This window comes from Esox lucius, chromosome 21 (genome assembly GCF_011004845.1).
Source record: "Esox lucius isolate fEsoLuc1 chromosome 21, fEsoLuc1.pri, whole genome shotgun sequence".
In the NCBI taxonomy this organism is placed as follows: domain Eukaryota; kingdom Metazoa; phylum Chordata; class Actinopteri; order Esociformes; family Esocidae; genus Esox; species Esox lucius.
Window position 1 is genome coordinate 8,133,425 of NC_047589.1, and position 71,186 is coordinate 8,204,610.

General features: G+C 41.8%; 6 protein-coding genes and 1 pseudogene across 8 annotated transcripts in view; 3 read left to right on the plus strand and 4 right to left on the minus strand.

Annotated features, from left to right (window-relative positions):
• Positions 1–5,141: 5,141 nt before the first annotated feature.
• On the plus strand, positions 5,142–6,027 carry LOC105008244 (annotated as a pseudogene).
• Positions 6,028–12,260: 6,233 nt separating this feature from the next.
• Positions 12,261–16,041, plus strand: myl12.1 (myosin, light chain 12, genome duplicate 1). Its single transcript, NM_001303901.1, is given in 4 exon segments — positions 12,261–12,317; positions 14,046–14,247; positions 14,742–14,903; positions 15,479–16,041. Coding segments are annotated over 3 exon segments (519 nt in total). The 5' UTR covers positions 12,261–12,317; positions 14,046–14,063; the 3' UTR covers positions 15,652–16,041.
• Positions 16,042–17,172: 1,131 nt separating this feature from the next.
• Positions 17,173–26,685, plus strand: fastkd3 (FAST kinase domains 3). Of its 3 annotated transcripts, none has more exons than XM_010867503.4 (7): positions 17,173–17,271; positions 20,972–22,467; positions 22,921–23,006; positions 23,097–23,271; positions 23,415–23,484; positions 23,581–23,695; positions 26,513–26,685. In XM_010867503.4, exons 2-7 carry the CDS (start codon positions 21,006–21,008, stop codon positions 26,609–26,611), a joined length of 2,007 nt encoding a protein of 668 aa, XP_010865805.1. In that variant the 5' UTR covers positions 17,173–17,271; positions 20,972–21,005; the 3' UTR covers positions 26,612–26,685. The 3 variants fall into 3 exon arrangements, with proteins under 3 accessions (XP_010865805.1, XP_010865804.1, XP_019897541.1); XM_010867502.4 differs by lacking the exon at positions 17,173–17,271 and adding an exon at positions 20,576–20,674; XM_020041982.3 differs by lacking the exon at positions 17,173–17,271 and having other exon boundaries at positions 20,597–22,467.
• A 546-nt stretch (positions 26,686–27,231) lies between these two features.
• chmp5b (charged multivesicular body protein 5b) lies at positions 27,232–31,409 on the minus strand. Its single transcript, NM_001303907.1, is given in 8 exon segments — positions 27,232–27,589; positions 27,717–27,832; positions 28,819–28,927; positions 29,800–29,871; positions 29,958–30,051; positions 30,231–30,277; positions 30,590–30,694; positions 31,270–31,409. Coding segments are annotated over 8 exon segments (663 nt in total). The 5' UTR covers positions 31,339–31,409; the 3' UTR covers positions 27,232–27,538.
• Positions 31,410–32,727: 1,318 nt separating this feature from the next.
• On the minus strand, positions 32,728–37,185 carry LOC105008245 (tripartite motif-containing protein 16-like). The gene is made up of 6 exons (XM_013139522.4): positions 36,541–37,185; positions 36,178–36,273; positions 35,501–35,734; positions 35,201–35,360; positions 35,003–35,062; positions 32,728–34,833 (listed from the first exon to the last, which is right to left on the minus strand). The coding sequence occupies exons 1-6, from the start codon at positions 37,129–37,131 to the stop codon at positions 34,301–34,303; spliced, it is 1,674 nt and encodes a 557-aa protein (XP_012994976.2). The 5' UTR covers positions 37,132–37,185; the 3' UTR covers positions 32,728–34,300.
• Positions 37,186–44,431: 7,246 nt separating this feature from the next.
• On the minus strand, positions 44,432–48,362 carry LOC105008243 (tripartite motif-containing protein 16-like). The gene is made up of 6 exons (XM_013139521.3): positions 47,546–48,362; positions 46,681–46,776; positions 46,232–46,465; positions 45,838–46,003; positions 45,639–45,698; positions 44,432–45,444 (listed from the first exon to the last, which is right to left on the minus strand). Exons 1-6 carry the CDS (start codon positions 48,134–48,136, stop codon positions 44,912–44,914), a joined length of 1,680 nt encoding a protein of 559 aa, XP_012994975.2. The 5' UTR covers positions 48,137–48,362; the 3' UTR covers positions 44,432–44,911.
• A 5,813-nt stretch (positions 48,363–54,175) lies between these two features.
• LOC105008246 (delta-type opioid receptor) overlaps positions 54,176–71,186 on the minus strand; it is a 19,057-nt gene continuing 2,046 nt past the window's right edge. The window contains exons 3-4 of the mRNA XM_013139513.3: positions 56,378–56,730; positions 54,176–55,238 (exon numbers count right to left, since the gene is read on the minus strand). Of these exons, the coding sequence (XP_012994967.2) occupies positions 54,709–55,238; positions 56,378–56,730 (883 nt within the window). The 3' untranslated portion in view covers positions 54,176–54,708. The remainder of the gene's footprint in view (positions 55,239–56,377; positions 56,731–71,186) is intronic.

A 71,186-nucleotide genomic window follows, 5' to 3' on the forward strand; every position in this document is an offset into this window, starting at 1 on the left:
CGATGAGTTAATTATTTGGTTGATAATTTGTAAAACAAAAGGATTTCATTATTTATTTGTCTCCATTTGTATACTTGTTCTATGCTTTCATTTCAGAGAATAAACTGTGTGAATTTCAAGAACTGGAGTTTTAATAACTGTAATATTGGAGGTGTTCTTAAACATTTGACTGGTAGTGTACATGCACTTACTTCCTGAAATACTTTTTAGAAGCTATGAAATCTACACCTCACATATTGTATGTAATAAAACATATTTATAATTGAAAAGTAGTCCGTCAGGGGGGTCCAGAGAGGAGACACGGATATCGGCATATATATATATATATATATATATATATATATATATATATATATATATAGTTTTGGCTCTCTGAACCCTCAAAAATGTATAGATTTCAGTTACGGGATTTCCACCCAAAAGATTTTGGGGGTTCTGCGAATTATTACCTCAATATTTCTAATATCGTAAATACAGCCTTGCATGTAATATATCTTATCATATATTTATAAAGCTCTGTTGTGTCCTCGATCAATTCCACCATGGCTACTCTTCTATGAAAAGCTTGCTATGTGCTTTGTGCATACCTGTGTACTTTAAGGTGACTGCTGTAATCTTTTAGGTTTAAATGAGTTACATCCGTATTTGATTCTTTGATGTTCATTGTGACTACACAGGACCAAGAAAAGAGTATCAAAATGGAACATGTGAATTTTAAGAAAGTTATAAAACCAATCATATAAGATGCTCCAAGTTCCCAACATTGCTTCAACTACATCAGTAGACCACTTTTGAGCCTTGGGAACAAGACAAGAAATGTGTATATGTGAAACTAGTCACCCTTTACTTCAAATGTGCCTAGCACTGTTCCTAGGTTTGTGTTGTTTTTATAGCATAGGGTATCGGTCAGAGGATTTTATGAGTAAGCGAAGGTGATAGAAACAATCTCTGAGCAAGATTAAAAACATGTTGTTCTGTCCATGAGCAAGGCAGTTCACCCTAAATACTCACAGAACGCTCATCATGGCAGCATGAAGCATCTTCAAATGGGTTTGGTAAAATGCAAAAAAGAGAAATGCAAAAGACACGTCCTCTTTCTGTTCTCTTTTATGGAGTTGGTAGAACAAATGGCCAAAATAAGGTTATTCTTCTGATTAGTCATGCTACTGCAACTACTAACTAGACATTGTACTGTGTTTCAAAGTAGTCAGGCCATTATCAAACATTATAGAAACACCTAGTGTGAATTAATAGCCAGCACACCCCTGTAGAAATGTCAACTTTTGTTGCCTTATAGCCTGAAATAAAAACATATTAAATCAGTATTTTTCCTCCTTTACGTACACACATAGTAACCAGCAATATCTAAGTGAAAAGACTCTGAAAATCAATGAAAACAGTAAAACACCTCATTTGGATAAGTGAACACCCCCGAGTTAATACTTAGTGGAACCACCTTTTGCTTGAATTGCAGCCCTGTGTCTTTGAATAAGTCTCTATTAACTTTTTACACCTAGACTCTGCAATATTAGTCCTTTCTTCCTTGTATTTTTTTTTATTGCCACCCTCCCATAGTGGCCAGATCTGTGGAAGCCACTTCTTAAAACCTGCACTTGGTTATGGTGGATTATTCAGTCTAAATCAAGACAGAAAAAGGTTTTTTCTACCACTGTGCACACAGTGGTCTTAAAATGTAAATAAACGTTCATCAGCATTGTTAGAAAACCATTCTGATATGTTCCATGAGACTTTTTGACCCAGCTCCACTACTTTTTGACATAGCTCCACTGTTTTAAAGTGAGTATACTTAATATTAATAGAGAACAAAGTGAGGATAGGCAATGCCTAATGAATAAACTAGGTATATTCCCATGGTTAATAAATCTCCTGGGACCTTGTAATTCATGTTAGAACTGTCGAACAGTGTTATAGCTGGGGCATGTATGACTGCCACTGGGACTGGCTCACTTGATGATGTAAATACTTTCATCAGCAACAATATGAATTCTGTAGTGTACAAAAACATATTTTTAGCTAAAGTACAGGTACATTACTTCCAAGTCATTGGATGGTAATTCATCATACAGGAAGACAATGAGGGCAAAGATATAATCATATAGCAACTTAAGATTTTATCTGTCCCAAGAATTAGAATGTCCTTGACAGACCAAGTCCATCACCACATTTTAAACAAATTGAACATTTATAACCTGTGGTTTGAATTCCAGAGGGCACTAACAATTACAATTGGGAAAGGTGTTATTTGGAACGTATTTAAATCAAGCATACAAAAAAAGTGTTTTCATGTTTTAAATGACCGGAGCAAAGTCTGAAAACAATATGAATGTTTAAAGAAGAGATACACAACACAGGATATTTAAAGTAACACATTTCTTGATTATTTAAATAAATATGTCTGGTTATTTCAGCTCATGAGCACTAGTTATCTCCACCAAACCTCTTCCCCTAAAGTCACCAAATATCATCCCACTGCAACATGAGTTCAACATGGAGATTAGATGCAGTCTGCAGCAGAACTGTCCAGTCCTATCCATGCAGTGGAGGAACGTACTTCAGTGTAAACAGGAAGAGTTGCAGCTTGTCCTTGATCAGATCTCTGGTCCATCATTAAAGGTTGCCTCTAACCCTCTTCTGGACTTTTGAACAGGGGTAAGTTCATTTCTTTCTTTGCCATGTTTTGTTTTATCATTGTGCCATTCTGTTCTGACCTACATCCCATAAAAAATAAAAGATGTGTTTTGCCTGCTTTCTCATGTTTTCTTTACAAATATATTACCAATTCTCCAAGGGTATGCAAACTTTTGAGCACAACTGTAAAATGCATAATTTCTTGTTGACAAAATGTGCTGTAAGCAATGTTGTTTAATTTCTGTGCATGTGAACATTTATTTAGTTAATTCATGTGACAGTGGATCCAAACGCAGAGCATCATTTTAATGACCGAATCCAACAGGCAAAACAGGGGCAACATCCAGGCAGAGTTCACAACCAGATAATCCAAAACACACAGGGCAAAAGTACCCAAGGTTAAGGCAAAACAGCAGTCAAAAAATTCAGAAGCACACAATCAATAGCGAGGAAGAGTACCAAAAACACAGAACAGAGTGCTCTGTATGTAGGCTACAGCTTAACAATACCTCACAAGAGACGACTGACAAGAACACCAACTAAATACCCCCACAAACACTACACAGGTGCAAACAATGATGGTGAGCGGCTGATGTGACACCAGCCAAGGGAGTGTTCCAGAGGCGAACAAGGAGCAGGTGAGTAGCAGGAGGCAGTAATGTCCAAACACAGGAGGGCCACGAACTCCATGCAACAATAAAGTAAAACAGCAAGAAATGCTGAAAATATATTTTAAAAAGATTAACAATATATTAACTATTACTGTGAAAATACTGTTAGATCATCAATCTCCTTGCACTGTCTATTCTACCAAGATTGATTGCTTATGCCTCCAACTCTATACTGGGGGGAGCTCTCTGGGTTTTCCTCATTCTTGATTAAGTCACGGTTGAGGAAACACTACGCAGAGTATTTCATTTTATATTATCTCTCCTTCCAGGGGTATTACACACTCACTGACAATGGATTTTATTGGCAATTTCTATAAAGAAGAAGACCTATACTTTAAAGAGTAATAATGATCTATCTGTGTTCCTTTGATAATTGCCCTTTTCTCCCCATTATGATAGCAATATACTACTTCCTGCAGTACAATACTGTCCAAATAAGGCTTAAGACTGTGTAGTAACACAGTCTGTTCCAACACTGCTTTTGTACAGACATGAGTTAGCAAGCCGGCCAACCTGCTTAGACAATACATAAAAAATATCACAAGAGGAAATATGATATCTAGATGAATGACATTACAGAAATGTCTTTGTCAAATGAAAACATCATTTCGTCAAACGCAATTTCTCTATAGACATCATGCTGGTCCTCTTTATCAACAATAGGCTATTTCAACTACTTCCGCACTTCCACCTCGAATCTTAGTCATCGTGAACACAATTCATGGACGTGTGCGTGAACGTGTTTGCTACAATAATTGATTAAACCAAGGTCGCTGCCTGGTTTCAATTCACAACACAGTAGTTGTGTCATGCAATTCTACACAATCTTTAAATTCGTTTTTTTTTAATCAGTTCGCCACTTTAATTAAGTGTATTAATAATCGAAACAAATACAGAAGACATGACGTGGGTTTCCGATGTTAAATACGGGCCTGATGACACTGATCAATAGTTAACGGTCAATCATCAGAAAACCTTTTATTGATCCACTGGCTCTCAGAAATGGAACGTTTAGCTTGCTGGAACTATAGCAGCCACAAAAAACGTGACTTCATTTTCAACACAGTCCTCACGAATACTGAGTCAATGCAATTCTGGTCGGCCTACAGTACAACACGCCATTTACTTTTTGAATTTTGGGGGGTGAAATGAAATGATGAATTGCAATAGTTTGTATCCTGCAAAATTAAAAAGAAAAGAAACAAATAAACAAATAATTCGTTGTTTCTTCAAAAACGTTAGTTATCATGGCGGCGAACTTCAAACATCTGATGATGGTTCACTATGTTGCGATTTCAGAACGGTGGTTTCAGAACCTCGGACAGTTCCAAAGCACAGAAGCATAAACTACCACGACACGCCTACAACTAGTCTTTAACGATACAATCTAAATTATTTAAATATATTTGGACATTTTCTCATACCCACTGGAAATCAGTAAGTATAACTGTAATTTTAATATTATTCGATATTCATTATAGTGACATTTTTGACTATTTTCCTCATGTTCATTAACAAATACTGTAAAAAACGAATTTAGATGCATGTTGAATGATAGTGGGAAAGTCTGGGATGTGATGCAATGGCAACCTGTTACCCATATAGTGTACTCCTTTTGATTAGACTCCAATGGGACTTTGTCCAAAGCAGTGCACTATATTGGAAAACGGATCAATTTAGGACACAGTTTTAGCCCAGATGGATAGGCATACTGAACTAAAATTATGGATTGGATTTCCCTAATATCTAATAATTATTTCACAGTCACATCTGACCATGGGATCCACACTCTCTGTCTCAAAACGTGAGAAGGCTCCAATCATGGCTGGTAACTTCATTGAAGTCCAGACCAAGAAGAGCACAATAAACAAGACTCTGAAGTGTAGCTTGTTAGGGAGAGGGATGATGAAGAACAGTTCCAAAAATGATCAAGCCATTGATAGCACCAACCAAAATGATGTCATATTTCTCAGAAATCAGAACCTGGATCATTCTCAGTCTTCCTCCAAACCGTCCACCCTTTATCTGGAGAAGTGTCAGTCCTGTAACATGCTGTCAACAATCACCCAGGACCAGAGCACTCTAACCCTCACCAACAGCTCCAACAATGCCAGCTCTTTGGTCGAGAAGGCCATCGTGATTGACTCCGATGTGGCCTTGGACACCCCCAGGATGTCGATGGTTCAGGCCCCTGATTCACCAAAGAGGCAGGTGGAGTACCATGCTGCAACTGGTGAACTGCTGCGAGTTCCTGTGCCGGCGCTGTCACCTGATCCAGGGCATGTCCTCCATGGACCCGGTGATGTGGCTGCGGCTGGTGGACCGGTAACTCCTGGTTAACAGGTATCAGAGGCAGAGCTGCATCAACCCGTCCAGCCTGGTGTTCCTCAACATGTTGTGCCGTGAAGCTATCTTTTCTGAGGTGGCCACTTTGCACGAGCTGCATGCCGTGGTGCTCACTTGCCTGTACATTACCTGCTCCTACATGGGAAACAAGATCAGCTATCCCATAAAACCCTTCCTAGTGGAGACCTGCAGGCAGACCTTCTGGAGTCGTTGTATGTCCATCACCATTCCGCTCAGTGGCCACATACTCCAGATGGACACCGATCCTAGCTTCTTCCGCCAGGTGTTGGCTGACCTGAAGAACCAGTGTCAAATGGAGGAGAAAAAGTGCCGCCTGATTACTGTGTACAAACGTCAGTGACAAGCCCCAGGACCAACAGGGATGGGGAATGAGGGTAGAGGGTTGGAGTTGGTGGGTAGGGAGATCTTGGGAGAAAAGGATTGACAGATTTTATGGGTTAATTTGGGATAAATATTTAGCTTACATAGGAACATGATCTGTGCACACCCTACAAGAGGAGGGTTAGAGGCAACCTTTAATGATGGACCAGTGATCTGATCAAGGACAAGCTGCAACTCTTCCTGTTTACACTTTGAAGTACGCACCCATGTTCCTCCACTGCATGGCTAGGACTAGACAGTTGTGCTGCAGACTGCATCTGACCTCCATGCCGAATTCATGTTGCTGTGGGATGATATTTGTGACTTGATGGGAAGAGGTTTGGTGGAAACAACTAGTGCTCATGAGCTTGAATTAACCAGTCACCATACCATACCATACCATCTTCTTCCGCTTATCCGGGGCCGGGTCGCGGGGGCAGCAGTCTAAGCAGGGATGCCCAGACTTCCCTCTCCCCAGACACTTCCTCTAGCTCTTCCGGGGGGACACCGAGGCGTTCCCAGGCCAGCCGGGAGACATAGTCCCTCCAGCGTGTCCTAGGTCTTCCCCGGGGTCTCCTCCCGGTGGGACGGGACCGGAACACCTTCCCAGGAAGGCGTTCCGGAGGCATCCGAAAAAGATGCCCAAGCCACCTCAGTTGACCCCTCTCGATGTGGAGGAGCAGCAGCTCTACTCTGAGCTCCTCCCGGGTGACCGAGCTTCTCACCCTATCTCTAAGGGATCGCCCGGCCACCCTGCGGAGAAAGCTCATTTCGGCCGCCTGTATCCGGGATCTTTTCCTTTCGGTCATGACCCAAAGCTCATGACCATAGGTGAGAGTAGGAACGTAGATTGACTGGTAAATCGAGAGCTTCGCCTTGCGGCTCAGCTCTTTCTTCACCACGACAGACCGATACATCGACTGCATTACTGCAGAAGCTGCACCGATCCGTCACAATGTCACAATGATCCAGTCACAATGATTGAAATAATCAAGAAATGCATTACCTTAAAAATCCTGTGTTGTGTATTTATTCCTCACATATTGATTTTATTTTGAGACAGGTAGAGAATGAAACACTGCTGAGAATGAATCCCGCTTTTTGCAAGATATCATAATTGTTTAGATACTGTGTTTTGACCTTGTTTTTAGCTAACTAGTGGTTTGCACTCACCTTTTGAGTGCTGTAGGGGATTTCTCTTAATTGTTGAAGTTATTCTTTGGTCATCCACTGTAATGCCTTCTTTGGCCTACCAGGCTGTTTGCAATGCCAGAGGTCCAAAGAAGAAAAAAATGCTCACTGATCCTATAATGACAGATGCCATTCTAATGTGGTGGATTTATGATGTTATGGGGCAATTTTACCTTATCTGTTTCTTTGTCATTTTTACGGCACACCACATTATTTCTTTCTTCCAGAAGGCTTAAACTTGGCTTTTGTGGATTTTCTAGGAAGACAGTAACCTAAAGCAAACATCAAAATCCACTAAGGATCTGTTAGTTGCCAACATAATCTACATTTCTCAAAGGTAATCTTAGTATCCATACTCAAACCCAATTGAGAATCTGTCATTTGTTTTAAAGATTTGAACAAATACAATCCTTAAGTGGAAACAATGGATATCAAGCATCTGAAAGATTATTTATAGAGAAATGGTCTAAAATGCATTCCAACATGTTATCCAAAGTTATAATACATTTCAAAATTATATTCCATTTAATCAAAATTAATAATTAAATTAAAAAAGAGCCTTTTGATTTTCACACATTATCACACACTAATTTGTCTAACTAAAACTTAAGGCGATATCCCTGAATTGTTCCCACCCACTGGATGTTAGCTGAATCAGAGCAACAGCATTTTCTGAAAGCTGGCAAGTGCAGCATACAGCAACAACACTATGGATATCCCTGGCCTTATTTGTTTTGAGGAATAGGCTTTTTTAAATAGACTATGAAGTTAGGTGCTGCCATTAAATTAAATGAAAGTATTATTATTGATATTATTATGGTTTATATAAGTCGGGTGTGTCTCCCAAATCTTTTGAGTTTGGCTTACATAACTAAATATGATGCAGATAATGTAATGACAGGGTGTTATGTCCTCAAATACAGTTTTGGCATTGATTTTGAAAATATGTTTATGAAATTCTATTTCATTTGAAGCCATGTATTATCACATAGTTGTTTGGCTCCTTTTTAAATCATAATGACAACAGAAACCACCCAAATGGTCCTGATCAAAAGTTTACATACCCTTAATGTTTCGCTGTGTTAAAGACACACAAGGTGACACACACAGGTTAAAATGGCAATCAAAAATGGTGAATTTCCCACACCTGTGGCTTTTTAAATTGCAGTTAGTGTCTGTGTAGAAATAGTCAGTGAGTTTGTTAGCTCTCACGTGGATGCACTGAGCAGGCTAGATACTGAGCCATAGGGAGCAGAAAATAACTAATGGTAATGGAACTTTATAAAAATGGAAAAGGATATAAAAAGATATCCAAAGCAAATGCCAGTCAGTACTGTTCAATCACTTATTAAGAAGTGGAAAATTTGGGGATCTCTTGATAGTAAGCAAGGTCAGGTTGACCACGAAAGATTTCAGCCAAAACTGCCAGATACAAAGAAAAATGCATAGGTGACCTCAGGAGAAATACAGGCTGCTCTGGAAAAAGACAGTGTGGTTGTTTCAAGGAGCACAATACGACGATACTAAATTAGCTGCATGGTCGAGTTGCCAGAAAGAAGCCGTTACTGCGCCAATGCCACAAAAAAGCCTGGTTACAATATGCCCGACAACACCTTGACATGCCTCACAGCTTCTGCACAAACGCTGCGCATGGGATGCTTTTGGACTTTTTAGCATGGCAATGACCCTATGCACAAGGCCAAGTTGACCCTCCAGTGGTTACAGCAGAAAAAGGTGAAGGTTTTGGAGTGGCCATCACAGTCTCCTGACCTTAATATCATCGAGACACTCTGGGGAGATCTCAAACATGCGGTTCATGCAAGACGGCCAAGAACTTTGCATGACCTGGAGGCATTTTGCCAAAATGAATGGGCAGCTATACCACCTGCAAAAATTTGGGGCCTCATAGACAACTATTACAAAAGACTGCACGCTGTCATTGATGCTAAAGGGAGAAATACACAATATTAAGAATTAAGTGTATGCAGACTTTTGAACAGGGGTCAGTAAAAAAAAATCTTTGTTGCCATGTTTTGTTTTATCATTTTGCTATTCTGTTATGACCTTCAGTTGAATGTGAATCCCATAATAAATAAAATACAAAAATGTTCACTGCTCACTAATGTTTTCTTTACAAATGGTACATACACTCACCTAAAGGATTATTAGGAACACCTGTTCAATTTCTCATTAATGCAATTATCTAATCAACCAATCACATGGCAGTTGCTTCAATGCATTTAGGGGTGTGGTCCTGGTCAAGACAATCTCCTGAACTTCAAACTGAATGTCAGAATGGGACAGAAAGGTGATTTAAGCAATTTTGAGCGTGGCATGGTTGTTGGTGCCAGATGGGCCGGTCTGAGTATTTCACAATCTGCTCAGGGATTTTCACACACAACCATTTCTAGGGTTTACAAAGAATGGTGTGAAAAGGGAAAAACATCCAGTATGCGGCAGTCCTGTGGGCGAAAATGCCTTGTTGATGCTAGAGGTCAGAGGAGAATGGGCCGACTGATTCAAGCTGATAGAAGAGAAACTTTGACTGAAATAACCACTCGTTACAACCGAGGTATGCAGCAAAGCATTTGTGAAGCCACAACACGCACAACCTTGAGGCGGATGGGCTACAACAGCAGAAGACCCCACCGGGTACCACTCATCTCCACTACAAATAGGATTTAGAGGCTACAATTTGCACAAGCTCACCAAAATTGGACAGTTGAAGGCTGGAAGAATGTTGCCTGGTCTGATTTGTCTCGATTTCTGTTGAGACATTCAGATGGTAGAGTCAGAATTTGGCGTAAACAGAATGAGAACATGGATCCATCATGCCTTGTTACCACTGTGCAGGCTGGTGGTGGTGGTGTAATGGTGTGGGGGATGTTTTCTTGGCACACTTTAGGCCCCTTGGTGCCAATTGGGCATCATTTAAATGCCACGGCCTACCTGAGCATTGTTTCTGACCATGTCCATCCCTTTATGACCACCATGTACCCATCCTCTGATGGCTACTTCCAGCAGGATAATGCACCATGTCACAAAGCGCAAATCATTTCAAATTGGTTTCTTGAACATGACAATGAGTTCACTGTACTGAAATGGCCCCCACAGTCACCAGATCTCAACCCAATAGAGCATTTTTGGGATGTGGTGGAACGGGAGCTTCGTGCCCTGGATGTGCATCCCACAAATCTCCATCAACTGCAAGATGCTATCCTATCAATATGGGCCAACATTTCTAAAGAATGCTTTCAGCACCTTGTTGAATCAATGCCACGTAGAATTAAGGCAGTTCTGAAGGCGAAAGGGGGTCAAACACAGTATTAGTATGGTGTTCCTAATAATCCTTTAGGTGAGTGTATATTATCTATTCTCCAAGGGTATGCAAAAACCGTAACTGTACCCTATTTTCTGTGTAAATTCTTTGCTAATTTAAGGGGTTGGTTCAGTTATGATTTCATGCTGTTACAGAATAAAATATGTAAAAGGTATTATTTAGAAAGCCACAGTAACTGTAGTTGTGGTGGGTTTTTCGGTGGTGGGTTTGATTTTCCACTGTAACTGTTGTTGTGGTGGGTTTGATTTTCCACTGTAACTGTTGTTGTGGTGGTGGGTTTGATTTTCCACTGTAACTGTAGTTGTGGTGGGGTTTTCGGTGGTGGGTTTGAGTTTCCACTGTAACTGTAGTTGTTGTGGGTTTTTCAGTGGTGGGTTTGAGTTTCTAATGTAACTCTAGTTGGGGTGGGTATGAGTTTCCATTGTAACTGTAGTTGTGGTGGGTTTGGTTTTCCACTGTAACTGTAGTTGTGATGGGTTTGATCTTCCACTGTGACTGTAGTTGTGGTGGGTTTGAGTTTCCACTGTAACTGTAGTTGTGGTGGGTTTGATTTTCCACTGTTACTGTAGCTGTGGTGTGTTTTATTTTCCACTGTAACTTTAGCTGTTGTGGGTTTGATTTTCCACTGCAACTGTAGTTGTGATGGTTTCGATCTTCCACTGTGACTGTAGTTGTGGGGGGTTTGAGTTTCCACAGTAACTGTATTTGTGATGGGTTTGATCTTCCACTGTGACTGTAGTTGTGGTGGGTTTGATTTTCCACTGTAACTGTAGTTGTGATGGGTTTGATCTTCCACTGTGACTGTAGTTGTGGCGGGTTTGAGTTTCCACAGCAACTGTAGCTGTGGTGGGTTAGAGACTGATACTTCACCTAATCTTGAACATTTTAAGGAATCATCATTGCATGGCAGGCAATTCTTCAGCCTCATTCTTTCATGCTGAATGCAGTTTGACTACTTTGTTAAACGCAGTCTTATTTCGTTTGAAGAGTGTGTGGTCATTGACAATACATTTCTGTTGCCTATTTTAACCAGTGAGTCATTTTAGTTTCCATAGTGCCTCAGTGATTAGAGGTAATGGAGAACCAGCTGTTCCTCCTGACCCAAATGGGTATGTCATGACACCTCTTCCTGGCCCAAAGCATGTATAATTGCCTATACAACAATTCCTCTCTTGCAGAGCATATGTAACAATATTGCAAAACATTTAGTGGACCTACAGTCAAAATAGCTATGTCTTTTCAAACGTGTCTTTCTGTAATTATTGTGTTTTTTGTTTAGTAATATTGAGTATATCTGCATTTTTATATTGTGAGAATGATGGCACCAAAAGCACTGTTATAATGATTAAGCACAGGAAAATGCGTTTTTCTCCGTATTTGGGCATAATTCAAGAATGTTGACGTAGCATGGTTGTGTTTTCAGAAAATTCCGTGAGTCCATTGGAGGGGTAAACCAAAGTAAAACTGAATTAATTAGAAGGATTACATCAACTTGTGTGTATTCAAAGCAACATAACGGGTTTTAAATAATGAAATATGTCTTATTATAAGGCATAATGCGCACAACCCAGTTAGAATGTTAACATAATATATGTATTTATTGTAAAGTTTCCCATTTTCCAAAGTTGGTTTGGTCTGAATTTCCTGTGCGGAACCATTATCAGGAAGTTAGGGCGGTGGTTGAGACAGTGAGGGCTGTGAGAACGGGTTAATTGAATTTCTAGCTTTTTCGGAGTCAGGTATTTCTTATATCTACTTATTTGAATGTGTAACGTGTTATTTATGTGGTCTTTCTGTTGCATTATTCGCTATCCTATTTAAAATGCTAAAGCTACTCCTTTTTTGTGTGTAGTTTTGGTTTGTTGCTATTTAGCGTTAGTTAGCAGGAGTTAGCTACTGTGCTACTAATGTTTTTTGTTACCACACATTAGCACTTCCTCGACGGGGGAAATGTTTATTAACAACAATGTTAGATTTATTTTAATTAAATATAACACAGTAGGTTAACTAGGGGTGTTTTATTGACACAAACGTGCCAAAACGAACTAGCTACGTTTTAACTTTACAGTCGCTAGATATATACTACTAATACGATTCGGCTTCCTGGGTATCTTCGTGATCTCAAATGTTGCCAAAAACGGTCATCCCATCTGTCTACGTTCTTGCTCATTGCCAAAATTTCGACCCTAACACGATCAATCCAAGTAGGAACAGCTGCCAGCTACAGTAACATATTGGATTGGTTTTGTTCACGTTAATTATCTAACTTCGCAAACCAACCTCCGTTGTTAGTGTTATAACTTTAATTGTGGCTAGAAACCGACTAATCATTAACATTAGATGTGGCTTTTTTGAAATATTCTTCCGCCTGTCTTCAGTACTCGTATTGCTCAATCTTAAATCATAAAATGATTGCGCTACACCAGTCTGCCCGGTGCTGTTGCTATAATAGTGAATTACTGGTGTGGGCCACTAGCCACCAAGTAAAAGGTAGGAAGGCATGTTATTGAGGCAGTGTCCTTGTTTCTCAAGAGGTTGATGGACTTGCCTGAAAAGGATTTTTCACTTCTTGCATCAGTAGTTTTTCCTATCCTGTGCAAAGGGATCAACTACAACAACGTTCACCGCAGTAGAACATTTCCATTTATAGAACAGTGAGGGACACTTGGGAATATTTGCAACAGTCTGATTTAGATTGGCCCACATAAGCCAGTGGGACAGTTGCTTATTTTATTAATGTGATGTGGATTGTTTTACTGTGTAGAACATACAGAATAAGAAATTGATTATCCCAGAGGTATTATTTGTGAATGCACCTTTGCATTACAGCTATGAATAATTTGACATGATATTCTACCAACATTGCACAACTAGGCAAACGTGTGTATCTATTAAGTAACCTTTTATCCTAAGGTTAGGCAGGTTTCACAATGTATTTTTATCGGGGCTTTAAACTACAAACCTCTGTCACTGCTGATGACCAATTGAAAGGATCTACCCTTGTGTGCTCTCCAAATTGAATGAGTCGGAGTGGAGTTTAACTCTGGATTTTATTCTGTTCATTAAAATTAGGCAGTTATTGGAGTATCATGTCAAATCCATCAACTCTTTGGCCTGAATACAGTAAACAATGTAATGCATACACTTGTCTTTAACAGGGCCTAGATATTCTGTTGGGATCAAAAGTGGCAGTGACCCTGAATAGTTAACCCTATCAATCCCAGAGTACAAGCCCAATAAAGTGACTGGGTTGGTCTTGACCTCACATTGAAGTGTGTAACTGTAATTCTTTCAAACAAAGCCTGTAGGTCAGAAATGTGCATGTTTCATGGAGTTCGTGGAGTCCTAGCAATACCCGATCCTTATTACATTATCATTCAGATGTAACTGCAAGGGCTATGTGGACTTCCAGCAGTTCCTGTACTTGCACTGCTCTTATAAGGGATGGCGCTCTACATATTTTTCAGGTTAACACAACAGCCAAAATGTCAAGCAAAAGGGCAAAGGGAAAGACCACCAAGAAGCGCCCCCAGCGCGCCACCAGCAATGTGTTTGCCATGTTTGACCAGTCTCAGATCCAGGAGTTCAAGGAGGCCTTCAACATGATTGACCAGAACCGTGATGGGTTTGTCGACAAGGAGGACCTGCACGACATGCTGGCCTCACTGGGTGAGTGACACCCCCGCAGCTGGACTTTAATCAGGCTTTCTTTTGGACTTTGTTTGATTTGGTCAGTGTGACAGACGCTAAATGATACCCTGTTGTCTCCTGTTTTGTAAGGCTTTACATGGCTTTCTCAAATGATTCCCTTTGGCCTGCTAATCTCTGATTGATAATAGACTTTGTAGTATTTGTAATAGATAGGCTGGGTCCTCTGCTTAATCTAGCTGACATGGTTTGGCTTTATGGAAGGTGATTATTTTACCCTCCCTGCAAACGGGCTAAGGTTGGGTGTGTTTTCCAACTGCTATGTTGGTAGAGAGGGACATTCTTTTGAGACAGTCATGCATTAACAAAGAACAAAAGAAAATGACTGTTCACCACCACTTCCTACCATCCAATTCTGATAGTTTTACATGACTGAAACTGTATGCAGATTTTCCTATAAAACAACTTGCTAGAGTTGAGCATTTTGCCCCAATGTGGACTTGATTTCTATTTAGGAAAGAACCCTACTGATGAATACCTGGAGGCTATGATGACTGAGGCACCTGGGCCCATCAACTTCACAATGTTCCTCACCATGTTTGGAGAGAAGCTCAATGGCACAGACCCTGAGGATGTTATCCGAAATGCTTTTGCCTGCTTCGACGAAGAGGGAACAGGTACAGCTAGTAACCCTTTTTAGATTAAACCTCACTTATCTAAGGGATACCAATGTCAACCTGGTCTGTATAAAATCATGCCTTTGTGGTCTGGGCCTACTGATAATGGATGCCATTGTTGTGCTGATGACAAAGTTCCTGAGGTGTTTGCTTTATAGGATATCATTAAACTCGTCTTAGCTGGGTAAACTTGACTGGCTTCCATGCACAGTATTGCATTTACTGCCCCAATAACGTGTCATGTAGGTTAAACCATTGCTCCCTGGGGTACAGCCCAAAATTAACCAGATTCAAAATGAACTTCCATGTCTAAAGAAATGCACTAATTGGTTTCAATTAAATAACTTGATTTCAAAATGGCACCCTTAGATTCAGATTACATTTTCCTTCAATGGACTGTAAATATTGAAGCATCGTCGGGTATAATGGCTTTTGATTGATGTTTGCCTGGTCAAACTATTTTAGAAACTACCAGTGGTTGAGACTTAACGAATTAACTGTGCCTCACCACCTGGGGTGGTTACCTTAAAATGGGCCTTCTACTATACCCGTCCCACTGTCCTGTCTGTCTTCAGGAGTCATCCAGGAGGAATACCTCAGAGAGCTGCTGACAACGATGGGCGACCGCTTCACGGACGAGGAGGTGGATGAGCTCTTCAGGGAGGCGCCCATCGACAAAAAGAGCAACTTCAACTATGTTGAGTTCACGCGCATCCTTAAACACGGAGCCAAGGACAAGGACGATTAAGCCCTCAGCCGAGCCAGTTGTTATAATGGTTTCTCACCCCCTCAACCCTTTTTCCCACAGCTAGACCATCTTGCCGCATGTCTCGGCTCTATAAACCCCTTTGTTCAGCAAGGCGAAGCAACGGCTATCAACCATGCCATGAGCCCCCATTTCAGTACTGCCAGATTTGCACATCTGTTTGAGATAGCTGGTGACTGTGAATTTGCAAAACAGTGTACAAAATACAACTTTGGAAGCAAGCGCCTATGCTACTCATGACCTGGTCTAGCTGAATTTTTACATTTTATAATAAATAGAAACTTTTTAAATACACTGAACTTGTATATGGGTCTGTTCTTTGCCCTGTAAAACCATGACTTGATTGTTAAAATAAACCTTACACCTATTCTGATTCCTGTGTACTAAGCTGATGTTTTTGCGTATTTTACTCTGACACTGACCTGTCCCAGCATGTTTTTCCTCACTTGTTATCCATTCCACCTAGCATGTAAGGACATGTCCAGTGGCGCCAAAGCTGTGGTGAAGGTGGTTTAAAATTCCTCCAACTCTGCTCTGAAATGTGGTTTCTGGCCTTAACCTGTTTTATTTTGGGGGGGGGGGTGATTTACACTACCCCCATTAATTGAGTCTTACCACTCACTGCGTTCTGTATTTTACAACTTGAGGTTAACAGCGTTTTGACACCTCCCCAGGACTAATATCAAGAATCACTGCGGTTTTTCACACGCATACTTTTTGAAAGTATGCGTGTGAAAAGTTCTTTAATTTGAAGTGGCTTTTGGGCCATAGGGGTCTCATACTAGGCTTGTATAAAAACTATTTTCGACATTTGCCTCGTTCTGGTATTGGACATTCCATGTATTTTCGGCAAGCCGACTTGCGGTTCCATTCGTCTGAAGGAGACGGATCACTTGTCAAACGGCTCCGATCCTAGGAATTACCTAAAGAGCCGTTCGTTCGCGAACCATCACTACTTCATTCACTTGTATTTGCAGGTAGGGGCGAAAATCTGTCAATTTTTGAGGGGACAATGACAAATGTTCTCTAGTGCAACAGGTAGTACTTTAGAATTTCCTTAAGCAGCTAAATTACACTACCGCAAATATCTGAAACTGGAACCCTCCTGCATGTGGGAACGTAGGGTATTGCGGCACTTAATTACTGATTTATTTATAAAAAGATCTTATTCCAACTGAAACATTGCAAACGATGTAACTGTCTTTGATTTAAAACCTGATACAATTTTTTGCTGTTAATTATATACATTATTGAACTGCTTTTAATATATATTTTTTGTTATACTGTACATAACATTTTCAACTTTAAAGCTGGTTCTGTAGCATATTATGGGAATTTGGTACGGTTTACTTGTGATTCCTTAATTTCTGCTAAATTGGAAGAACACGGTCAGCTCCACTAAGATGATATAGCGAATCCTAGTGTTTTTTGTCATTTTCTTTTTTAGAAAGATTGTAACCCAAAATATTGTTCCGCCCCCATATTTACCTATTGGCCTATAACCAGGGCAATCACAAATGAGCACCATGTACGAGCCACGCTGCACCGGTGGATAACTTACATGTTTTACATGTTCTTTCAGTACCTCCTGTTCTAGAAAAGGTAAATTGTCTACCTAGTACCTTTTTTACCAGCTGTTTAATCTATTCTTATAGTAACGGAATTTACTTTGCAAGAATTTATCACGTTAAGTAAAGTAGCCAGCTAGCTAGCAGACTAACAGTCGCACATCTGCGTCTTGTGAGCAACATTAAAGAAACACTTCCGGGTCACGAAAATCTGGAATTTTCCAAAATAAAAGAGACCAACGAAATCTGAGATAAATTGAGTTTATTAATTGTTTGAGAACATGTACCTCTCAAAACATAGACAAAAATTCAAATATGATCATATTTAAGAGTAATTTCGATAAAAAGTGGGTGTTAAAACACGTTCCAAGGGTAAAATTCAGACAATGCCAATGAATATGGAATACATATTGCCTCATAACAAAATAAACTATTGAATATTCCACAGAGAAAGCAGTGTAGGAAATGTCCAGGAGAATGTGTAGAGTAAGACCTTCCTGTCTAATCATGGGGAACAGTGTGCTACATCTAGCAACACAATATTTCCACACCCTCTTTTTCCACAATGTAACTTAATGGATATGAAATACATATTGACTCATACAGAAAAAACTATTCTATACGCCGCAGTGAATGTATTGTAGGAAATGTTCAGGAAAGTGGATAGAGTAATTATATGCAAAGAAATCAAGGGGCACTCTGTATTTGCAATTGTTGCTGGTGTTTTACTCTGCCCACCCCATTGGCCATAATGTAACTCAATGCATATGAAATATATGGGCCTATAAAAAAAACTGTTCTATACGCCGCTGTGAATGTACTGTAGGAAATGTTCAGGAAAGTGGATAGAGTAATTATATGCAAAGAAATCAAGGGGCACTCTGTATTTGCAATTGTTGCTGGTGTTTTACTCCGCCCACCCCATTGGCCATAATGTAACTCAATGCATATGAAATATAGGGGCCTATAAAAAAAACTGTTCTATACGCCGCTGTGAATGTATTGTAGGAAATGTCAAGGAAGGTGGATAGAGTAATTATATGCAAAGAAATCAAGGGGCACTGTGTATTTGCAATTGTTGCTGGAGTTTTACTCCGCCCACCCCATTGGCCATAATATAACTCAATGCATATGAAATATATATTGGCCTATAAAAAAAAACTGTTCTATACGCCGCAGTGAATGTATTGTAGGAAATGTTCAAGAGACTATAGAATGATTATATGCAAAGAAATCAAGGGGCACTGTGTATTTGCAATTGTTGCTGGTGTTTTACTCCGCCCACCCCATTGGCCATAATGTAACTCAATGCATAAGAGATTTGTGAACGAGATGCTACCTGGCAACTGAAAGGACGATTGGGATAACTATAGCACAAGTTCATTTTATAGTCGCTGGGCAACACAGACTTTCAACTCCCTCCAAAGATTTTCTATGGGGTTGAGATCTGGTGACTGGCTAGGCCATTCCAGGACCTTGAAATGCTTCTTAGGAAACCACTCCTTCGTTGCTCGGACGGTGTGTTTGGGATCATTGTCATGCTGAAAGACCCAGCCATGTTTCAACTTCAATGCCCTTGCTGATGGAAGGAGGTTTTCACTCAAAATCTCACGATACATGGCCCCATTCATTCTTTCCTTTACACGGATCAGTCGTCCTGGTCCCTTTGCAGAAAAACAGCCCCAAAGCATGATGTTTCCACCCGCATTCTTCACAGTAGGTATGGTGTTCTTTGGATGCAACTCAGCATTCTTTCTCCTCCAAACACGAGTTGAGTTTTTACCAAAAAGTAATATTTTGGTTTCATCTGACCATATGACATTCTCCCAATCATCTTCTGGATCATCCACATGCTCTCTAGCAAACCTCAGACGGGCCTGGACATGTACTGGCTTAAGCAGGGGGACACATCTGGCACTGCAGGATTTGAGTCCCTGGCGGCGTAGTGTGTTACTGATGGTAGCCTTTGTTACTTTGGTCCCAGCTCTCTGGAGGTCATTCACTAGGTCCCCCCGTGTGGTTCTGGGATTTTTGCTCACCGTTCTTGTGATCATTTTGACCCCACGGGGTGAGATCTTGCGTGGAGCCCCGGATCGAGGGAGATTATCAGTGGTCTTGTATGTCTTCCATTTTCTTATAATTGCTCCCACAGTTGATTTCCTCACACCAAGCTGCTTACCTATTGCAGATTCAGTCTTCTCAGCCTGGTGCTGGTCTACAATTTTGTTTCTGGTGTCCTTTGACAGCTCTTTGGTCTTGGCCATAGTGAAGTTTGGAGTGTGACTGTTTGAGGTTGTGGACAGGTGTCTTTTATACTGATAACAAGTTCAAACAGGTGCCATTAATACAGGTAACGAGTGGAGGACAGAGGAGCCTCTTAAAGAAGTTACAGGTCTGTGAGAGCCAGAAATCTTGCTTGTTTGTAGGAGACCAAAAACTTATTTTACAGAGGAATTTACCAATAAATTCATTCAAAATCCTACAATGTGATTTTCTGGCCTCTCTCATCTTTTTAAGTGGGAAAACTGGCACAATTGGTGGCTGACTAAATACTTTTTTGCCCCACTGTAATTACATGTTGGTGTTTTCAGTAGTAAAACATTTGGTACTGTTCTGATGGAGCTAAAAACTGGAACAAAAACTTCTAACAGAGAAAGTATGCAAACATACCCTTTCTTTTCAATATCACATTCACACATTAAACATTAATTTTATATTATTACAGATAAAATCCTACATCTACATCTCTAATGGTGATACAGCAGGCTAATGGCCAGTTAATATAAGTAATTGACAACTACATTAGATCATTGGCTGAATTGTTAAGTAATCACCAAGTGGTGATAATCACCTCCATTAACAAAAGGAATAATGGATCTAAAGGCTATTCAGCAATTTGGAATGTGGCCAATGGGGTGGACGGAGTAAAACACCAGCAACAATTGCAAATACTAAGTGCCCCTTGATTTTTTTGCATATAATCATTCTATAGAGTCTCCTGAACATTTCCTACAATACATTCACTGCGGCATATAGAATAGTTTTTTTTATAGGCCAATATATATTTCATATCATTTGAGTTACATTGTGGCTAATAGGATCTAGGATGGGTGGAGTAAAATGCCAGCAACAATTGCAAATATACAGTGCCCCTTTATTTCTTTGCATATAATTATTCTACCCACTCTCCTGAACATTTCCTAGAGTACATTTTTACAATATACACTAAGCAAAGTGTCAAAATCAATACATTTAATATTATTAAAATCGCGTTTTACCGCGGACTTCTATTTTGAAGGCAGAATCCGAAAACCGGAAGTCTTATTGTTGCTACGGAATCTCTAATGTTGCCAGCATGACGCTAATCAGTCGCACACCATGTAACATGAGCTTCCGCTTTGTGGATGGCTAGGCAAGCTAACTAGGACAAGGGCGAGGTGACGTTTCCGAATTCTGTGTTTAAAACAATTATGTTTTGCAGAGTTTTGTGCTTCAAATGTTCACATTTGAATGATAGTTGTTTGTATGGTTTTGTCGTGGTATGCATAGTTGGCAACATTTTACTTCTAGTCACTGGGTGGTTTGATAACCGGTCCCTGCAATTCAAGGTTACTTCAACATGAACGGTGCATCATATCGAATACATCTTGCGAGTAATATCTTACGGTAACTTTCAGTTCTTTACCGAAACTGTCCATTAGGTTAACTTGCCATGAACTTCCCCTGCTGTACAGGTTAGAACCATGTGGTGAGTCCTGCAACAGAAACATGGCTTTAAAGGTGATCCAGAGACTTCAGCTTTTCGGGCAGACCGGAGCACACCTCTGTCCTCCAATTGGGCTGGGTCGCTTCTCCGGTCTCCTGACTGCTTCAGCAGAGGAGCTTCTTTGTGCAGCATGCCTACGGACCTCAGCGGACCAATGGATCCAGGGACAGGGATGTCGTAAACTCATTCAGCCCGTGTGTGGGAGGATGAACTTCTCCACCATTGCCAAGGACCCGTTCTACACCGCCGGGTCCGTCGCCCTCCACAAAGACTCAGTCCCCAGGTTCTGTCTGAGCCATCTGCACCAGCCCACAGACGGGGAGGAGAAAGCCTTCCTGGACCGCCTGAAAGGCTGCTCGTCTTCCAGACAGGTGCTGAGGCTCCTCCGCACCGTTGAAATCATGTCCGACACCATGGCAGCGGAAGCGCTGCACCGCGTGGCCGACCTGGAGCGAGAAGGCCACTCCCTGAAGGACCCTGCTGTGCTGGAGAAGGACCCTCTCTGGTCCCTGTGCTGCCAGCTGGAGGAAGACTCCGGGCGTCTGACCGAGGCCGGTCTGGTGTCTGCCCTGCTGGCCTGCACGCGCCTCTACCTGGACCCATGGAGCACGCTGGTGGTGCGGCTGGTGTCCGAGAGCCAGAGGAGGCTGGACAGCACCCAAATGAGCCTGGGCCAGCTGTGCACTCTGGGGCGGGCCCTGCTGGCTCTGGAGGGCCCGGGCTGCGGGATGCTGGAACAGGTGATGGAGCAGGTCCAGAGGCAGGAGCCGGCCCAGTGGAGCCCGAAAGAGCTCACAGATGTATATGGGCTGCTGCAGGCTGGGGTAGGGATGGAGGCCCGCTATCAGGGCCTGCTAAACACTATGCACTCCCGCGCTGTATCGGTGAGCTCCCGTATGGATCCGTTGGCTGTCAGCAGTGTGCTTGGTGCCTTGGTGGTCATGAATCAGACCCAAACCGTGCCTCTGGTCATCAGCCTGTGCAAGCAAGCGGTCCGGCACATACCCCACTTCAGAGACGAGGAGCTGGGGATGGTGCTTGGGGCGCTCATGCACTTCGGCCACAGTGATCACTCCTTCGTGGAGGCCATGGAGAGACATGTGCCCAAGACAGCGTTCACTGCCCACCCCGAGACGGTGACCAAAGTGATTCATTACCTCGGGCGGCGGAACATCCTGTCGCCGGCGGTGTTCGACGCGGTGGCGGAGAGCTTTGTGTACCGGGCGGACGACTACACGACCAGCCAGGTGGCCAGGCAGATCATGGCATTCGGGAAGCTGAACTACCTGCCGCCCAACGCCGGCGAGGTGTTTCGGAAGGTGGAGGCCGTCTTGGACACCCGCTTCTCTCACTTCCAGCCACGGACACTCCTCAACTTGCTGCACTCCTGCATTTTGGTGGAGCGGTTCCCTGTCAACTTTGTGTCCAAGGTCTTCAACCGTTTCTTCCTCCAGCAACTACAAGGTGACCTGATTTGAGAAGTCCACACTTGTTTTACTTATCATTACAGTTGTGTGAATGCAAGTACAGGACCTCATGAAGCTGGTTGACAGAATGCCAAGAGTGTGCAACACTGTTTTCAAGGCAAAGGGTGGCTACTTTAAAGAATCTACAATGTAGATGATTGGATTTGTTAACACTTTTCTGGTTACTACATGATTCCATGTGTGCTATTTAATATTTTGGATATCTTGACAACTATTCTACAATGTGCAATATGATAAAAAGGAAGAAATACCCTTGAATGACTTGGTGTCCAAACCTTTTAATGGTACTGTATGTTATTGGGCATTTTATGCTGAAATGGCTGTAGATAGGTATGGAGCCCATGTTACATCAGTGAATGGGTACCAGAGGTGGCTTAAACTGCACCACCATCCAATTTCAGGTTTAACAATTTCATGTTTTATGTTCCAGAGCAAGACACCGGTATTGACCGAATTGTACTGGCCCAGTTGACTCAACTCTACATGACTGTCAAGCTTGAATGCCCTTTCTATGCGGTAAAGGGCTATTACAAATCAGTGTTCAGCCTGTGGTCTTTTCTGTGTTCCTGTCCTCTGATTTGCCCCAACATGCTGTTTTAACCACAGGGTCCCAGGCTCCTTCCTGCCTATCATGTCAAGTCTTTCCTCACTCCTGGTCGCTCTCTGGAGACTCCTGTGGACGGTCACCTCTACAACCGCGTAAAAAACGGACTAGTAGATCTACTCGGGGACCGAGCCTACTTCGCTTCCAGAGTCCTTACCCCACACTGCTACACACTGGGTAATGCGCGCCTTGACGCTGACAATTGTAACCTTGTAAGATACATGATTACTGTGTCAGACCATTTAATAGTCACCTACAGTATACTGAAAAGGAATGGTGCAAGGACACAATCTGTAGGTTTTTGTTTCTTGTTGTTTCAGATGTGGAGATAAAGCTTGACGAGGAAGGCTACGTGTTGCCTGCCTGTCGAATGGATGACGTCTTTAAGAGGTGAAAACACGTGATGTTTAGACAATAAAATGCGTAGGCGTGGAGGATCCTACCACGGTTTTATTCACGGCCAGGCTGTTTTGCTGTGTAATTTAGGATAGCAGTTTGCATTGACGACCAGATGCGGTTCACTGTGAAGGAAATACGACTGCTGGGCAAAGAGGCCATCAAGCAGCGGCACCTCAGGATTCTGGGATATGAAGTGATTCAGGTGAGAAACTCACCAGGGAGGGTCTGAAAATGCCCAATTGGTACCTGGAGATAAATGGCAGTGGGCCATGCTTTTTTATATTCAGTCAGGGGGAGGATGATGTTATTCTGAATCGTTTCGTATGCTGCCTCTCCTATCTGCTGGGTGCAACAAAAAAACAGTTGAGCATATTGTGGTTTCAATCAAACAATCCGTGGTTTTAATCAAGGCTAAACGGTGTGTGCCCTTTGAAGCAGAGTACAGTTTATTTCTATGAAAATTTACTTTCCATGTTTTGGAGCTGCGTGGTGTTAGGCTAGATAACTGAACAGCATTATGCTAAATACTCAAATGCACCAATCATCAGCCCTGGCCTTCCACACTCTCTTTGAGAAAAATGTAGATAGGCCTATAACAGTCAGACTCAAGCTTGTCGCTCCCAGTCCTGTGAGATTACGGCTAATTGTAACGAGAGGTTTAAAAGGGAGGTTGATTGAGGCTGAGGTAATTTTAGAAGGCAGTTTCATCAACATCTAAACCAGGAGAAAAAAACATTTCTAAGTTCCCAACAGTGAATAAACTATATCAGAACACCACTGTTGATAAAGCATTTGTTACATTCCTGCTCTAGGAGAAAGCAGGAATGTAACAAAGTTGATCGATCAAATCCCTGAGCTAATAAAGTGAAAAAATATCTTGTAAAATTGGTCCAATTTGAGTAACTCCTTATACACCTCTTACTAATCTCGGCCTAAAGGAGAAGTGGGGGTGGGGGGTGATGAAGGGGAGCCTTGCATGGAGTAGATGGAGCAGTATGGCTAGGAGGAGGAGGATGAGGAGGTGGCGGCTGGGAAGATTGAAATGCGTGACCAGTCCTAACAAAGTGGCTGTTGAAACTCTCAAGAATTGTTGATTTGTCAGTAGATATTACATTCTCATACCTGAGGGCTGTAGGTACCTGCCATTAAGAATTTTAACCATTGGTCACATTCATGTTTGTAAAAACCTGCCATTGCATTTCTTAATTGCCTGAGTGCACGGTTTCCTTGCTTCCCTGAAAAGTTGCTTTATCAGAGAGTGACTTTGAGGCAAAAGCTTTGTGCCAGGGGAATAGGTCAGAGTTCAGAACTAAACCAGGGACTCTTTTTGAAAGGGGCAATGTTTAGTTTTTAGGTCATGTAAGAAGGCCTGCTCATAAACCTTGTTAATTCCATTGTACACTTAAGAGGGGGCTGTGTGACAGAGGTGCCATTGCAGACACCAGCAATGCTACAGTGGTTGCTAAAGTCTTGGCAGAAGACAGCCGCAGTGTACTTAGTAGGCATGTTGATAATGACATCTAAAGGGGTTTTATTTACAGACTTGGGGTTGAAACAGCTGGGGGAGAGATTAAGCACACAATTGGATTTGAATAGAGGAGAGGTAAAGAGCTAGAAATGAACTTAGTTGTCAGGGTACAGAGCAGATGTAGCTCTGTAGCAAACAGCAACAGTCAAATAAATGTTTCTTGTGTTTCACAAGCAGCTGCTCAAACTTTGGGAAAAAATATGCACTTTAGAATAGTTGGCTCCTCTACACTTTGAGTCATCCTAATGAAATACATGATACCATGCCCACCAGTCATAACCATAAGGTTCATATTTGAATCAATCCAGTGGTCATTTGTGGTGAAAGGCTAAATAAATGGGATTTGATTCGCTCACAAGGTCAAACCAAGATTTGCCTTTTCCCATTTCACAACATGTTTCACCTTATTGGCTCAGGGTTTTGATCTATCAACTTTGTTATATCGGAAAAAGGTGGCTTGCCCACTTCAGGTTGGTGAAGAGTGCCTGCCTCAAGTGGAGGAGTTTAAGTATCTAGGGGTCTTGTTCACGAGTGAGGGAAGGATGGAACGGGAGATTGACAGACGGATCGGTGCAGCTTCTGCAGTAATGCAGTCGATGTATCGGTCTGTCGTGGTGAAGAAAGAGCTGAGCCGCGAGGCGAAGCTCTCGATTTACCAGTCAATCTACGTTCCTACTCTCACCTACGGTCATGAGCTTTGGGTCATGACCGAAAGGACAAGATCCCGGATACAGGCGGCCGAAATGAGCTTTCTCCGCAGGGTGGCCGGGCGATCCCTTAGAGCTCAGAGTAGAGCCGCTGCTCCTCCACATCGAGAGGGGTCAGCTGAGGTGGCTTGGGCATCTGTTTCGGATGCCTCCGGAACGCCTTCCTGGGAAGGTGTTCCGGTCCCGTCCCACCGGGAGGAGACCCCGTGGAAGACCTAGGACACGCTGGAGGGACTATGTCTCCCGGCTGGCCTGGGAACGCCTCGGTGTCCCCCCGGAAGAGCTAGAGGAAGTGTCTGGGGAGAGGGAAGTCTGGGCATCCCTGCTTAGACTGCTGCCCCCGCGACCCGGCCCCGGATAAGCGGAAGATGATGGATGGAACTTTGTTATACATTTCTGCTTTCTCATAGAGCTCAACAGTGGTGTTCTGATGTGGTTTATTCATTGTTGGGAACATAGGACTGTATTTTCCTCCTCGTATTATAGAGGTGGAAAATATTATATTACAATATTCCTGTACATACTTAAGTATAGGCTAATGATGAATTCAAGGGGCAGACTTTTTATATCGTTGGTCGGAGACAAGATCTTTTCATTATATACACTATATCTGCTCCGTTTCTTATTTTGACCTTTTGATTGCTCTGGTGTTCAAACTGACGTCAGCTGTTCTGCCTGTGTTCTTCCTGTCTCCAAGGATACAGGGGCGAGAGTATATCTGCTTTCACTTGAATTTACTCTTATCTTCGAAAAAAACGAAATATATTTTGTTTGGTTTTTGCAGATTCCTTACTATGAATTTGAGAAGCTTCGGAACAAGACGGAAGTTGTTGAGTACCTTCACAAGAAGATCTTCCCCCTCAGCTACAGGCTGAGTTGGTGATGACTAGCTCACCCAACACCTTATGGCTGTGATGAAAACATAACGTGGCGGCTGTCTTAAGGACAACTCCAAAATAGAAGAACAAGTTCACATCCTGATTGTCCAGGTGCTGCTCTGTTGGCGGAGTGTCTTACATTCAAAGGTTTCTCCTCAACTTCCAGGTTGTTTTGAATGCAACTTGAGCTGTACAGTATGGGTATGTGCAAAAGTCACTGAAGAGAGGGCATCTTTTTCCAGTATGGATGAATCCTGTAATTTATTTATTACATTTGAATGATAGTAATGCTGCACACTACCAGTGTTTTAGTGTAAAATTAAATGACTATTTAATTTATTCCCGTTTCCCTTGTTTGGGAAAAGTATACAATTTTGTGCTATATAAATAAACTTGCTTACATAGGTTATCAGCCTTTCCCCCTTATTTTACCTTGTAAGTTGTCTGAGGACATTCCCATTGACAGCAACGACCTCAGAGTAATTAGGCTTAGGCTTGCTCAGAGACAGAATGACCAGTGTTGTAACATGCCTGCTCAGGGATTTGATCCAGCAAACTTTTGGTAGCAAGACATGCTGTACCCATTAAGCTATCTGCTCCTAATCCACACCATGACACAATTTGAAATATATAATTTATATTTATTAGTAGTTGGCAACACAATGCTGCAGTAAAAAGTCTTAACTAAATGCCAAGAAAAGAAAAATAAATTACCTTGGAAAAGAAAAACATTTGTCCATACAAAGATCAAGAATTTGCAACATGACTTATTTCCATACCACTGATTCGCTTTTGAAGAACCTAAAACAAGTAGATTTAGGTTTTCCACCACCATGTCAGTCAGAGAGAAAGTGTTAAATGTGATATATGTAGTAAAATGGTTATGATCCATTCAGGAGTGTTGCCATTGGTTTGTGCCCACTGTCTATCCATTATGTAGCAGGGATCTGCGGTAGGCCAAATTCATCCACCAGAACTCCTTCCTGTGAAATGAGGACAACAAATCACAATTTAGTAAAAAGCTCCAGCCAAGTATAAATGGATATGCAGTGTTTTTTTCTAATCTAATGTCTTAATGACAAAACATTGGTCAGTGTGTGTGACGGGTACCCGGTTTGTTGCCCTGTCACTGGGTACTCCCTCTGGGATGGAGGGGGCGGTGTTGGCCTCATCTAGGTAGGAGCTGTCTTCATCCATCAGCAGCTCATCTCCCAGGGCATCCAGTTCTAGGAATACACACACACACACACACACACACACACACACACACACACTGCTTACAAGCATCCTATGGATAGAAGGGCTGCATTGACTGCTGTTGTATTTCACAGTGCCTTTGGAAAGTATTCAGACCCTATCACCCTTCACATTTTGTGTTATTGACAATTAACGTGTAATCGGTTCAATAGTTTTTTGCCATCAATCGTTCCATTTCACAATGATGGAGACCATTGTGTTACTGGGAACTTTCGATGCTGTAACAACTTTTCAACCACCTTCCCTGGGTCTATGCCTCTACAAAATTCTGAAGTCTACGAAGACTTCCTTGGATTTCATGAAGTGTGGGACATTTTATAGAAACATGTGACTTCCAAAATAATGTCCAATCAATTCAATTTGCCAAAGGTGGAATCCAATCAGGTTCTAGATACCTCTATGGATGTGTCTAGGATGATCAATGTATACAGGATGCATCTGAGCTCAATGTGGAGTGTCATGGCACAGGGTCTGAAAACGAATGTACCTAAGATTTTTCAGGAATTTCTTTTTCAATAAATTGTCAAAAACATGTTTTCGCTTTGTCATTATGGGGTATTATGTGTAGATGGTTGGCAAACTTTAAATGATCCATAAAGTCTTAAACACAACAAATTGTAGAGAAAGACAAGGGGTATGAATACTCTCCGAATGCACTGTACAGTTAGCGTATTTTGCATGTTTTCCACTCGTACAAGGTGTATTATAAATGTATATATCCCTCTCAGAGTGATTAACTGCTTTGATCAAGGGCTAAAAGACAGATTTTTCACTTAGTCGACTGAGGGATTTGATCACCACTTAACATTTTGCCTTGTGTCTAATGTGTCAGGAAATGATGTCATGTATTGACCCACAGCGGTGTTCTTCTATAGGCTTTCAGTCCAGTCCTGGAGCATGACCAGTTTAGTGCCTGGTCATCCTTGCCTATGGATCTTGTTGTCACTGTACTAACCTGCTTCCAGGTCATCATCGTCGATCTCTGGCGTCCCGTAGCTTCTGCCCATGGCCTCCTGGATCTCGTTGGCGTCCTCCATCATGTCCTCCAGCTGATCATGGAGATCCTGAATCAGGACCAAAAGAAACGATTTAAAAGCAATACTGCTGTAAAGATGACTTGTTTCTATGATCTGCGGTTAAAAAGTTCTTATTCTCTTGCTTTTGGGGTAAGATTAAAAGTAAGATATTTATATACCACTATATATGCTATATGCACAAAAGCTTCAGGTTGACTTGCATTATTTGACTATACAGTATATAACAGATATTATATCGATACTAGGGTTGTGCTTGAAATAATCATATAGTGTGAAAAATGGTGAGATTGGCCTCGAACAACTCAATAAGGAATCACTAACTGGACAAAATCTCTGAAATCTGTTATTCACTTGAATGGACATACAAAATCAGTTTTTCAAAATGTATCCATCTGGAGTTACCCATCAGATAAGATTAAATGCATAGAAATAGAAGTTATAAAAAGGATAGATTATATACACAAAATGGTTTATATTTTTAATTAGGTTATGTTTTGATCCGTTGTGAATATTTTTTATTTATTATCATGATTTTTCTACTTGCACATTAAGGATACTAGTTTTCTATGAATTTTCATTTTCCCAGCACAATTCCAGTGCATACATACGGTCTATTCAGCTCTGATTATTGAAACTTCTATTTTCCATTCTCTCTTTCAAATAAGGCTTATTCAGCCCAGTGACAGGGGAGTGCATTTAACAACAAGGTAAAAGCAAAAATCACAGGTGTTTTGGCCCTCCAGGGCCAGAGTTGAATAGCCCTGGTCTAAAACACGTTGAAACAGTGAATTTCCCATTTTCAGAGAGAAAACCCCCAGAGTTAAACACAGCATTGCAGTTCCACCTCCGATTAATAAACACTTTTTCAGAAGATTAGTATTCAAAGACAAGTAACCCACCTCAATCTTATCGATCTTCACATTCTTGTATGCCTTCTTCATCTCTTTGGCTCCAATTTTCATAGCGTCTACCTATAATGCAATGAGATACTATGTGTTAGCCAGAGAACTATGACAGCTGTGAGAGCTGCAGTCAGTCCGCTACTGTCGTCACTTACTGTCGTTTTGGTGTCTTTGAGGGTCTGAATTGTGTAGTTGGTCTGTTCCATGTTAAAGGACTGCTGCGCCAGGTTATCCCTCTGGCCCTCATACCTGAAAGACATCACCAACTTAACGATAACCTCTATTAATAGACAGATATAGGGATGCTCGTATTCTTTCCTATGGTTTATGGCTCCTTATGCCTTTAGTCACTGAGACACCGTGACTTTGGTCCTCACACATCGTAAGGTGTTGGATGCATTGGCGGACAACCTTTGTTGAAGACTCACATTCGCTTCTGCTTCAGCACTCTCAACGCCTTCTGCTTGACCATGTTCTGATGAAAGAGAATTTCAACATCAGGCATAGATGCTGATATACAGGATGTAGGCGTTTATGAAAAGACAGTGTAAGTGTTTTCAGGTCATTTGGAACAAAATCAGTGGTACAGCAGAGGGAGGACGCGGATGGCCAAGCATCCCACCACTGACACAGTTTTATTTTCCAGAAGAACATTACATGTACTATTCCTCATTGTTTCTGACTAAGGGATTCCAAACAGTGTACCTGAGGGGCTAACCTCCTGTTGCAGGCTAACAAAGCCTTTAAAACTACAAGCCAGCTTCACGTTGTGTAGGACTGCTCTTACCTTTGAAGGCCCATCTCTCATCTTCTTCATCTGATCCCTATACTTAACCAGTTCAGCATCTAGTCTGGCAACTTTTTTGTCAATTGACTCTGCCCGTGAGTCAACCTTAAGAAGAAAAAGAGAGAGAGAGAGAGAGAGAGAGAGTAAAAAGAGCTAGCCAGAAAGACTCTTTTTATGCATAAATGCAGCGGAGGGAGTTCAGTCTTAATTTGTCATGTTTTTTTTCTATTATTCAAATACATACACAAGTTATTCATGATTAATCCATTTTTACAGTCAATAGCATAAGCTTACTACTAAAACCTGTACAACGGGTTTGTTGATGAAACTAGCTACACCTTGTAGCTTACATTCAAAGACAAGCATCACATAAACTGCTTTTGTCAGTTGATTTGGTAATCTACGGTCATCTATCAAAGCAATTACACCATAAAATGGCAAATAAGAAAACTTGGGAAACCATGATGAAAATGAATTAGCTAAACTGTATTTTGAAAGTCACACTACAGGGTTTCCATAGGCTGACATACAGGAAATAACTCCTATCTCCCTTGTTGCTAGAACAATCAGCAGTCATCCAGCTATTGACTGTAGCTAGTTAACGATTTAGCTAACAATGCAGAGTTATTTGATTTGTTCATCTAAGACACTCTGTATACTTGATTTCCAGAAGTACTTACATTTCCTATGCAGTCAGTGAGATTTGGCGGTGGTCCTTTTGGTTTTCCACGACCAAAAATGCGATTCATTTTGAAATAAACTGACAACAAAAACTCAAAACAACTAAAATATGTGGCCGTCAACTAAAAACAAGGCACCCGGAAGCAACATAGATGTGACGTCATGTAAGGCACAAGATAGATTTTGGCCATGTTCGAGACAATCAAAACCTCAATGTATCATAGGTTATTTGAGACTCCTCAAAGCAAAAAGCATCATCGGTTTTTCCGTTTTTATTAAGTGATTTTTTTGTTGTTGCTAGAACTACGATTTATATGGTCATAAGAAAATGTAATCTTGTTTTGCTATACATTATCTTATGTCATTTGTTGGTCAATTCCGTGCAGCCGTTTAGATTATCTCGAACATTGCCAGAACTCTACCAGGCTTCGCTTTTTAGTCTATGGTCAAATCCCCATGTCCCCCCCTTATTTATACAGTCTATGGTCCCCCATAAACCCTAACAGACGTCACCTGGTAAGTGATTGAGTGCAAGAGCCTGCAAGGGCTCTAAATAGTAATGGGATAGCACTTAGCGACTTTATCATGTTACCTTGACGACGCTGAAACATGTTTGACACTATTGTGGGTTTGGGACTTTGTATTTTGCGTTTTTAACTTTCTTCGCGGCCAAGGCACGTAATAGACCGACTGCCTGATTTATATGTCTTGCAGACTCTTGCCCTACAGGGTGGACCAAAGGTAATTGTCAATAACAATCTATATTTGTCAATGTACTATTTTTGGTAATAACAGCATTGTTAAGCAAAAACTAAAATAAATAGTTGAATATACTTTGTGTATTAAGGTGATTACATTCCTCTGCTTTAGTGTGGGCTCCAAATGTCTGTGAAAGAGCCCTCGCGCACCTGAAGATTTGACAGTGGAACAGTCCTAAACCCTCACAGATTTAGCGAGAACGCGCTTCAAAGTATGTGAGTGGGGACATTTGGGATTGGGCCTAGGACTAGGCTTAACCTGTTTCAGCGAAATTGGCAGTTTGGAGCCATTTTCACCAACATTGCTGTTTAATTTTGTATTTTTTTCCAAACCACTATCTTGGAAAGACAGGGTGAGTGGGTTAGCCATGAGTGGGTTTGTCCAGAGTTAGCACTTCAACATTTTGATCTGGGAAGTAAAATGGAGATTCTTTTAATTATTGACTCACAGCAGAGAACTTTTGAACAGGAAGTACAATAAACAGAAATGTTGCAAACAATTCTAAATGAGTGGTTGTTTCATTTCTTAAGCTGGGGGTATTCAAATCTGGCCCTTGAAGACAGTTCTACTCCATTTGTTCATTGCAACCCTCCAATCAGGGACTTATTCAGGCTTAAGACACCAGGTGGGTCCAATTAATAATGAGGTAGAACAGAAAACCAGCAGGCTCTGGCCCTTGTAGGGTAAGATTTGAATACCCATGTCCTAAACCATCAATCAAGAGAGCAGAATGTTAGCTCTAACTTGCTCCTGATGATCAAAATGGGTGAAAAGAGGTTGAATGATAAAGGCTCATTTCACTCTTCACAAATCAAAAGACATTAGCAAAGACTTGGGTTAGCAAGCTTAATATTTTGGAAGATGATCTACATCACTTAGAAAAGACTGACTCCCACATTTTTCAGTATCAGACAAAAAAAGAGGTCAACAGTGTGAACCTTGCTTTTTGTTTTGAAAAGACATGAGGTCTAATACAAGTTCTAAAAATATATACTTATGGTATTTTAAGCTTTATCGGACAGAAACGTAGTAAAATTGAGTTAGATTTAGAATGGATTTAATGGTGCTCCGTGGGATGTTCAAAGTCTTTTTATTTTTTTTAATCCAACCTTGACCCGTTTGGAGAGCTCCTTGGTGTCCATGATGCCACTTCCTAAGTGGTGTTGCAGAGACTGAGGCCTTTCAGAACAGGTGTACTGAGATCATGTGACACTTAAATTGCACACAGGAGGACTACGTTTAACTAATTATGTGACTGGAGGTAAATGGTTGCACCAGATCTTACTTAGGAGGCTTCATAGCAAAGGCAGGTGAATACATACACTTTTCAGTTTTTAATCTTTTTTAAACAAGTGCTTTTTTAATTTCATTTCACTAATTTGGACTACAAGAAATATAAATCCATTTAAAATACGGGTTGTTATGCAACAAAATGGGGGGCGGGGGCACCTGTATTAATGCAAGGCACCTGTATTAATAAAACCAAATGGAGCAAACATTTACCAATGATGTCTGTGGCTTAGACACACACACACACAAAAAGGCAAGTGCATGAACACAACAACAAAAAAGTGTTGCTAAAATAATTACATTTTGTTACACTGTCACAAATGTATTACTTAATAAAACAGATATAGTCTGTATACTCTGTGGTTTCCTGAGAGGTAAGAGTTTTTTCCAAGAATTGTGTAATATTATTTGACCATATCAAATGCACAATAGGCATAGAGCCAGCGGCTCAGCGGGCATTCGGGGACAATGCCCCCCCACCCAGCGAGAAAACATTAATTTAGTTTAGTCTTACCCCAAAATAGTTTGGATAAGATGCTTCCCAAAACTGTTACTGTTAACACTGTTAATTACTGTTGGGAATGTAGCGCTATTACCTTCATCTGCAAATGCGATCAATAATGTGCTTTATTAAGCTTTCCAATTTGATTGACAGCTGTATTTTGCCATTATATAGTCTCAGTAAGCCATGCATGCTAAAATGATTTGCTTTCTGTCCCTGGTGCTGAAGTGACAATAATACATTGGTAGGTAGGATAAACATGCCCGCCAGTGGAAATCAAATGCCTGTCCAACATGTAACATTTAGGAACTGAAACAGAACTCATCGCTGATTGACTGGTTATTTGGTAAATAATGAAATTCATATCTTTTTTATTTTAGAAACAGTTTGTTATAGATCACTGATGAAATCACTTTGAATAATTAATTGTAAAGACCGCAATAAAAGAACATGATCAATCATCACTAATATTAGATACTCTACAGTTGACACAGCTCAGCAGAATCACCTTGGTTCCAAACACATAACCCAGGATAGAGTGGCTGAGTGAATGTGGTTTGGACTTTGTGGAGGAGGGTCATTGTGTCAGAGACGGTGTAGAAGGACAGAGTACCTGCCTTATAGTCCAGGAACATTCCTACTTTAGAGGACTTTGGTCCTGACACTTTAGTCTCAAGATTATTGTGTCTGAAACTATAACAACCTTCACCAGAAAACTCTAAACCCCAGGACTTGTCATTATATCCAAGTCTGGAATTATTATCTCTACCTATTCTTCCCATGTCCTTATAGGAAACAGCTGTAAAAATTGTTCCCCTACTCCTCTCCACCTCCCAGTAACAGCGTCCTGACAGATCCTCTCTACAAAGCACCTGCCACCAGAAAGCAAATCTCTCTGGATGATCAGGATTTGAATCTGTAACACTTTTTTCCACTGTCACCCTTCGGTTTCCCTCAGACAGAGAGAGGGATTTCTGTGCTGTGTTTGGGTCCAGTGAGAGCTGACGGGAATCTGCCAGAATAGAAAAACAGAGACCAAATAAGGGAGTTCAAAGAGGAAGCTGAATCACCTGATACAGTAATATATCTAGTCTGTCTTTAATCACAGTGGAGAAGATATATTTCTATCAGAAGGTTTGTGAGTGTCAGTAGATTGTTGATTACTTGATGAATAGACTCACATTTTAAGAACTGTTCTCTGGTCTTGGGCTCCGGAGGTAGTAGAACCTCTATTGAATTCACTAGAGAAATATATATTTGCAGATAGAAAGAGTATTATCAGCAGGCTATATTACACATGTAGATACTGACTCTTGCATCTCTTTTTTGTGTAGCTGAAGGTCTTACTCAGTTTTGTGTTCGTTTTATTTTCAACACACCTGTGGTGGAGATCTCGGTCCATTCTCCTTTAAAGACGTCTTCTAGTTTATCTCTTAGCTCAGACAAAGCCTTATTCACCTCTCCAAAGTACTGAAGAGGATGAACGACGATGCTGGGTATGTCTGAAGATATGCCGGAACAGGAGAGAAACCGATAACTCTGGAGAGAAAAATTATGAAGGGAAAGCAGATAATTAACACAATATCTTGTCAGTTAAACTGTATAATTTAATTTACTAAATATATAGTTTGAAAGTTAATACATCTCTGTATCATTGACACCAAGATACTTAGGTTTACCTGGAGGAAATGAATGTGATCCTCGGTGTGTGAGAACTGCTCTAGCTCAGTGCTTCTCCTCCTCAGATCAGCTATTTCTTGTTCCAGTTGCTCCAGGAGTCCTTCAGCTTCACTCACTTGAGTCTTCTCCTGGGCTCGGATCAGCTCCTTTACCTCAGAGCTCCTTCTCTCAATGGAGCGGATCAGCTCGGTAAAGATCTCCTCACTGTCCTCCACTGCTGTCTGTGCAGAGAGCTGTTAGGAAGAGAAGGCTCCACATTCAGAAGTCTGCACGGAAATAAATAGTTATGAAGGCTTCTTCAGAAAGTGGCCTGATTTTACCCAGAAGCCTTTTTATCCAAAAAACATTTTGGGAAGTGTATTGCCCTCCTAATTAGTAATACAGACAGCAGGTTCTGTCTCTCAGTGGTGGATTGGAGACAGTACCATGCCTTTCAAGACACGTGCTGGAGCTGAAAAAATTGCCAGAGTTACTGGCTCACATGGATTGACAATGTGCGTGATGTGCGCAACAAAGACAAAGTGCAGGACACATGCCACGGACGGGAAGGTCAATTGGAAGAGGCACCATATAACAAAGGGGCATGTGCTCTGCACAGGTTGAGCCTTACCTGTGCACATGCCTGATTGGAGAAGGGAGATGAAATGGTACATCTCCTCAGGTCAGTAATGCTCACCTTGAGAGACTCCACAGCATGTTGGAGCTCCTTCAACTCTGTCTCTCTCTGCTGGATTCTCTGCTGGACTTTCTGCTGACTCATGCCCAGCTGACTCTGTGAAGAAACAATCATCATTTGTCCAGTAAAACTACTGTATGTATTGTGTAGTATTATTATATAGGTAAATTATTATTATTTTCACAGTTTAGATATTAGACAGCTTAGACTGAACTCTGACCTCAAGAAAATGGGTTTACTTAAACAAACACTGACACATTGAGAATCTTAAAAAAATATTTTATATATTTTTCTCCAAAATTTCCAGAAAGAATGCTTAATTTTTTTAATAACTCATTCATCAACTTATTGTTCTTGTCTAACCTGTTTCTCTGTCCTCTCTGCTGCCACTGACACTGTCTCATGGCCTTTATGTTCATCCATCATACACAAATAACAGATAAAATTCTGATCGGTACGACAGTAAATCTTCAGCAGTTCATCATGTTGGGAGCAGATCTTCTCCTTTAGTTGTGAGGAGGCTTTGATCAGCGTGTGCTTCTTCAGTCCTGGGACATTATAGTGAGGTTGGAGGTGAGTCTCACAGGATGACACCAGACACACCAGACAGGACATGAGGGCTTTTTGCTTTCTGGCCCCGGTGCAGAAATCACACGCCACATCTCCAGGTCCAGCATAGCACAGACTACTGGTAGAAGGCAGGAGTCCTGTCTTCAGTTTCTCCACCACCTCTGCCAAAATGTTATTTCTCCCTAAAGTAGGTCGTTGGGTAAAAGTCTGTCTGCACTGAGGACAGCTGTAGACCCCTTTCAGATCATCCTGATCCCAGCAACTCTGAATACAGCTCCTACAGTAACTGTGTCCACAGGGGATAGTGACCGGCTCCTTTAGTAATTCCAGACAGATAGAACAACAGAACTGGTCCTGGTCCAACAGAACTCCCTTCTGAGCCATTCTGACTGTTGTTGTTCACTGTCACACGAACAGAGTTTCAGTTTCTTTTTTTCAGAAGAGAGAATGTGGGAGTGGAATGGACTTCCTGTTTTGGTCTGGAGGAGGGGTTAGAGGGAGGAAGGGAGACGAAGCAATGAAGTCCAATGCAAATATAAAAATCCTGTGACCTAGGAAGGTCTATAGAATTAAGCCACTTCCTTACATAGTTATAGTATAAACAGGGGCACTTATCTGTTCCACTTTTATTTCAACACACTCCTATCTGTCCTACAGAGCCAAATACCAAGGTAATATTTCTTGTCCAACAGAGGGCGCTCCAGTAACATGCATTTTGTGATCTAGGGCTAAACGTTACTGGCTGGATTCACGGCCACCTTAAGCCTAGTTGCGAATCAAAAAAATCACTGACTTAATAGGAAGACAACCTACAGTGAAGGTATGGAACATGGAAGGCACCAAGGCCAAATGTGTTGCTGATCTATCATTTTGTTACAGTAACTTGACAAACAGAAGGGTACTAATGCATTATGAAACATGATAAATGCCATTATTATTACAATTTCATTCTTTCAAAATAAATTATTCAAAGTGAGTGGAATATAGTGAGAAAAAATGATTTGATCCCCTTCTGATTTTGTACTTTTGCCCACTGACAAAGAAATGATCATTCTATAATTTTAATGGTAGGTTTATTTGAACAGTGAGAGACAGAATAACAAAAAAAAATCTGAAAAACACATGTCCACAGAAGCAATCAATTAATCAGATTCCAAACTCTCCACCATGGCCAAGACCAAAAAGCTGTCCAAGGATGTCAGGGACAAGATTGTAGACCTACACAAGGCTGGAATGGGCTACAAGACCATCGCCAAGCAGCTTGTTGAGAAGATGACAACAGTTGGTGTGATTATTAGCAAATGGAAGAAACACAAAAGAACTGTCAATGTCCCTCTGTCTGGGGCTCCATGCAAGATCTCACCTAGTCGAGTTGCAATGATCATGAGAACGGTGAGGAATCAGCTCAGAACAGGAGGATCTTGTCAATGATCTCAAGGCAGCTGGGACCATAGTCACCAAAAAAACAACTGGTAACACACTACGCCATGAAGGACTGAAATCCTGCAGTGCCCACAAGGTCCCCCTGCTCAAGAAAGCACATGTACAGGCCTGTCTGATGTTTGCCAATGAACATCTGAATGATTCAGAGGAGAACTGGGTGAAAGTATTGTGGTCAGATGAGACCAAAATCGAGCTCTTTGGCATCAACTCAACTCGCTGTGTTTGGAGGAGGAAGAATGCTGCCTATGACCTCAAGAACACCATCCCCACTGTCAAACATGGAGGTGGAAACATTATGCTTTGGGGGTGTTTTTCTGTTAAGGGGACAGGACAACTTCACCACATCAAAGGGACGATGGACATTTACAAGTATTAAGTATATGTTGTGCAGTGAGGCAAATGCAAGTGCAGGCTACTTGAAGGTGCAAAGTGGCATGTGCAACTGAAATGCAGGTATAGCAGCAATGAGGTTCCTGAGGTAGACACGTACATGTAACAACTGAGAACTCAATTATCAAAGCAGTGTCCAGTAGTACAAGGGAGTAGTGCAAGAAGGTCCCTGAGAGGCAGTACTAAGCTTTGGGCGGGTGGGTATGGTTAGTGGGTCACACAGTTTAGCAGGGTCACAGTCAGGGGCGAAAATCGGATATCAACTTTGGAGGGCACAATTACATGACATTTTCTCAAGAGCTATTCTTGAGGGGAACACCAAACACTGGTTGATGTTACTGTAGCTAGTTAGCAAAGCGTGACCTGTGATTCAATGCAGCGAAAATTAAGGCTGGTGACAGTTATAAATGTGTTTTATTGTACTGAGTGGTAGAAGTAAAGAAATGTCAAACATGTCCTTCCTTTGGCTGGGGGGGGCAGTGGATCAAACTAATGTGTTTATAATGAGCACAATTGCTTTCACTGCATATTAGTTATATTTTTGAAATAATAGTGATATATTGGGGGGGGGGGCAATTATAGTTTTCCCCGGATTAGGGGGGTCATATCGTCAGTGATGGAGACTGTGGGGGTGGGGTTCTTTGGCCGGTAGTCTGTGATGGCTTTTCAGGTTGGACCTGGATGAGCTGTAGGACTCTGCTGTGGAAGATGGAAAGATGTTCGCAATTTATTATGAAAAGAGACTCGACAGTCGTTCGTATAACAGTTGATTATTTCAGTTTAATTACGTGGCTCCACGGGAACAATCGTTTACACAAAACAGAGTATAAGTACAGAGACCAAACAGAGCAGTGTCATAACAATTGTTCTGATTATACATTATTACTTTCATCTCTTTGTACCCCTCCTTGTCAGCCCCCCAAAATATTATCTCTTATCCTTTAAGATACATACAAAAACAAGTCGTCATACTAGTCAGAAAACAAGATAGAACCCTACACTTTCATGGCAACCATAGTTCTAGGTCAGAGTTAACAGACCTCCTGATCTGAGCTACCCCTGGTCTCTGTCCTGCCCAAATGGAAGAAACAGAGGAGACACAGGCAACTTCACCTTGGAGCCATCTGTACAGGGCCATAGATAAGATAGGTTTGAGGCCTGGCTCCTCGGTTGTGCCCATAATCAATTCTAAGAACAGGGCATGCTGACCTATGTCTTCTATATGTGGCAACCATGAACAGTCTAAAGCAAATTCAGGCCTAGTCCAGAAAAGTCCATTTATTACAGATAATTTGCAGAATAATAGATAAATAAAGATATGGTAATACATGTCTGTATGGGAGTCAAGGGTGGCTTGAGTGGCAAACAAACTCCAGTCTGTGTGTTGAAACTGGTGCTGTAGAAGTGTCTGACCCTTCTGGCCACACTGATGGTTTCACACGGTTAATGAGGGGTCAATTCTTGGGGAGTAGGAAGAGTGAAAGATGATCAGACTGTCCCAGGTGGGGGAGGGGAATTACTTTGTAAGCCTGTTTGTATACACATGGTCTACTCTAGTGTATTGTCTCCTCTGGTGGGGCTGGAGATATTTTGGTGGAATTTGGGAAACATTTATTTAAGATTTGAATGCTTGAAATTGCCTGTAATCACAAAAACACCACCCAAGTATTCTGTCTGCTTTTTGCTTAAGGCTAAGGCAGCCTGCAGTTTTTTCATTGCTAGTTTAGCATTAGCATCCAGGGGTATGCAGACTGCAATAACAACAATTAGAAGCATTTGGCCATATCAAATACACAAAGGGCCTAGATTCATTTGGAGAAGTTACAATGTAAACTGATGAATTGATAAATAATCAAACTTATTGGAATTAGGCATTTCCTTTTTATGTTACATAGGTAATAATAGGTATACAGCTGTGCTCAAAAGTTTGCATACCATTGGATAATTGGTAATATATGTAAAAAACCAATGTACCATTTGTAAAGAAAACGAGTGAGCAGGCAAAACACAGGTCTTTTATTTCTTATGGGATTCATATTCAACTGTAGGACATAACAGAATGGCACAATCATAAAACAAAACATGGCTACAAAAAAAAGGGAACTGACCCCTGTTCAAAAATCTGAATACCCTTAGATCTTAATACTGTGTATTGCCCCCTTTAACATCAACGACAGCATGCAGTCTTTTGTAATAATTGTCTATGAGGCCATGAATTCTTGCAGGTGGTATAGCTGCCCATTCATCTTTGCATTCCTCCAGGTCAGGCAAAGTCTTTGGTTGTCTTTTTATCATAATGTGTTGTGTTAAGTTCCTCATGACCATATTCTATCATATTCTGTCAGTTACCTCTTCACACCCCTGACAAATCAATAAATAAACTTCAATTAGTGCTGCACACGGCTGCTAGAATCCTAACTAGAACAAAAGAAAATGTGAACACATTACTCCTGTACTAGCATCCTTACACTGGCTGCCTATTAGGGTTAAGGCTGATTTAAAGGTTTTACTGTTAACCTATAAATCAATACATGGACTTGCTCCTACTTACCTTGCTGAAATTATCCAGCCATACATACCTACACGTAACCTACGATTGCAAGATGCAGGCCTTTTAAATGTACCTGGAATTTCTAAACAAACAGCCGGAGGCAGGGCCTTTTCTCATAGAACTCCACTACTGTGGAATTATCTGCCAATTAAGGTTACAAATGCAAACTCAGTTCAAACTTTCAAATGTCTACTAAAAACTCCCCTCTACAGCACGGTTTATGATTAGGTGTGGCCTGGCCCGGGGGCGTGATGGTGACCAGTAGGCTTGATACTGTCCGCCCTTGCTGTCTTGCCTGGTGGGCTCTCGTCGCCACTGGGATGCCCTCCCTCCAATGCCTTTCGGGGGAAGAGTCACTGGCTTGTTGTTGTCTCTCTGTTGCGCACTTGTGCAATTGGGCTGTACGCTGCTGGCAATACTCGGCTCTCATTCAGGGGGGTTGCGGTTGGTGGGTGTCCCTTTGGTTGATGCCTGGCAGTGTGGGTGGATTGATTTCCTGCCTGTTGGGCCCTGTCCGGGGCCTCCCCCGGGTAGGGCAACAGTGTTGCCGGACCCCCCGTCTCAGTTCCAAGGTCTTACGCTGCTATACTATTGTGCTGGGGGATTGGGTCAGTTCTCCTTCCCCACTAAGTTCTCCTTTTCCAATATAAATCGTTGTTGATATGAGGAATGCATTTTCTGAATTTTAGGAGGACATGAGGTCCTGGTCCACACCTGCGGAGTACCTGGTTTGGGGGGCCCGTTTCTGTCCCTGTCCTGGTCCATCTGGTCATACTTCTGACCTAGTCATTTAAATAGACTCTGGATTTAGCCCACATGCATTTATTAATTATTCCAATTGGACTCTTAATATCTCACCCGGCACAGCCAGAAGTGGACTGGTCACCCCTCTGAGCCTGGGTCCTCTCTAGGTTTCTTCCTAAAATGTGGCCTTCTTAGGGAGTTTTTCCTAGCCACTGAAATTCAACACTATTGTTGTTTGCTCCTTGGTGTCTAAGGCCAGGTGTTTTTGTAAAAGCACTTTGTGACAACTGCTGTGGTAAAAAGGGCTTTATAAATACATTTGATTGATTGATTGATTGACCCCTTAACATATAATAATTACATGTTGATAAAACTAGCAAAATAAAAGTACAATCCAATTCCTAATGAACTGAAAAGGTCCAAAACACTTCTGTTAAAAAACTAAAAAATAATAATAAAAATGATTATCTGGTCTATGGGGCTTTATTATTCCTTAAATTAAATGAAAATAAGATACAATGGACACACTCACCTCCAATGAATGTACTAGTGACAGTTTCTACCTTTGAAAATGAATATGGCACTATTAAACATATCTAGATAGTTGTTGAAATTATGACTATTAAGCAACTTCACAAAAAGACAAGTATCAATGACCAAAGGTTGGTTAGTGATCATATGTAGTCCTCTACCTGTCTTGTGAGGAATGAACATACATACATAAGAGATCAATTACCAGTCAATTTTGGAAATCTATTGATTGTTAGGAATGAAGCTACATTCCCATCAAATGTCCTGTAGATCTAGTCTTCTCTGTCTTGTATCAGAGATGTAAATGTCGGTTATTGCATTCAGTGTGATGTGGACCCAGCAAACAGCATGGTTGTCCTAACAAGTCAGTGTAGGTGTGTAGTGGAGTAGTGAGTTTCCAACAGTCCACTAATTCAAGATTAACCCCACAACAGTGTCTTCCACTGTGATGGGATCATTTGACCTTTCCAGTCACCTGGCCCGTGGTACTCTGACCTGTAGTATGTGGAGTCCTTCAGTCCTTCTGGATTCTTGTCTCATCTCACTGTTGATGGTTCACAATGGAGTGTGAAGCCAAGTGATCTGACCGTGGCATCGTTCTGCCATGTGAGTGGTCAGGAGGTTTTGGAACAGATTCATCCAGTGTGGTTGTAGAAATCCCTCTAGAACATGTTGCTGGTACTCACACACTCAGTTGTCTGTGCCCGGTCAGTGACGTGATGTATCATCAGAAAAAGGGTTGTGATGTCCTGATCTGTTAAATGTATACTGCAAAACATCGATTAGTGTGCTTCAACAGTCCATCAGACTTTCATCCACTCATTGTTCCGTATTGTACTGTCAACTCCCAACAATGAAGACAATAGATCAGTCCTGAAAACTAGTGGATCTCAGAAGTTCCATCATTAGAGTGAATCTTACACCCCATTAAGACCCCATTAAAGTTTCCATAATAGTCTATGTCAATTTTCCTTTTCCATCCAGAACTTGCTTGGTTGATGTTTCATTCAATGTGCTATATTTATGCCCGATAGCACATGGCAGTGGAATGAGATTCCATTGTCTGATCAGGCTTGACTTTGCTTAGACAAATCCCCAAAAAATTTAGATCTAAATAAATTGTTACAAAAGTTTTTAGAAAAATACTTGTTTATACATAGAGCTGTTTATCCATAAAAGTCATTTAAAAGTGTTTTCCCTTCCTAACCAATTGCCTGTTCCCTTAGAGGAAACGGGGTGCTTCGCTGGTGGACTGGAGAAGGGGCCTCTGTCCTTCGCTGGTGGACTGGAGAAGGGGCCTCTGTCCTTCGCTGGTGGACTGGAGAAGGGGCCTCTGTCCTTCGCTGGTGGACTGGAGAAGGGAGGTGAAATAGTGCCTTTCCTCTGGACAGTAATACTCCTTGTGAGACACTACAGAGAATGTTTGAGCTCCTTCAACTCTGTCTGTCTTTTATGGATTCTCTTCTGGAAATTAGGCTGACTGATTCTCAGCTTACAGAGGTCGTAATATGGATTTCTTCCGCCCTGAATTGGCTTCCCAAGTACTTTTATCCACCCACCTACCCACTGCCACTGGTTTGCACCACACATTGCACTTTGAGATTTGGCCAAAAATCATTTGGTCTCATCTGATCACAAAACCTTTTCCCACATTGCAGTTGGGTCCAGACATACTTACAGATGGTACTTTTTGAATAACGACTTCTTTCTTGCCACCCTCTCATACAGGCCAGTGTTATACTGACCTCTTTATATGGTCAAGTTACTGTTAGCACCAATACTTTACTCCCAGCCACTGAAATCTGTAGCTCCTTCAAAGTTTTCTTCTGTTGTTTACTTTGCTTAAAAATACTTCCCAACATAATACCAATTGCAGCTTACTAAAATTCATTTTAAATGTCATTGTTTATAAAAAAATATCTGATAGAGCTAAATGTCAGCGTACCGTTTGTAAACCAATGATATAAGGAAATTTGTCAGGTGTCTGAAAACTTATGGAAGGGAATATTTATCTTAGATTGTGTCAGCTTAGCTTTATTTTCATTCATTTTGAAACTCAAAAGTTAAAAACACATTTTCTCATAGTTCTACAAAGAAACCCAAACGAGGTGAAAGCCCCCCAAATAACCCTCACTTACAATGACAGTTACATTGAGTTTAAGCTGGTAATTGACTACAATTTAAATGTATTCTGAAGTTATTGGGCTTTCCATTTGCTTATTTATATTTACACACTTTTATGTATTGTACTTTCAAAACATTTGAGTATAGTTTTTACAGCCATTACTTTCAAAAAGCCTCCACTTCATCTTATTCCCTCCCTGACCCCGGGAAATGAGTGAAAATCCCAGGACCCACTGACCCACTGTAACCTCAATATGCAACACATACCTACGCCCCTGATTATATACAGTATCACTCATGAAATCACTCAGAGGGAATAATTGTACAGACCACAGTAATTGACACAGTAAACATGATCAATCATCACTAATATTAGATACTCTACAGTTGACACAGCTCAGCAGAATCACCTTGGTACCAAACATATAACCCAGGATAGAGTGGCTGAGTGAATGTGGTTTGGACTTTGTGGAGGAGGGTCATTGTGTCAGAGACGCTGTAGAAGGACAGAGTACCTGCCTTATAGTCCAGGAACACTCCTACTTTGGAGGACTTTGGCCCTGGCACTTTAGTCTCAAGATTATTGTGTCTGAAACTATAATATCCATTGTTATAGCACTCTAAACTCCAGGATTTGTCATTCTTTCCAAATCTAGAATCATTACACTTAACTATTCTACTTATGTCTTTATACGAGACTGCTGTTAAACCATTCTTACTATTCCATTCCACCTCCCAGTAACAGCGTCCAGACAGACCCTCTATACACAGAACCTGACACCAGTCAGTGAATCTCTCTGGATGGTCAGGATTTCGATCTTCAATATATGATGTAGGTTTCACCATTCTGTTTCCCTCAGACAGAGAGAGGCATTTCTGTGCTGTGTTTGGGTCTAGTGTGAGCTGACAGGAATCTGGGAAAAGAGCAGAGTGGAGACCAATGAGGGGAGGTAAAACAGGAAGTTAAATCACCTGATATATCTATCTACACTCTCTTTGATTACAGCAGAGAAGAGATCAAGTCAGAGCAGTGGTCTATTTCTGATATGTCTATATTCTTATCTGATGGCTAGATAAGTGTCAGTAGATTGTTAGCTGCTTGACTCACATTGTAAGAACTGTTCTCTGGTCATGGGCTCTGGAGGTCCTGAAACCTTTACTGAATTCACTATAGACACACAGACATATTTCAAAGAGGGAAAGAATATTAGCAAACCATTATACACGTGTAAAATGACTACTGGGTCTCTAATTGGTCTAAACGTATTGTTCTTACACAACCATTTCTGCATTATTTTTCAACCCACCTGTGGAGTAGATCTTGATCCATTCTCCTTTAAAGACGTCTTCTAGTTTATCTCTTAGCACGGACAAAGCCTTATTCACCTCTCCAAAGTACTGAAGAGGATTGATGAAGATTCTGAGTATGTCTGAAGATAGAACGTCACTAGAACTGGAGAGAGACTGATAACTCTGGACAGAGAAAACAAAAGAAGAGAAGAAAGACGAAGGGAGGGACTTGGGGAGCAGATCATTAACTGTTTTTGTTAGTGACATTTGGATAAAATCTTATTTTGAGTGTTCCAAAAGTCACATTATGGTTTATGACTGACTAAATATACAGTTTGAGAATGCTTACAATTCCAAGTAATTAGGCATTTTTGTAAATACTGTTATTACATAATAAGGAATTGTTGTTACCTGGAGGAAATGAATGTGATCCTCGGTGTGTGAGAGCTGCTCTAGCTCAGTGCTTCTCCTCCTCAGATCAGCTATTTCTTGTTCCAGTTGCTCCAGGAGTCCTTCAGCTTCACTCACTTGAGTCTTCTCCTGGGCTCGGATCAGCTCCTTTACCTCAGAGCTCCTTCTCTCAATGGAGCGGATCAGCTCGGTAAAGATCTCCTCACTGTCCTCCACTGCTGTCTGTGCAGAGAGCTGTTAGGAAGAGAAGGCTCCACATTCAGAAGTCTGCACTAAGTCTTACATCCATGGAGACATATTTGGGAGTGTATTCCCTTCCTAATTAGTAGTCCAGACAGACTGTTCCTTGCAGTGGGGCTTAGAGGGACTGGGGAGCGGCGTCTGTCTCTCAGTGGTGGACTGGAGAAGGGAGATGAAATGGTACATCTCCTCAGGTCAGTAATGCTCACCTTGAGAGACTCCACAGCATGTTGGAGCTCCTTCAACTCTGTCACTCTCTGCTGAATTCTCTGCTGGACTTTCTGCTGACTCATGCCCAGCTGACTCTGTGAAGAAACAATCATCATTTGTCCAGTTAAGCTACTGTATTATCTACAGTTCCACATATCATAGCATCAACTGAACTTTGGTTTCACATAAAAAATCAGGTTGACTACATTAAACAGAGGCACATTTGAATAATCTTGGATTTTGACGAATGATATATTATTATCTTAAAATCAAAAAGTAATGCTAATGTTTCATTATTTATCATTATTTATTTGCAGAGGCGGAGCTTGAATGGGTGCACTCATGGCAGCCAATCAGAGGGGCCCATAAGAAGTTTATCTTAAGGTTGAAAAAAATATCAATAGTATTTTTCTAGATACTATTTGATTGACATTGAAGCGATAAACATCTGTATTTTTATTCCTTAACGCATTTGTATGATCGACCAGTATGTGACCAGTGTTGCCAGATGCGGAGGGGGTTGTATAGAAGAAGTAGCGTTTTTTATGTTTTTATGTGGAGTCCGAGGGTGAGTGGCAGTAAATTGTCAGTGAAATATGGAAACCCTGGGTCTAACGTCGGATCTTGTCGGCTCATTTGCTAGCCAATCTCCCGTGGACATAAGTGTTGAACTGTGGAAGATAGCTAGCTAAGTAACAAAACAAAAATGGTACGTAAAATAGGTCTGCTACTCAGAGCAAAGAAAAACTACATTTTATAAATATGAAATATAATATGTACACTTAAGAAACGTAAGAAAGCTAAGCTCCGCCACTGTTTATTTGTCTATCAGACAGTCTTGAAAATACAACTCTGTGGTCTAACCTGTTTCACTTTCCTCTCCACTGCAGCTGTTACTGTCTCATGGCCTTTATGTTCATCCATCGTACATAAAAAACAGATACAATTCTGATCGGTACGACAGTAAATCTTCAGCAGTTCATCATGTTGGGAGCAGATCTTCTCCTTTAGTTGTGAGGAGGCTTTGATCAGCGTGTGCTTCTTCAGTCCTGGGACATTATAGTGAGGTTGGAGGTGAGTCTCACAGGATGACACCAGACACACCAGACAGGACATGAGGGCTTTTTGCTTTCTGGCCCCGGTGCAGAAATCACACGCCACATCTCCAGGTCCAGCATAGCACAGACTACTGGTAGAAGGCAGGAGTCCTGTCTTCAGTTTCTCCACCACCTCTGCCAAAATGTTATTTCTCCCTAAAGTAGGTCGTTGGGTAAAAGTCTGTCTGCACTGAGGACAGCTGTAGACCCCTTTCAGATCATCCTGATCCCAGCAACTCTGAATACAGCTCCTACAGTAACTGTGTCCACAGGGGATAGTGACCGGCTCCTTTAGTAATTCCAGACAGATAGAACAACAGAACTGGTCCTGGTCCAACAGAACTCCCTTCTGAGCCATTCTGACTGTTGTTGTTCACTGTCACACGAACAGAGATTCCGTTTCTTTTTTTCAGAAGAGAGAATGTGGGAGTGGAATGGACTTCCTGTTTCGGTCTGGAGGAGGGGTTAGAGGGAGGAAGGGAGACGGAGCAATGAAGTCCAAAGCAAATATACTGTACATATTCTGTCCTAGGATGGTCTAGGGTGGTGGTTTTCAAACCTTTTTTTCGGCGACCCACACTTCCACAATGACAAACCATATACCGTTTTCCTATCATTATTAATTATTTGTAGCAGTATTAACAAAACTCGTTCTAATTGTCAGTAATAACACAAAATACATTTTATGTTATCAGTATTGACAGTATACCGTTATAAAAACATTATAATCATCAAAATAACAAAGATAATGTATTTTTTTTTCAGATATTAGACTACGTATTATTTTACTTACATTAGGTGCTAAGGTGATGGGTGCACCTGTTTCGTTTTCCTGACTGACTGACTGACTGACTGACTGACCCTTGTTAAATAGCATAGTGGTTAGAGAAGCGGACTTGTGAACTATAGGTCCTGAGTTCATATCTCCTCGCAGGGGAAACAAAGTACGCATTGTGAATTATTCAGTATTGGCAAAAACTTTGCTGGCTGAAACTGTATACAGTTATATTGCGACTGTTTTGAATGGAATAGTTCATCTTCAGTCTGGCTAGAAATTGCTCAATTCTTATGATTGTTCCTAGGAAGTTAGAAGGTATTAGTAAGCCTATTTAACACAATCCTCAATGGACTCTAGCGACCGCCGAAACTTCTGATGCCGTGGCATATGGAAGACCTATGTTCGAGTCTATTGAGAGTAATAAAATGTATTATTTCCGGTAGATTCCACGATTCTCTTGATGAAAAAGTTATCGTCGCCTTTATTGATAGTTAGTGTATAAATGTAAATCACAAATGAAAAGTGTTCTTATGCCATGAAATGAAATAGCTTTGTCAGACTCGTTAGCAGTTGCTCAATTCTTATGACTATTCCTGTAAGTTAGTAGATACCGGTTAACTTGGCCTACATAGTGCTCAGTTTAGAGGTGTACTGACGATAATAACCTTCATTTAATCATAAGAGAAAACCAACGACAGAATAATTATGAAAACATATTTGCCGACCCAGTTTTAATCTCCCACAACCCACCCAGAAAAACACTGGTCTAGGGGACTAAGCCACTTCCTCACACACATATATATATATATATATATATAGTACCTCATAAACAGAGGTACCAATCTGACCCACTATTATTTCAATAGGCTCCTATTTCTCCTACAGAGAGAAATATCTAGAGGTAGCATTTCTTGTCCAATAGAGGGTGCTCCAGTGAAATGTTTTTTTTCAGATCTAGGAGTAAACAAGATAATTTGTCTCAACGCGTAATCATGTACATTCATTATTAAAGTTGTGGTAGCCACTGGTTCTACATGCCAGTCATATATGAATGGATACAGTATATAATATACCAAATTGGGATCAAAAACCTGGATATTACATGGAGAACAATATACAGTGAAACATAAAAGGTGCATTTAGTACCCAAGACAAACATGTTTATGATGTCTACATATTGTTGGTCTCATTATTTAAACAACCCTTTCAAGAACTATGAAATAAAACATCAGTTCCCTGTAGCCTATACATTTAATGGGTTAAAAAGAGCAAAAATACATCTCTGCCTCTTTTGTTGAGTGCTCAAACCTTCCCTTGAATTAGTTATTTTGGCAGCTGTTCTTGGTAAACCTTTTTCATGATTTTTGACACTGTTGCATTCTTTCATTGTCTTCTGTAGTGTGAAGGCCCACCTGAACCAGTTATTTTTTACAATTTAAATATTTAATAAAATGTCTACATTGAAATAGGATACATTTTCAGTCATACACATTTCTATTAACTGAGATTGAACTCAGTCATTGAGTTGTAGAAGAGACTAAAATATGTTTTCTATCCTGTTACTCTTGTGCAGTGGATATTGCCTGACACAATAATATTGTTTCAAATTGCATATCTGGAAAGAGAAGATTGAATCTAAACTCTAAAACAGTAGTTAGCTCATGTCGTTGGTTTGCCCGCTTTTCTTCATAATTTTTATGATTTCTTATTGACAGTGGGAATCATCGGAAGAAAGTTGAAGAGGAGACATGGTGTTGACATTAGTCTTGAACCCTGGCCTCCAGCTGGGAACTGCATACAGTATGTGCATGGAGCCAGGAGTGTTATCACTGGACCACAGCTCCACTTTGTCTTAAAAAGTGTATTGAACTCCCCCAACTCAGGTTCCTATAGAGGCCATATCTCCACTTCTGTTCAGATATTAAGAGACAATGTGTTTTCTTAATGACTTTAATAACACTGAGTACTGCTCTGAGCAACTCCTGTACATTTTTCAGATAAAAACAAATTAGTGAAGGAGGTTATGAAACAGTTACTGTATATGTACAAAAATGTCATGACATGTTAGGGCATGTTTCTTGATTATCACAGTCAGTTGTCAATGATTGGGGTTACTGAAGGGTTTCAAACTTCCACGGGGTACAGGAGAAGACACATGTCATTCCCCCGCTACATGTTCTAAATCATATCCCACACTTTTTTTGTTCTGATCTCTGAATTTTCACAATTCGTTTTAATGTTTCCACAGCAAGACAGCCCCTTAAGACAGCCCCTTACATAACTGCATACTGTGATTTTGTGATGACTAATGGGCGGTCTGTAATCCTTTAAATTTACAGAAATGACTCCTGAAGAAAAGGACATTGTTGTGTCTTATAAACACAAAGATTGCTTTTAAATGTTGTAGGGATGATTTAAAGATGGGCTCTCATAAAGGTGTCATCTGAGATTTGAAAAACCCCAAGACTGACACCCCACTAATTGATTTGGTAAAACGTTGAGAGATGGGAATAGAGAAATGTATTGTAACTACTCAGAGTAATTCAATTCAAAGTAATAAACAACTTAATACTTTGTGTATATTTGTATTTATGATAGTAAATGGCTGGACTAAGCTCATACTGCAAAATATTCTCTTAGAATTAATTTTTGTACATAATCAATTATTTTTTTAATTCATAAAATGGATATACCCATTCAGATTGCCCATCAAAAGTAGAGTATTATAGTACATATACAATGGCTCTGAGAATGAATGTGTTACAAATACCCTCAATTAAAATTCTTGGCACATAAATTACACAGTATGTCTTACTTTTAGTCAGTAAATATGCTTCCGAAAGGAAAAACTGTTGCAATTATAACATTTAAAAAGAGCTGACGATCAAGCATCTACTTTGCCAACATTACTTGTCCAAAACATTTAAACACTGAATTGCATTATGGGTATACTGTATGTTCTCATTGCAATGCTCATTGAAATGCTTAAAATATTGGTACATTTGGTAGTACAAATCATGACTATAAAAACATATTTTCAGACTGTATACTTAATGTATCCAACACATTCAATATTTATATTTATTCATATTATATCATACAGTTATCTGAATATTTAACCACATGCATAACAAGTTGTTATAAGAGAAGTAGTTTATTTCATAGATTTATATTATTGTGTTCCTATACATTAAGAGCATGAATATCCAAATTACGCCGTGTATTAAAGCACAAGCTAAATACTGCATGTAAAAAGTGTGATTGATATCAGTAAATAAACAACTTGACACCCAAGGAGAAGTCAATGTTGTTGTAAGCCCTCTTTCAAATAAGCCCTCTTTCAAAAAACATTCAAGTCCAGGATTTACGTACCAGCCTGTCTCAAGTCACCTACAATATTAACTCGCATTTATGCTTTTCTAAATGGCTTCTCAAAATTCCCCAAGCATCAGCCTGGCCAAACTATAATTTAAATGCTTTACTTCAGATTTGGCACAGTGTTTATTTTTTTTTGACCACCAGTCAATATGCTTACTTTAAAATAAAATCTGTACGTTTGCCTGGAGATCCCATTTTATCCTGGATAGTAAAAGGCACATATGACAGAATGACAAATCAGCATCCTAAATGTTAATGTATTCTCACATACTGTAGTGCCTTAACATTTAACTGGACCCATAGGGCATGAATCAGAAGTAGTGCACTGTAGAGGGAATAGCATACCATTTGGAATTCACAAAGAGACAAATACAAATTAAATATAGATATACACTCACCTAAAGGATTATTAGGAACACCATACTAATACTGTGTTTGACCCCCTTTCGCCTTCAGAACTGCCTTAATTCTACGTGGCATTGATTCAACAAGGTGCTGAAAGCATTCTTTAGAAATGTTGGCCTATATTGATAGGATAGCATTTTGCAGCTGATGGAGATTTGTGGGATGCACATCCAGGGCACGAAGCTCCCGTTCCACCACATCCCAAAGATGCTCTATTGGGTTGAGATCTGGTGACTGTGGGGGCCATTTCAGTACAGTGAACTCATTGTCATGTTCAAGAAACCAATTTGAAATGATTGGAGCTTTGTGACATGGTACATTATCCTGCTGGAAGTAGCCATCAGAGGATGGGTACATGGTGGTCATAAAAGGATGGACATGGTCAGAAATTTAAACGATGCCCAATTGGCACTAAGGGGCCTAAAGTGTGCCAAGAAAAACATTCCCCACACCATTACACCACCACCACCAGCCTGCACAGTGGTAACAAGGCATGATAGATCCATGTTCTCATTCTGTTTACGCCAAATTCTGACTCTACCATCTGAATGTCTCAACAGAAATTGAGACTCATCAGACCAGGCAACATTCTTCCAGTCTTCAACTGTCCAATTTTGGTGAGCTTGTGCAAATTGTAGCCTCTTTTTCCTATTTGTAGTGGAGATGAGTGGTACCCAGTGGGGTCTTCTGCTGTTGTAGCCCATCCGCCTCAAGGTTGTGCGTGTTGTGGCTTCACAAATGCTTTGCTGCATACCTCGGTTTTAACGAGTGGTTATTTCAGTCAAAGTTGCTCTTCTATCAGCTTGAATCAGTCGGCCCATTCTCCTCTGACTTCTAGCATCAACAAGGCATTTTCACCCACAGGACTGCCGCATACTGGATGTTTTTCCCTTTTCACACCATTCTTTGTGAACCCTAGAAATGGTTGTGCGTGAAAATCCCAGTAACTGAGCAGATTGTGAAATACTCAGACCGGCCCATCTGGCACCAACAACCATGTCACGCTCAAAATTGCTTAAATCACCTTTCTTTCCCATTCTGACATTCAGTTTGGAGTTCAGGAGATTGTCTTGACCAGGACCACACCCCTAAATGCATTGAAGCAACTGCCATGTGATTGGTTGATTAGATAATTGCATTAATGAGAAATTGAACAGGTGTTCCTAATAATCCTTTAGGTGAGTGTAAATAGATACATTGAACAGAAATGGACCATCAATAAAGCATTGAAATAAAAACAGACTTGCTACTGTTCAGGAATAAACCGATATAGTGCTACAACAATATCTTTGTTGTAGTGAATTTTCACCACCATATTACAAGGCAAAATGTAAAGGGGAGTGACAGTCATGATAATGATCATCCATCTGAAATTACTTTCCATCTGAAGAGTCTCACCTTGCAAGCAAACCATTGGTTTCCAGATAAATGACAGATTCAAACCAATTTAAACAGAGAGAGCATTGCGTCTTTTCCCCAAATTGCACACTTGAACCTCCTTGCAATGGGAATTGGTGGTGATATGTCTGAGAGAGGGAGCATTGCGTCTTTTCCCCAAATTGCACACTTGAACCTCCTTGCAATGGGAATTGGTGGTGATATGTCTGAGAGAGGGACGTCTTGGATCACATGTTCAGAATGGTGTTCTTTTGGATGAGCTTGACCATTTCAAAAGGGGTGATCATGTGACTGTTATTCCCCTTTAACCCAAAATATGTTCCTGAGTTTTTTCAAACTTTTATAAAGGAAATAGCCAAGGCCTGGTTCTATGCGTGACACAAGCAGCCAATTCGGGTCCCCGACCACTAGGGGCCTCCAACCGCTAGGGACCCGATAGTGGAGAGGGGGGAGCAAATCAAATTTTAGTTAGGGTAGGGACTGACACAGAAAAACTAAATAGGAAAAATGTGTATGTCCTAATCCGAGATTGCCCTTCCCATAAAGCTCTTTCCCAATCGTTTCCCAAACAATGTTTTGTCAAAAGGAAGGATCTAATAGCCGAAAAACTTGCAATCCATTCGGAACTCTGGGAGTAAGAGAGCCTAACATAAAGGAAGCCATTGAAGCAAGGACATAATTAGTTTTTGTCCTTTTGAAGTGTGTCACTGAGCTGTTATTTAGTTGGTGTAAAAATAAATAAATTAGATATTTCCATTAAAACCTTTTCAGCAGAATATTGATACGAAAGTGAGGAGTCCGACTATTGATTTGCTCCTAACAGTAAAATCCATGAAACAACAGTCATGTTATGTACAGAATGGAAATCTACCCCGTTGTGCTTACATTCCACATGTCACCTGGGTAAGACCCACGTCGTTGGAGATGTCTTCTTTTCCGGGGTGTGAAATTGAAGACAGCTCTATTGCTAGTCATGCAGTTTTTCTAGTCCCGCCTGGGTTCTCCAGTTGAACCGCAGCTTCCCGGGACCTGATCGCGTTGTCCCTCCCCGACCCACTGTCCCCCTTCTTCAGCTTTTTCGGGAGGCAGAAGTCCTTGAAGCACCTCTTGAAGTTCTCGTCCAGGAAGGCGTAGAGAACCGGGTTGAGGCTGCTGTTGGTGTAGCCCAGCGCCACGCAGAAGAAATACGCGGCCATGACGCCGGTGGTCTCCGGCACGCTGGCCAACGCCTTGACCAGGATGAAGATGTGGATGGGCGTCCAGCACACCACGAACACCACCACCACCACCACCACCAGGCGGGTGATGCGCCGCAGGTTGCGGTCTTTCTCCCGGGAGCCCGAGAAGAGGCGCACGCTCTTCAGCCTCAGCACCATGAGGGAGTAACAGGCGGTGATGATGAGCACAGGCACCACGAAGGCGAACACGAACACGCAGACCTGCATCAGAGTGTCCCAGTAGACGTAGGGCTCCGGGAACTGGAGGGCACACTCCGTGGTGCCTGGAGGGGGGGGAGAGGTTTAACGGGTTAGCGTCCGCACCGGCTAGGGCGGGAGGGACTCCATCCGGGGTCCACACCAAACATAAAACGCCCGACATGAGCCCGGAACGGTTCTAGACAAGACGAAATACTGTTAAGTTACATTCAGTTAAAATGCATGGAAATGAATATGGAGATGTCGGGTGATGGCGAAGAGGACAAGAGAGGTGAGGGAAAAGGGGGAGAGGAGGGGAAGGAGGAGGGGTGGAGGAGGGGTGGTGGAGGAGTGGAGGAGGAGTGGTGGAGGGGTGGAGGAGGAGTGGAGGAGGGGTGGAGGAGGGGTGGAGGAGTGGTGGAGGGGTGGTGGAGGAGTGGTGGAGGAGTGGTGGAGGGGTGGAGGAGGAGTGGTGGAGGAGTGGTGGAGGAGTGGTGGAGGGGTGGTGGAGGGGTGGAGGAGGAGTGGTGGAGGAGTGGTGGAGGGGTGGTGGTGGAGGGGTGGAGGAGGAGTGGTGGAGGAGTGGTGGAGGAGGGGTGGAGGAGTGGTGGAGGGGTGGTGGAGGGGTGGAGGAGGGGTGGAGGAGTGGTGGAGGGGTGGTGGAGGAGGGGTGGAGGGGTGGTGGAGGAGGAGTGGAGGAGGGGTGGTGGAGGGGTGGAGGAGGAGTGGTGGGTAGAAGGAGAAAAATAGACATAAGGAAAGGAGGAGAGAGGAGGATGGGAGTTCGAGAAAAAGAGAGCCCTAATGAAATGCTCTGATGCTCAAGCAAAGTGTTCTGAGTAAATAATTTCACTCTAGTTGGCCTGTCACTCCCCGCGACACTGCGTAAAACAGTCAGTGCACACTGAAGAGAAAACATCTGACTAAAAGCACCCTGATTCAACGCTTCATTGGTATTTGGTGAGAAGAATATGCGGTGTCAGGATAATGGCAAGCTCATTAAAGAGCCGACTGTTCAGATGGATTGTCTTTCTGTAAAATAAGAGAGCGAAGGGCTGTTTTAAACCACTTTGTTCAGAGATTAAAAAGGCACTCTGAACTTCTATCCACACAACCGACGGGATCCACGAGCGTTGTAACACACCAGCTTGAGACGCGTCCGCGCACTTTCGCGTTTGAGTGCGTTTAAGAGCCGGCGACCGCATCGGCGCACGTGCGTTCTCACCGTTGTACGTCTGGGTGCCCCCCAGAAGCATCGCTGGTATCCCCGCCGCCGAGGATAGCACCCAGATAAACACGTTGATCATCTTGGCTTTGAGGGGCGTGCGGAAGTCCAGTGCCTTGACTGGGTGACACACGGCCACGTATCGGTCCACGCTCATCATGGTCAGGGTGAAGATGCTGGTGAACATGTTGTAGTAGTCGATGGAGATGAACACCTTGCACACCACCTCGCCGAAAGGCCACGTGTTCAGCAGGTAGTCGGTGCTCTGAAAGGGCATTGTCGTGGTGACCAGGGCGTCGGCGAGAGCCAGGTTGAAGATGTAAATGTTGGTGGCCGTTTTCATCTTGGTGTACCTGTAACAGAACGGGTTTGAAAACATTTTGGGACACGTACAAGTTGCCTATTAGTAAGTGAAAATGGACGGCTACAATGGACAATTCAAATGGTGCTACAGATTAGTTCACAAACACGTGGACCATTACATGTGATTTCAGCTAGTTGCTTTTATGGATCAATACATTGGATCTGCTCCATTTCACTCAGCCTATATTATTGAGCATGAAATGGGTAATTGCCGTGAAGACCAGTGGCTCGAAGGTGTTGAGAGGAGGAACGAAAACAAATAAATAATTAAACCACCCCACGAAAACATTCTGCGCAGGAGTTGTAATGTGTTTTTGATAAAGAGAAATATGTCCCTTATATGGAGGTCAGTGGTTACACAGACATGATGTGTATGCATTGCAAATGGCACACTATTTGTTTTATAGTGCACTACATTTAGACTCAATAGGGCTCTGGTCTAAAGTAATGCCCTATAAAGGGAACAGGTTGCCGTTTGGGACACAATTAAATCCTAGCCATTTAGAACACATAATAGACCTCCGGTCTACCACATGCTATTGTACCGAGATTTATTGAATGGACCTAGGTGATAACTTCAAAAGAACGAGACTGAAAACTCTATTAACACTTGAATCAATCACAGCTCTGTAGGTGTTAATGTAACCATAACAACAGAGATGTGGCAACTGGAATTTCAAAGTCTACACACGAATGGCTTTATGTTAATAAAGCATAAATAATGCAGGTGCTTTTCCTTATTCTACTGAACATATTTTTAAACCCTTTATCGGAAAGAAATGTGTTAAAAACTGTCTACCATTTTAGGATTATACTTTTTTTCTGAACTGTCTACAGAAAATCATTGATCTGATAGCTGACTCCTAAGCTAATCGATAGAACTGAATTAACTAGGAGAGGTGACAGAATGGGTTTGGATGACAGGCAATGGGCAATTCATCTGATTTGAGGCGTTTGGGTGCTGCACAAGACACCGGCTCTGATTGATTTGTCTTACACTCCATAAACCCAAGTAGGTGCACGCAGCCCTATCAGCATGATAGAGGACCGCTGGTTTTACATGCAATTTATTCCCAAGATACCACTACATATTACATACATTCAGTGGCGTTTTTATATGTAAAACATTTGTGGGGCACAAACCATTTCAAAATATAGGATACATTCCAGTAAAGCTACAAAACTCCCTCTTGCTACTGATGTGTTTTTTAACACATCAACAAAAAGCGTGGCTCTACAAAACACTTTTAACGACAGAGCGGCTTGCTTCTACCAGGTGTTGTAGTACACATACTGGAGAGAGAGAGAGAGAGAGAGAGAGAGAGAGACCTCCGTGGTTAATTGCTCTCCTTCTCTCTCACACACATGTAAAAATTACCACTGTCACATTAAAAAATCTAAATTAGGAATGCAACCAAGCTCAGAACCAATGTGCCTACAGGGCCATACGCAAACAGCAATGAGTTCAACACCACTGAAGGCCACAACGAAGCTGAAAGACAACTTTTTAGAGATACAGATCCATTCGATGGACAACATGGCCAATGCCATGTTGTTCATGATAACCTCTGCTCCACCTGGGAGTTGACTGTGTCGCATGCCTCCTTCATCACCGGCGCTGTGTTGGTTACTCGTAGGCCTGGCTCATCTGTTCCATTGTGAACGGTGGCAGCCCATTCATCAGTTTACTTCCACATATTCTGGACATTCTCCTTGAAACGGGTGAGCGCACTGCTAATCCCAGATGCATCGATGCTCCGTTTTTGCAGTGTTGTATAAAACAAACTTCTGGCATAAGGAAGAATATAAATTCCAGTAGCTGCAGAAAGGCTCTGTCCCTGAGGTTTTTTGACAGGCCGTATGCCTCACTTATGGTGGCCTCATCCCATCCTGGTTGTGTGCATCCATACACAGGAGCAGCGCAGCACGGTTTTCCAAAACTGCATTGACAGTTCTACTTTAAAGTTCCATTGTACAGCGGGTGGCCTTGGAATGCGTCTCTGTGTTGCCTCAGCAAGTGCCGCAACACGTTTTGGAGTGCCAGAGAAAAAGGTGGCAAAAGCAGTTAAATCTGCAAAAAACACCTTCAGGATGCTGATCCTTGCTGAACAAAGTTGCTGCAAGGTCAGGTTCAGCTGGTGAGCATAGCAGTGAACAAACTGGGCATGTAGGTATGTCTCTTTCATTAGTGTCTGTACCCTTCCGACGTTTCCACTCATTACAGCCGCACCATCATAAGTCTGAGTGATCAGCTTTTCTCCCAGTTTCACTGGTTCCAGCACACCCTTGATGCTATTAGAGAGGCCGAGTCCAGTTTTATATTTGACTTCCACAAACTCCAAAAACCTCTCTGTCACTGTAATGTCAGACAACATGTATCGCAACACAACCACCATTTGTGATTTATCAGTTGTCTCATCTGCCTGTATGGCAACAAATGATGTCTCGTCTACTTGCTTGGCTATCTCTTCCCTGTACACTTCATATATAGTCTAACAGTTCATTTTGTGCAGTGCTAGATGTCCCTTTGAAGATGGGTCGAATTGCCCTCACACAGTCTCGAAAATGCATCTGAATATTCCAGGATTCAAGGAGTCCACCGACTCGTTGTGCCCCGGCAGTGCGGTTTCACATTTCCCACACAGTTTAATACATGTTATGATCGGACTGAGAATGTACCTGTTTTCCTCCACCTGTTTATTATGCTGCTCAATGGAGCGCCTGTATGCACTGTCAACTTGGGCTGCAACATTTACCCATCCAAGTAAACCCAATTTCACAGCATTGTCCAGATGACTACCGCTGCTCTAATGTATTGCAATCCTCTCAGAAAGATGTTTCAAATCTTTGTAACCCGATCCCTACCAAATAGCAGACATGGAAAATAGAAGAGGGCCTTCTTTTGTATGCTAACTGTTAGCCACTTTTTCTTCAAAAACCACTCCACGTTAAACCCGCGGTTACTTTTATCAGCAGAGTGATGACAATATTCTGTGGCTGATGGGCACCAAGTCGCTTTACTTTAAGTTATCTGGCGTTTGTGAAGCTAACAAGCTAGCTAAGACAATCTACCCTCCTCACTCTTTTGGCCAACTAATGTTGGCGCCAGACAGACAGACAGCCAATCAGGTCTGAAATACGGAAAATTACGATGTAGTGGGGCTACCGGCTGTCAGCCCCACTTGGCATCAAATTCGTGGTATCTACATTGATCACATTAACATTCTGAGCATGCATAATAATAAAAGGGGCTAGCGCCACATTCACGCTTAGCCTATGGCCTACTACTACAAACTTGATTTGGCAGAACACAGTCTGAAGCAACAAGGCAGGGACCAATGAACATGAAATAAAATCCTAACACAAATGATATGCAATTTAGGAAGATGCTTAATTCTTCCCATAGATAATTATGTTGACGTGCTGTACTCTGCTTGCTGTTACCTACCTGGCTATCTGCCAAACTTTTTCGAATTTACTCGATATAAACTAATTGGTCAAAATTCTATTTTAGAGTTTTACCAACGCAATATTTATCTGTTGACCTCTTACCCAACTTTTCTACACCGGGACTCTTTTTGGACATAATTAACATAACTACTCACCCCTGAACACCTGAGGCTAAGTATCATTACAATGCCTTATCACTGTAATTGTTGTAGCAACAACACGGAGGAGAATGTTTGTCTTAAGTTAAAGATAGCAGAGTTAGAGGCTCGGCTTCTGACGCAAATGCCAGGCAAGGATTATGCTAGTGTAGAAATAGAAAAATCTGCGTCAGTGCCACCAGGTAGAAACAATAGTTTTGTTAGCCCCCTAGGACAGCTCCTGCAGCCGGGAAAGAACTTTCTCTTGGTCACTGGGAAGAAATGCCTGAATCGTTGCTAAAACCAACTGAGACTTTGAACAGGTTTTCCACACTGGAGTCGGAGTCAAGGCCCGAGCCGTCTTCGGAGGGGAATGATCGGCAGGCATGTTCTACCGGTGGCCTTGAAAAATTGAAAACCTTAGTCATTGGCGATTCCATTACACGCAGTATTAGACTAAAGAATCAGCCGGCGATCGTACATTGTTTACCGGGGGGGAAAGCCACCGACGTAGCCGCAAATCTGGAGTTGGTGCTAGCGAAGTCTAAAACTGGCAAGTATAGAGAGTACAGAGATATTGTTATCCACGCTGGCACCAACGATGTTAGGATGAAACAGTCAGAGGTTACGAAGCAGAACATAGCATCAGCGTGTAAATTAGCTAGAAAGATGTGTCTGCATCGTGTAATTGTCTCTGGCCCCCTCCCAGCTAGGGGTGGTGACGAGCTCTACAGCAGACTTGCGCAACTCATTCGCTGGCTGAAAACGGAGTTCTGCCCGTCGCAGGAGGTAGAGTCTGTAGATAACTGGCCTTCTTTTTGGGACTCTCCCAGAAATAGGGTCAGGCCTGATCTGCTGAGGAGCGACGGACTCCATCCTAGCTGGAGTGGTGCTCTTCTTTTATCTAGGAACATTGACAGGAGTCTCACTCCTATAGCTTTAACATGAGATAGGGTGCAGGTCAGGCTGCAGGCTGTTAGCCAGCCTGCTAGCATAGTGGAGTCTGTCAATAGCATACCCAGAGTAGTTAGTAAAGCTTTACCTATTGCCACTGTGATTCGTTCCAGGCTGAGAAAAGTTAAACAAGGTAGTGCTAACAAAAACAACCTTATTAAGATAAAGCCTTCCTCCACCTCGGTCAAAAATAAAAATAATTGTATCACTTCGCATCTCAAAATGGGACTCCTAAATATTAGATCTCTTGCTCCAAAGGCAGTTGCAGTAAATGAATTAATCTCTGATCATAAACTAGATGCTATTGGTTTATGTGAAACGTGGCTAAAGCCTAATGAATTCACTGCCTTAAATGAGGCCTCTCCTCCTGGCTATACTAGTGATCCTATCCCTCGTGCGTCCCGAAAAGGAGGGGGTGTCGCTAATATTTATGACAGTAAATATAAACTTACTCTCAAACATATCACAGAGTTTCATTCTTTCGAAGTTTTACTCATGAAAGTTAACCAGGCCGATAAATCATTTTACATAGCTACTATTTATAGGCCCCCCGGGCCATACACATTGTTCCTCAATGAGTTTCCAGAATTCTTGTCTAACCTTGTAGTCATGGCAGATAGTATTCTAATTTTTGGCGATTTCAATATTCATATGGAAAACTCCAATGATCCTCTTCAAAAAGCCTTTGAAGCCATAATTGACTCAATGGGTTTCATCCAACATGTCTCAGGTCCAACACATTGCCACAATCATACCTTAGATTTAGTCCTGTCACGAGAAATAGATATTGTAAATCTAATAATTTACCCCGAAAATCCTGGATTATCGGATCACCGTGTTACTACCTCTCGGACCTTCTTCAACACTATCAACCTTCACGCTCACTCCGCTCTTGTACAGCAGGCCACCTCATCATCCCCAGATCCAAGCTACGGAGCTTTGGTGATAGGGCATTTTCCAGGGTTGCTCCCCGGCTCTGGAACTCACTGCCACAATCCATCCTTGACTCTGACTCTCTTAACACCTTCCGACTACGCCTTAAGCCATTTCTGTTTAAACAAGCCTTCCCATAGCCCCTTTGTTGTTGTATATTTTATTTCTCAGTGTTCTTTGTTTTGCTTGTTTTTGTAAAGCGTCTTTGGGTCATTGAAAAGCGCTATATAAATCCCATGTATTATTATTATTATTATTATTATTACATTTACCGTTAAAACAAGAAATCCACTTGCCCCCCAAACAATGAGTTTCAAAAGCCGTACTATAAATTCTCGGACTACAAATAAATTCCTTGATATTCTTACAAGTTCGCTCATTAACAACAGAGTAAATAAATCTGTAAACGATCAAATCGAGGATCTAAACTCAATACTGCGAAATACATTAGACATAGTTGCACCACTAAAAACTAAAGAAATACGCAACAAGAAACTTGCTCCCTGGTACACCGACAATACTAGAGCACTTAAGCAAGCCTCCAGAAAATTGGAGCGAAAGTGGCGCTCCACCAAGTTGGAAGTATTTAGACTAGCCTGGATAGACAGTACAGTACAATACCGAAAATCACTCATGTCTGCTCGATCAGCTTATTTCTCCAACCTGACTGAGGCGAACAAAAACAGTTGCAAAGTTAACAAAAAAGCAAAGCTTAGCAAGTGAAGTGGGTCTTCACTTTAGTTGTAATGAATACATGAACTACTTTGATGAAAAGATCGTCACCATTAGAAAACAAATAACTGACTCCTTAAATAGTTATGGTCCTCAAAATCTCAGTTGTCCAAAAAATTTCCTGAACCTCCCTGACCAGGTGTCAATGGGGACACTTGAATTTTTTGATACTGTATCGCTCGACACATTTACAAAATTTGTAATGAGTTCTAACCCACAAACTCTCAGCTAGACCCGATTCCTACAAAATTACTTAAGGAGTTATTTCCTGTGCTAGGTCAGCCAATGCTGAACATAATAAATTGCTCCCTTTCCTCCGGATGCGTACCAAACTCACTAAAAATTGCGGAAATTAAGCCTCCATCCATCCATCTTCTACCGCTTATCCGGGGCCGGGTCGCGGGGGCAGCAGTCTAAGCAGGGATGCCCAGACTTCCCTCTCCCCAGACACTTCCTCTAGCTCTTCCGGGGGGACACCGAGGCGTTCCCAGGCCAGCCGGGAGACATAGTCCCTCCAGCGTGTCCTAGGTCTTCCTCGGGGTCTCCTCCCGGTGGGATGGGACCGGAACACCTTCCCAGGAAGGCGTTCCGGAGGCATCCGAAAAAGATGCCCAAGCCACCTCAGCTGACCCCTCTCGATGTGGAGGAGCAAAAATTAAGCCTCTTCTAAAAAAATCTAATCTAGATCCCGACATATTAAACAATTATAGGCCAATATCGGACCTCCCGTTCCTCTAAAAAATCTTAGAAAAATGTGTTTCCCAACAACTGAATGCCTTCCTAAAGACAAAAAACATTTATGAAATATTCCAGTCCGGCTTTAGATCCCACCATAGTACAGAGACTGCACTCGTGAAGGTAACAAATGACCTTCTAATGGCCTCAGACAAAGGTTCCGCATCCGTCCTGTTGCTTCTTGATCTTAGTGCTGCTTTTGACACTATTGATCACTCCCTTCTCTTAGAGAGACTGGAAACCAATATTGGGCTACGTGGACCTGTTCTAGCCTGATTTAAATCTTATTTATCTGAAAGATATCAGTTCGTTAGTGTGGATGGCATATCCTCTGACAAGTCAAAGGTATGCTTTGGTGTTCCTCAAGGCTCGGTTCTGGGCCCATTATTGTTCTCACTATACATGCTCCCTCTGGGCGATGTAATCCGAAATCACAATATTAACTTTCACTGTTATGCTGATGACACACAGTTATATATTTCAATGAAGCATGGAGAAGCCCCTAAATTAGCTATTTTGGAAGCATGCGTTTCAGATATTAGGAAGTGGATGACAGAGAATTTCTTGCTCTTAAACTCAAATAAAACAGAAATGCTCCTTTTAGGACCCAAAAAACAAAGAGCGTTGTTAGCAGATCTCACTGTGAACCTCGACGGCTGCATGGTCGTATCCCAAAAAACTGTAAAAAACCTTGGCGTTACCCTTGACCCTGACCTCTCCTTTGAAGAACATATAAAATATGTCTCAAGAGTTGCTTATTTTCATCTTCGAAACATCGCAAAAATTAGAAACTTTCTATCAAAAACTGATGCAGAAAAATTAATCCATGCTTTCGTTACTTCTAGATTAGATTACTGCAATGCTCTTCTCTCTGGTTATCCAGACAAATTAATAAATAAACTTCAATTAGTGCTGCACACAGCTGCTAGAATCCTAACTAGAACAAAAAAATTTGAACACATTACTCCTGTCCTGGCGTCCTTACATTGGCTGCCTGTTAGGTTTAGGGCTGATTTTAAGGTTTTACTCTTAACCTATAAATCAATACATGGACTTGCTCCTACTTACCTTGCTGAAATGATCCAGCCATACATACCTACACGTAACCTACGATCGCAAGATGCAGGCCTTTTAATTGTACCTAGAATTTCTAAACAAACAGTTGGCGGCAGGGCCTTTTCTCATAGAGCTCCACTCCTGTGGAATGATCTGCCAATTAAGGTTAGAAATGCAAACTCAGTGCAAACTTTCAAGTCATGTCATGTCATGTCATCTTCTTCCGCTTATCCGGGGCCGGGTCGCGGGGGCAGCAGTCTAAGCAGGGATGCCCAGACTTCCCTCTCCCCAGACACTTCCTCTAGCTCTTCCGGGGGGACACCGAGGCGTTCCCAGGCCAGCCGGGAGACATAGTCCCTCCAGCGAGTCCTAGGTCTTCCCCGGGGTCTCCTCCCGGTGGGACGGGACCGGAACACCTTCCCAGGAAGGCGTTCCGGAGGCATCCGAAACAGATGCCCAAGCCACCTCAGCTGACCCCTCTCGATGTGGAGGAGCAGCGGCTCTACTCTGAGCTCCTCCCGGGTGACCGAGCTTCTCACCCTATCTCTAAGGGATCCCCCGGCCACCCTGCGGAGAAAGCTCATTTCGGCCGCCTGTATCCGGGATCTTGTCCTTTCGGTAATGACCCAAAGCTCATGACCATAGGTGAGAGTAGGAACGTAGATTGACTGGTAAATCGAGAGCTTCGCCTTGCGGCTCAGCTCTTTCTTCACCACGACAGACCGATACATCGACTGCATTACTGCAGAAGCTGCACCGATCCGTCTGTCAATCTCCCGTTCCATCCTTCCCTCACTCGTGAACAAGACCTCTAGATACTTAAACTCCTCCACTTGAGGCAGGCACTCTCCACCAACCCAAACTTTCAAGTGTCAACTAAAAACTCTTCTCTACAGCACGGTTTATAATTAGGTGTAGCCTGGCCCGGGGGCGTGAAGGTGACCAGTAGGCTTGATACTGTCCACCCTGCTGTCTTGCCAGGTGGGCTCTCGTCGCCACTGGGATGCCCTCCCTCCAATGCCTTTCGGGGGAAGAGTCACTGACTTGTTGTTGACTCTCTGTTGCGCACTTGTGCAATTGGGCTGTACGCCGCTAGCAATACTCGGCCCTCTTTCAGGGGGGTTGCGGTTGGTGGGTGTCCCTTTGGTTGATGCCTGGCAATGTGGTTGGATTGATTTCCTGCCTGTTGGGCCCTGTCCGGGGCCTCCCCCGGGTAGGGCCACAGTGTCTCCGGACCCCCCCGTCTCAGTTCCAAGGTGTTACGCTGCTATATTATTGTGCTGGGGGATATGAGGGATGTACTACTAACTTTTCTCAGTTTCCTCCAGTTTTAAATTTTAGAAGGAGATGAGGTCCTGGTCCACACCTGCGGATTACCTGGTTTGGGGGGCCCGTTGCTGTCCCTGTCCTTGTCCACCTGGTCATACTTCTGACCTAGTCTAAAATGAAATAGACTCTGGATTTAGCCCAGAGAAATGTATTTATTATTCCAATTGGACTCTTAATATCTCACCCGGCACAGCCAGAAGTGGACTGGTCACCCCTCTGAGCCTGGGTCCTCTCTAGGTTTCTTCCTAAAATTCAACCTTCCTAGGGAGTTTTTCCTAGCCACTGAAATTCAACACTACTGTTGTTTGCTCCTTGGGGTTTAAGGCCGGGTGTCTCTGTAAATCACTTTGTGACAACTGCTGTTGTAAAAAGGGCTTTATAAATAAATTTGATTGATTGAATACATTATAAAAATGACAATTTTGTTGCAGTTCTTTCTGTTGACAACAGGTTGGGCTGTGCCCCACCTGCCCCTAATGACCCTGCATACATTGATCACCAAATGGGGTCATTATAATAATATGCACTCACCTAAAGGATTATTAGGAACACCTGTTTAATTTCTCATTAATGCAATTATCTAATCAACCAATCACATGGCAGTTGCTTCAATGCATCAACTACAAACTGAATGTCAGAATGGGAAAGAAAGGTGATTTAAGCAATTTTGAGCGTGGCATTGTTGTTGGTGCCAGACGGGCCGGTCTGAGTATTTCACAATCTGCTCAGTTACTGGGATTTTCACGCACAACCATTTCTAGGGTTTACAAAGAATGGTGTGAAAAAGGAAAAACATACAGTATGCGGCAGTCCTGTGGGCGAAAATGCCTTGTTGATGCTAGAGGTCAGAGGAGAATGGGCCGACTGATTTAAGCTGATAGTAGAGCAACTTTGACTGAAATAACCACTTGTTACAACCGAGGTATGCAGCAAAGCATTTGTGTAGCCACAACACGCACAACCTTGAGGCGGATGGGCTACAACAGCAGAAGACCCCACCGGGTACAAATAGGAAAAAGAGGCTACAATTTGCACGAGCTCACCAAAATTGGACAGACTGGAAGAATGTTGCCTGATCTGATGAGTCTTGATTTATGTTGAGACATTCAGATAGTAGAGTCAGAATTTGGCGTAAACAGAATGAGAACATGTATCCATCATGCCTCGTTACCACTGTGGAGGCTGGTGGTGGTGGTGTAATGGTGTGGGGGATGTTTTCTTGGCACACTTTAGGCCCCTTAGTGCCAATTGGGCATCGTTTAAATGCCACGGCCTACCTCAGCATTGTTTCTGACCATGTCCATCCCTTTATGACCACCATGTACCCATCCTCTGATGGCTACTTCCAGCAGGATAATGCACCATGTCACAAAGCTCCAATCACTTCAAATTGGTTTCTTGAACATGACAATGAGTTCACTGTACTGAAATGGCCCCCACAGTCACCAGATCTCAACCCAATAGAGCATCTTTGGGATGTGGTGGAACGGGAGCTTCGTGCCCTGGATGTGTATCCCACAAATCTCCATCAACTGCAAGATGCTATCCTATCAATATGGGCCAACTTTTCTAAAGAATGCTTTCAGCACTTTGTTGAATCAATGCCACGTAGAATTAAGGCAGTTCTGAAGGCGAAAGGGGGTCAAACACAGTATTAGTATGGTGTTCCTAATAATCCTTTAGGTGAGTGTATATTATAGTACCTAGGTCTGGGTTTATTAATAAATTACTATTGCCTTTCTGTCAATGCTTTGCTTAATTCAAATGTAATAATCTATCATGCGTTTATTATATTTTATTTGCTTACAATCATGAATTAGGTTGAATAACAAGTTGAATTGGATTCTGTGAGTTTGTGAGATGCTTATGGTAAAAGGGTTAGAATAGGTGGTTTCCCCAAAGTATCTGTCTCCTTGTCACTGTCGAAGGGAGGCAGGACACGAGTAGCAGAGGCAAAGGTGTAGTAGGGAAACATCCTTTTAATGTTCTTTAAAAATAACTGAAGAGAAAACCACAAAAGGAGAGGCAGACCACAAACCAGGTGCAAACATTTAACACAAACAATGAAGCGCAAACTCAAAGGCTACAAGGCCAATTAAAACAGAGTACCCAATTGGAGGCAACATGAGGCAGCTGCCCCTAATTGGGGACAATAAAATGAGGAGCGCAGAGATGCCTAGAGGCACCTCTGCGGTCAGGCCCGGACTGTTCCCTCCAGGCACGTAGAGATGCCTTGAAGCACTCAAGATAGGACCTGACACTCCTTATATCCTCTTAAACTTAATGGTTTTTACTGTTAAACAGTATATAGTGGGTCTAGTAGCTATTCTAAATATCTTGAAACATTAATTTGAGTTTTCAGCTCATTTATATAATCAGTGTTGTTTATTGCATGTTGAGATACTGATTTTCTTTTCTCAATCCCTAGAACACTTTCTTAAACCAGGTCCTGGGCACCCAAAGTTGTTTTTTTCCCCTAGCACTCACACACCTGATTGAAATAAAAGACTTGATGATAGGTTGATTATGTCAATCAAATGTGTAACGGGTAGGGCAACATTTGAATCAGGTGTGTGAGTGCCAGGGCAAAAACTAAAATGTCCCCAGGATCAGGATTAAGAAACAAATGCCCTAGAAGAAACTATTTGAAAGACAAACAATCAGAGAAACAGATATGTATATATGTTTCTTGTCACTGGCTTATTTTATGATTATCTGTTATGATTAAGGTGTATTCTGTTATGGCTCAGGTGTATTGTGTTATGGTTAAGGTGTATTCCGTTATGGTTAAGGTGTATTGTGTTATAGTTAAGGTGTATTCCGTTATGGTTAAAGTGTATTGTGTTATGGTTAAGGTGTATTCCGTTATGGTAAAGGTGTATTGTGTTATGGTTAAGGTGTATTGTGTTATGGTTAAGGTGTATTCCGTTATGGTAAAGGTGTATTGTGTTATGGTTAAGGTGTATTGTCTTATTGTTATGGTGTATTGTGTTATGGTTAAGGTGTATTGTCTTATGGTAAAGGTGCATTATGTTATGGTTAAGCTGTATTGTCTTATGGTTAAGGTGTATTATGTTATGGTTAAGGTTTATTGTCTTATGGTTAAGCTGTATTGTGTTATGGTTAAGGTGTATTCCGTTATGGTAAAGGTGTATTGTGTTATGGTAAAGGTGTATTGTCTTATGGTTAAGCTGCATTGTCTTATGGTTAAGCTGTATTGTCTTATGGTAAAGGTGTATTTCCATTATGGTTAAGGTGAATTGTGTTATGGTTAAGGTGTATTGTCTTATGGTTAAGGTGTATTGTCTTATGGTTAAGCTGTATTGTGTTATGGTTAAGGTGTATTCTGTTATGGTAAAGGTGTATTGTGTTATGGTTAACGTGTATTGTGTTATGGTTAAGGTGTATTGTCTTATGGTTAAGGTGTATTGTCTTATGGTTAAGCTGTATTGTCTTATGGTAAAGGTGTATTCTGTGAAACAATTAGAAAATTTACCATCACATTGTTTAATTTTGTTCTTGTTTTTCAAGTGACCTTGAAAAATGTATGTGTTTGTTTTCTTTACTTCTCCACACCCCAGCCAGATTTAGCATGGCTGTTATAAACATTACGAGAGATAGTGGACATGGAAGCGTCAAAGACCCATTCTGGTCACACAGAACTGTGTAAACCCCTCCCCAAAGAACCTACTGCCCACAGGAACCTCAGTGGGATTGGTCACTTTAGACACTCTAGGGGCATGCCACTTTCAATGTGATGATCATGTGACGGGATTGCACTTTTAAAAATCACTAAATCAAATGGTATTGCAACCAAAATACTACAAGTTGCACACAAATGATAATGGAGGATATTATGGGTATGCTGGCATTTATATAAGATTTTCAATGTAATAAAAACAATTCAGAGAATACACATCTATCCAGCACTATCGGTACATTCAGAAATAGAAGCTGGTTTCTGTAATTAAACTTCCACCAAGTTCTTAATAGACCTTATGAGCAGTTTTGACTCCAAACTTGTATCCATTGTTGTTTTTTACATTGTTACACCTGGTTTTAACTCTAGATATACATCAGGTGCTACATATGTGCAGGTGACCTGTATCACCTCAAGATCACTCCAACAGGACAGAAGTATTGGCACCCTTACACTATAATCAAAGAACACACAGTTTTATTTAGAAAACTGTTGAAACTTAAAAAGAAATATATTTTGATATATCTATTTCTTTGGTTTTCTAATTCTTTGTGTATTCCAAAAAAATTCCTTCAATGGCCCAGACAATATTATTGGTGCCTACTAGAAATACTTCTAATTTAGGTGATCCCACTTTACTATAGCATTGAACTGACCTGTTGTGAGCTGTAGCTGCTTGCAATATCAAAACCATATAGAGTTTGAATGACGAAAAAGATTGATTCTACTATTTTGTGTAGAAAAGAAAGAAAGCCACACAATTGTTTGAGGAGGTCAGAAACGTGATTATAGCTGAGCATGGACAAGCACCTCAAGGCTGCATGTCCGTCTGAAAACACCTTATTCCTGTTCCCACTGCATGTAACGTTATCAAGATGTTTAAGGCCAATGGCACGGTAGCCATCCTCCGTGGACACGGTAGCCATCCTCCGTGGGCACGGTAGCCAGCCTCCGTGGACATCACTGCAAGTTGAAACTTTATGGAAGATTGCAGCAAAGGATTATTTGAATGATGGAGAAAGCGTCTAGATCAACTTGCCACAGTGTGCACAAGGTAGGACTGTTTCAACGCACACCATCTGTAGCCTAAACACATCTGAACATGCCTCAGTCCAATGAGACAGAATTCAAGCTTTTTGGCACAGCCCTTCATCTGTGTTTTTACAGTAAACAAACAAAACCTTCAAAGAAAATAACACCTTTCTCACGCTCAAACACAGAGGAGGTTCGTGTTTTTGGGTTCCTCTGCTGCCTCTGAGTGCCTTTCGTGTGTGCACGGCATCTTTAAATCAGAAGGATACTGAGAATTTACTAGCATTTACTAGCATAAGAAAGCTGGGTCTCCATCATCATGGATCTCCCAATGACACACTGTCTAAAAGCCGACATGTGACTTTGGGCTGTTCTATAGTGGCCAACA

What these genes read in the sequence shown, in the direction of transcription:
- fastkd3 (XM_010867503.4), top strand. Translation starts at nt 21,006, where the DNA reads ATGGCTTTAAAGGTGATCCAGAGACTTCAGCTTTTCGGGCAGACCGGA. An exon ending in TTGAATGCCCTTTCTATGCG is followed by an intron (nt 23,007 to 23,096) that starts GTAAAGGGCTAT and finishes TTTTAACCACAG; the next exon opens with GGTCCCAGGCTCCTTCCTGC. An exon ending in CCCACACTGCTACACACTGG is followed by an intron (nt 23,272 to 23,414) that starts GTAATGCGCGCC and finishes TTGTTGTTTCAG; the next exon opens with ATGTGGAGATAAAGCTTGAC.
- LOC105008245 (XM_013139522.4), bottom strand. Translation starts at nt 37,131, where the DNA reads ATGGCTCAGAAGGGAGTTCTGTTGGACCAGGACCAGTTCTGTTGTTCT. An exon ending in ATGCTGTGGAGTCTCTCAAG is followed by an intron (nt 35,735 to 36,177) that starts GTGAGCATTACT and finishes TCTTCCTAACAG; the next exon opens with CTCTCTGCACAGACAGCAGT. An exon ending in GACCGAGATCTCCACCACAG is followed by an intron (nt 35,063 to 35,200) that starts GTGTGTTGAAAA and finishes ATATTTCTCTAG; the next exon opens with TGAATTCAATAGAGGTTCTA.
- LOC105008243 (XM_013139521.3), bottom strand. Translation starts at nt 48,136, where the DNA reads ATGGCTCAGAAGGGAGTTCTGTTGGACCAGGACCAGTTCTGTTGTTCT. An exon ending in TGGAGAGGAAAGTGAAACAG is followed by an intron (nt 46,777 to 47,545) that starts GTTAGACCACAG and finishes GTTTCTTCACAG; the next exon opens with AGTCAGCTGGGCATGAGTCA. An exon ending in ATCACATTCATTTCCTCCAG is followed by an intron (nt 46,004 to 46,231) that starts GTAACAACAATT and finishes TTCTCTGTCCAG; the next exon opens with AGTTATCAGTCTCTCTCCAG.